This window comes from Juglans microcarpa x Juglans regia, chromosome 2S (assembly GCF_004785595.1).
Source record: "Juglans microcarpa x Juglans regia isolate MS1-56 chromosome 2S, Jm3101_v1.0, whole genome shotgun sequence".
In the NCBI taxonomy this organism is placed as follows: domain Eukaryota; kingdom Viridiplantae; phylum Streptophyta; class Magnoliopsida; order Fagales; family Juglandaceae; genus Juglans; species Juglans microcarpa x Juglans regia.
Genome location: NC_054597.1, coordinates 24,465,452 through 24,537,540, shown reverse-complemented (window position 1 = coordinate 24,537,540; position 72,089 = coordinate 24,465,452). Strand labels below are relative to the sequence as shown.

General features: G+C 35.4%; 1 protein-coding gene and 2 pseudogenes across 1 annotated transcript; all 3 read left to right on the top strand.

Moving 5' to 3' along the window:
- Positions 1-25,697: 25,697 nt before the first annotated feature.
- LOC121253680 lies at positions 25,698-48,960 on the top strand (annotated as a pseudogene).
- Positions 25,854-28,949, top strand: LOC121253678 (IQ domain-containing protein IQM1-like). The gene is made up of 9 exons (XM_041153685.1): positions 25,854-26,018; positions 26,250-26,709; positions 26,813-26,927; positions 27,037-27,102; positions 27,319-27,407; positions 27,537-27,624; positions 27,747-27,977; positions 28,088-28,189; positions 28,283-28,949. The coding sequence occupies exons 2-9, from the start codon at positions 26,300-26,302 to the stop codon at positions 28,661-28,663; spliced, it is 1,482 nt and encodes a 493-aa protein (XP_041009619.1). The 5' UTR covers positions 25,854-26,018; positions 26,250-26,299; the 3' UTR covers positions 28,664-28,949.
- A 12,142-nt stretch (positions 48,961-61,102) lies between the features above and the next one.
- Positions 61,103-69,722, top strand: LOC121252463 (annotated as a pseudogene).
- The last annotated feature ends 2,367 nt before the right edge of the window (positions 69,723-72,089 follow it).

Sequence of the window (72,089 nt, the reverse complement as noted above, 5' to 3'; positions counted from 1 at the left end):
AATATGAGACTTAATATTTAACATTTGATAAGTATATATAATATATTAATACTAAGTTATCCAGAATATGATTATTATTAAAATTATAACTATAGTATAAAACTTAATTTCAAAAAAAAGGAAAAAAAAGTATATAACTTAACTTTAGGAATGATAATAATTAAAATAATATAATAACCTTTGAAATTATGTATAACAATTAAAATGATACTTTAGGAATGATAATAATTAAAATTATATAATAACCTTTCAAACTATTGATTCCATAGCTATTAATTTTTATTTCTTTTATAAATTAACAATGTCACCTTCGTATTGTATTATATTGTTGAACTAGAGAGAGATGAAAGAATATGTGAACAAATTTCGTGTCTTGTACACCCCGTGGAAGAATGATCTTGAAGAAATGTCGGTCAAATTGCTTGACTCTCAAAGTCTCTCTGACCTTGAGGGTTGTCAAGGTCGGACAGTTTGTGACGATTAAGTAATTAGACTAAAATTTTGACATTTATTCAAGATCATTCTCTCTCGTTGTGTACTGATAGGAAACTGTTTCACATAATCTTTCATCTCTCTCTAGTTTAACAATATAACACTACTAGAAAATGATATTGTTAATTCAAACAACATGGACATATTGTTTGTAGTGTGAATTTGATAGATATGGTGTGACATTGCATAAATATTGTGATTATTATTTGTATAGTTTGTGAATAGTTTGTAAGTTTATGAATGGTATTCATTGATGAATTAATATGTGTATAAATATTGTTGTGAGAATATTGTGAATATGATGTGATATGGATTTGAAATATTGTGATTATTGTTTGTAAATTTTGTTTGAATATGTTTACATAGTTAGAAATATATTGTCTTTAGGTTTTGTTAATACATGTTTAATGCTTACTCAAGTTTAGGAATATGTTAATATTCTTACCATTTAGTTAGAATATGATTAGTTAGAATAATCATTATTATTCAAATTATAACTATAGTATAAAACTTAATTTTAAAAAAAAAAAAAAGTTTATAACTTAACTATATATAAAGTATAATATATACATACAATAACTATAATTAATAATTACTTATTAAATATAAATAACTTACTCAATTAAGTATAACAATTAAAATGTTATGACTTTAGGAATAATAATAATAATAATAATTAGTAATTATTAATTATAGTTATTAAGTATAACAATTAAAATTAATGATACTTCAGGAATAAGATGAGTATAAAACTTAATTTAAAAAAAAAAAGAAAAAAATAGTATATAACTTAACTATATATAAAGTATAATATACATATAATAACTATTATTAATAAACCGTCCATTAAATATCCTTACCATTGTGAGGTTCCAAACTATTATATTATTAAATATATATATATATATATATATATATATATATATATATAAAGAGAGAAAGTCGAATACTCTTCAATAAAAAAGTCTTGAACCTATCAAATAAGTAGAGTTGGAATAAATAAATATATTTATTTAAAATAAACTAGAGAGTAAGTAAATAAGGATCAAATAAATGCTTATATAAAAATTATATACTTATTGCTATATAAATAAATAACTCATAACAATTAAGTATAACAATTAAAATGATAATTTAGGAATGATAATAATTAAAATTATATAGTAACCTTTAAAATTATATATAACAATTGTTAGGATTGAAGAGTCTATGACAGTTAAGCAATTAGACTAAAATATAAACATTTCTTCAAGATCATTCTCCCTTGTATCTACTCATGATACGAAACTTGTGAATATATTCTTCCATCTCTCTCTAGTTTAATAATATAACATGCAATACTATTTGTTTGACAATCTAGACACAGAACATGAAGATATTGTTTGTAGTGTTTTTTGAATGATGCGTGTGACATTACATAAATAACCTTAGACCCGTTTGGGAATTAGTGTACATTTATGTGTCCACTAATTCCTGAATTATCCAGTGTGAATAGTTTGGGATTATATTATCTGTATTGCACATTTTTGTTACTCATTTTTTCCACGTTTAATATGAAGTTTCGGTATCTTCCTCTACTATTATCGGGTATACTATTCGTAGGGTCACAATCCCTCTATTTGAACATTTATACTTGGAGAACTATGAGGAGGTGCAGCCGAAATTTCTACTAACATGGAAAGTAGTAGACCAACTACCTTATAAAAAAAGTAACTTCGTATTGGAGCATGACATGCATGTGAATTTTCTATGTACGTGTTATTAATAGATAGATGTTTTTAGAAATGGACAAAACTTGGATGCGTTTGGGCAAATAGACTTGGAAAGGATTACGTACCCTATGCGCGTGGAGTAAGAACCTTCATTGATTTTGCACGGGCCTCTGCTGATAGTCGTGGTTACATTAAGTGTCCATGTCGAGGGTGTAAAAATTTTTGTGTGATAGGGTTGGATGAAGTAGAAAGTCATATATTTGTAAATGATATGGATCTGGGGTATACCCGATAGGTACTGCATGGTGAGCCATATGAACAGTCAGCAGATGTATTGGTCGATCATCACAATTATTTGCGGCACATGGATGATGATTATGAGCAGGATGAGATGAAGGAGATGTTGGGTGACATTGGAGCGGGGATGTTTATGGATGAGGTTAACGACAATGCCTCAAGTGGCAGAGGGACTAATTGTGATAATTTCGCTTCAATGTGCGAAGATGCAAAGCGCGAGCTTTATCCAAACTGTACAAAACATTCCAAAATGTCATTTATTATGCGGTTGCTTCACATTAAGTCATTGTCCGGGATGTCGACGAAAGCAATAAACATGGTATTGGACTTATTTAACGAGGTGCTTCCCAAAGGGTCTACATTGCCCAATAACTTTTATGAAGCGAAACAGTTGAGAAATGAATTAGGATTTGAGTACAAGTCCATACATGCATGCAAGAACGATTGTGTTTTGTTCTGGAAGGAGAACGATGAGAAACAAGCATGTCTTGTATGCGGAGAGTCGACGTGGAAGGGTAAGAAAAACGTGCCGGTTAAGGTATTGCAGTATTTTCCCTTGATACCTAGGTTGCAAAGACTATATATGTGTAAGAAAACAGTTAATGATATGAGGTGGCACGAGGAGAAAAGAGTTAAGGACGATGCATATATGAGACACCCAGCTAATTCACTTGCGTGACAGTCTTTCGATAATCAATATCCAGAGTTTGGGATAGAAGCTCAGAACGTGCGCCTGGGACTCATAACTGATGGATTCAACCCTTTTGGGAATATGAGTACAAGTTATAGTACTTGACCCGTAGTGTTGATTCCGTACAATCTTTCACCATAGAGGTGCACGAAGGCACCCAACTTTTTGTTAACTTTACTTATCCCCGGCCCTAGATCACCTGGGAATGACATTGACGTATTCATGCAGCCGTTGATTGAAGAGCTAAAAGAGTTGTGGGAAACAGGCATTAGAACTTATGATGCATCCACGTTGACATCTTTTCAGATGCATGCTGCGGTAATGTGGACCATAAATGACTTCCCGGCATATGAGAATCTTTTCGGCTTGAGTACGAAAGGGAAGTTAGCATGTCTGACGTGTAATAAACAAACTGCTAGTGAGTGGTTAAAATATTCTAAGAAGTTGTGTTTCATGGGTCATCAACGTTATCTACCAGTAGATTATGCATGGAAAAGAGAATGTGCTAAGTTTGATGGGAGAATAGAGGATAGAATTGCACCAAAAGAGTTGTTTGGGGAAGAGATAGTGGAACAATTGATAGATGTTAGAGTGAACAATTTTGGCAAAGGCCGGGGAAAGAACAAGAGAAAACGAGGCACAACAGAATTGAATTGGACAAAGCGTAGTATTTTTTTTTACTTGCCATATTGGTCGTCCTGCATGTTGCGACATAATTTGGATGTAATGCACATAGAGAATAATACTTGTGATAATATACTGGGTACATTGATGAGCATTAACAAAAAGACGAAGGACATGACAAAACGAGGAAAGATCTTGAGAGAATGGAAATTAAACATAATCTACATTTGCGGGTGGAAGGTAATAGGGTGGTCATGCCGCATGCATGTTTTACGATGACGAGGGAGGAGAGGATGGACTTCTGCAAATGGTTGCAAGGTGTGAAGTTGCCAGATGGTTATGCTTCAAATATTAGTAGATGCGTGAGTCCTGATAACTGGAAAATCAGTGGATTGAAAAGTCATGACTGTCACGTATTTTTGCAGAAGTTATTGCCTGTGGGAATTCGTGGGAAGCTAACATCAATTGTACGTGTTGCCATATTCAAACTCTGTATGTTTTTTAAGGGTTTGTGCGCTCGGGTAGTAAATCGAGATGTGTTGCAGAAAATAGAAGAAGATATTGCTACTATACTATGTAAATTCGAGCAGATCTTTCCACCATCATTTTTTGAGGTCATGGTCCATTTAGTAATACATTTACCGCGAGAGGTACTGTTGGGTGGACCGGTGCAGTTTCGTTAGATGTATCGAGTTGAAAGATATTTGGGTCGACTGAAGCAAACTGTTGGGAATAAAGCTAGAGCTAAGGGTTCAATAGCAGAGGCTTATATATACGATGAATGGTTAACATTTTACTCTCTATATCTTCGGGGTGTTGAGACACGATTTAATCGTCAAGAGTGAAATGTTGATCTTGCTGTTCCGCCTCCTCGTGAGCTATCAGTGTTTTCCCAGAATGTACGACCCTTGGGTGCACAAACGGGTTACAATTTAATCGATGGAGAGTTGGGTAAAGTTCGATGGTATGTGCTAAATAATTGCCAGGAGATTGATGATTATCTCAGGTATGTCGTTCCATAGTTCAAATAATTCTAGGTTTTTTCAAGTTTAACTATAATTATTGTGCTCAAAATATACTTCTTTTGCATTTATCTATAACAGTGAGCACATGGACAAACTTAAGACGGAAGGCATAGAAAATATAGAGGCAAGACACGAGGAAGAATTTCCCGGATGGTTTGAAGAATGTGTATGAACTAAAATTATATATATGCTATATTTTGAAACTTTTAACTCTGGGTAACTTTTAATAAATATATACTATTTCCATTGTTAGATTTTGGATCAACGTACTCGTGATCGCGGATAAATTTCTTCTGAATTATATGCACTGGCTTGTGATCCCTCAAATAGAGCACTTCGATACACTACATGCACAGTTCGAGGCTATAGATTCCATACTCTGGACTGTGAACGTAATAGAAAGACTCAAAACTCTGGTGTGTTAGTCGAGGGGAGTCATGGAATAGATGATATTGACTATTATGGTGTCATACGTGATATTATCGGATTGAAATATCTAAGTGGGTCTGTAACATGTCTTTAAATGTGATTGGTGGGATCTAGGCCGTGGTCGGATTTCGATACATAGGGATAATCACTTTACGAGTGTCAATACTGCATCTAAATGGTACGAAGATGATCCATTCATATTGGCTTGTCAAGCTATGCAAGTCTATTACTTGATTGATCCAATGAAAAGTGCTGATGAAGATAGTGGAGAGATAACTTGGCCAGTTGTACAAAAAGTTGTCCCTCGAAATATATATGAAGCAGGAACGAGTGCAGAGTATGAGAATAATGGAGATGAAGATGACACTTCGATTATGGAGGCATACCAGGAAGATGGAGAGAGTATTAACTTGTTTGTTGACCTTGGTGCACTCGAGTTGCTCCCCTTGTGTAGAGATGATGTCCCACCCGTCCATCTCGACCCGTCTGTATTAAATGATCATTCAATTCAAGTGAGGAGGAAGAAGAAGTGTCAGAAGATGAAGACGAATCAGAATCCGACCAGGAGGTGGATAAGGAGGATGAAGAAGAGGTGCATGATGATGATGAAGATGTTATTGAGAGAGATTATGAAACAAGCATGGAAAATACATCTGAAGATGACGAATAAAAGTACTAAATATTTTATTCATATAGGTGACTATAAAATATCTTGAATTTTCATAATTTCTTCTAATTAATTTTTTTTTATTATTAATTATTTTCAAGAATGCCACCAAAACAACAAGGAAGAAATATGCATCTGCCAAGTCTAAGTCCCGAACCCATTGAGGACTCTCCACTCAAGGAATCCGCTCCTGAAGATTAAGTTAACACGCAAGAGAATAACAGTCAGTCAACACCTACCAGTAAGGAAATATTATCGTTGATAATTAATTATATAGTTAATATTTTTGTCTCAATAACTATATAACTATAATTATACTATCTATTATCATATAGTTGATGCATTTGCACGTCGCGATCGTGGCTATACACGTGGCATCTCTCTTGAGAAAAGTAGAAAGCACGGAAAACTCAATATCACCATTCCTGATAATTCCACTGGAGGAGTGGATGATAGGGCAGCAGTGCTTTCCTCCTATATTGGCACAATAGTTTGAACTTATGCTCTATTTTATGTGCGCTCATGGCGAGATGTTCCGAATGAGATTAAGGAGCACATTCGAAGTCGTGTGCTGGTAAGTTTACTTTGAGAGTACATTTTTTTCACCTAGATTAGTATATCATATTTTTGACCTGATTCACTTGTTAGGATGAACTCGACCTCGACTTTGGCCATAACCAGGATTTGAGAACTGTGAATGAGTTGATGGCTACACTATTCCGATGTCACAAGGGACGATGTAATGACCACTTCAAGAAGTTTGAGACGTTGGAAGAGGCTGCGTAGTCTCCTTTCCAACAGATGAAGTTAGATGATTGGTGAAAGTGTTGTGATCTTTTCGCATCTCCAGATTATCAGGTATTTTATATTTATATCTTTTAATTATTTAAATTCATATTCGTTCTATATATTATATGTATATATATTATAATTAACATTCTTAATATATTTTGTAGCACTTGGGTTCGACAAATGCATAAAATAGATCCGCTCTGACTGTCCACTATCGTGCCAGTTCAAGGTCATTCCACCGTCTTGCTAAAAATATGGTAATTAAAAAATTATAGAATTCATTTATTTTTCTGATATTCTTTTATTTAAGTACTAACATTATCTTTTTAAAATTGCGTATGTCGCTTTGTTAGAAACATGATGATCCTGAAAACTTTTCTCTCATTCATGTCTATGCTGCTGCTCACACTAATGAGCATAGTGAGTGGATGGATCCTATCGCTGCAGATAATTATGTAAGAAGTGTTAATTTTGTTAATTAAATGATGTAACATGTGAATAATTTATTTTTTATTTCTATTTCTTTTAATACGTTACTTATTAACGATCATTACCTTTAAAATTGCAAGGAAAAATGATGGAGATGCAGTCGGCTTCTGGGGAATCCTCCCCTAGTGACATAGACATATTCACGCAAGTGCTCGGGCCGCAATCTAGTATGGTAAGAGGTTTGGAACGATCTATTAAGCATAGATGTTCATCCTCCTCAACCTCATCGACTTTACAAATTAATAATCTTACCAAAGATTTAGAAGCTGCATGGCGTGAGAATGAGTATATGAGGTCAAGACAGCAAGAGTTAAAGTCTCTCTTAGAACGACAATCTCATTTAGAGATGCGTTTGCAAGACCAACAGAGAGACCAGGAGGAAAGAATACGCAGTGAAGTCCAAAAGCAAGTACAATGAGAGAGGGTGGTGCAAATAGAGCATGTTATGTCATTGCAACAGAATCTCGTTGGGCGAGGGAAAAAGAAGAAATAGATTTTATCAGTATTGGCGGCTAGTATTAATATCTAATTTTAAAATTTTATAAGACATTGTTACTTGTTAATTGATGGTATGTAATATGATACAATTGGTATGTTTTTAAATTTTATGAAATTAGTATTTCTGATCTGTACGTTCGAATGTAAATTAAAAATGTTTGAAAGTTAGTTCACATTTAAACCAACGTGAAAATGTGAAAACATAAAATTGGATAGTAACATTCGAACGTAGGCCTCTACGTTCAAACGTACTCACACTCAAAAGAACAAAACGTTTGAACGATTAAAGATTAACGTTCGAACAAAACCCCGAACGTACTACTTGCATTTGAACGCTCCTTAGTTTACATTCGAAATAACGTCTGAACGTTAAACCCGTTACGTTTGAACATTTGTCCGTTAACGTTCGAACGTAATTTCGAACGTTTATTATAATGAATGTTTGGACACATAAACGTTCGAATTATAATCAACGAACGTCAAATTCTCTCATTCGAATGCCAATCGGTCGGGTTGCCGTTTGAACGTTCAATTTGACGTCCGAACGTTACTTTCTGTGATAGTTCTCAACCGTCACAAAAAAAGTAACGTTCGAACGTTCAATCAAACAAAACACCTTCAACCGTCACTAAAAATATTTTTAGTGATGGTTCAACAGTATACCGTCACCAATTGTTTTCTGTGACGCACATTAGGTGACAGTCGTGGTGACGGTTTCAAACCGTCACCAAATATTTTTAGTGACGTTTTGGCAATTTTTGGTGATTGTTTCCTCTGTCACAAAAGACAAATTGTGTTGTAGTGCATGTACAAAGATTTCTCCTTGTCTACAGGATATTATTTCCTGCTTTCCAAAGTAAAGCTTTCACCCCACCATGAACTTTTAAGTCCCATAAATATTTCTAATTTCCATCACTTGAGTTGATGAGAACTCTAAAGCAAGTATTAATTCTGAGAATTCTACAAGGTGATGAGAATTCCATCACTTCTTAGAAAATTCTGAACCAAGTATTAACTGAAGATAGTTGGTTTAGGTTTTAGTACTGTCGTGTCGTTTAGGTATTAAGGTTGTGTGTTTCTAAGCTATTAGAGATTTAATATCCTTATTAGTAGTCAATAAGGATGTAATTTATTTTCACAGTAGGGCTCCATATAATATTATTTGAGTATATATCTGACACTACTAGATTCTCAATTTGCCTTTGAACTTTCCTCATAATTTCTATTTCTTTTTTCTTTTAATAATACACATATATCTTAACAAATCATCGTTCATAATACGGCCTCGAATCATGCACAGTAATAGTTTGCCCCAAAGTGTATCTTGTCATTCCTCGGCATAATAAAATCCTTTGCAGTTCTATGGACGTAGGCACGTTGCCAAACCACATAAATTTGCGTCATGTGATTGATTGTTTGTTTATTTCTTGTTTACTTTTGCTTTATTGTCATCGTTTTCGCAACAACTAGTATCAAGAGCTAAGGTCTGTGTCTAAGGGAAAACAATAGTTGGGTAAGAAGTGAATGTATCTGGGATTGACAAGTTTGACAGCACAGATTTCGGATACTAGAGGATGCAGATAAAGGACTACCTCTATGGAAAAAAACTCCATCTTCCACTATTGGGGAAGAAGCCGGACAGCATGAAGGATGTTGATTGAAACCTGTTAGATCGACAGGTCCTTGAGGTTAGTCGGCTGACCATGTTGAGGTCAGTTGCACACAACGTTATCAAGGAGAAGACCACAACGAATCTCATGACAGCTTTGTCAAGTATGTATGAAAAGCTGTCTGCGAATAACAAGGTGCACTTAATAAGAAGTTATTCAATCTAAAGATGGTAGAAGGTACGTCTGTTACCCAACATCTAAATGAGTTCAACACTATTACAAATCAATTATCTTCTATTGAAATTGAGTTTGTTTATGAGTTTCAGGCACTGATAATGTTGGCACCATTGCAAATAGTTGAGAAGCCATGAGAATAGTTGTTAGTAATTCTCCTAGAAAGATGAAATTAAAATATGATGATATTTGTGATTTGATTCTGGCTAAGGACATGTGCAGGAGGGATTCCGGTGAGACCTCAGGGTTGAGTTTTGCATTGAATGTTAATGCTCGGGGGAGAACACATGACAGGAACTCAATTAGAGATAGATCAAAATCAAGGAACAAGGGAAAGAGCAAGCCAAGGCCTGGACAACAAGCAACTTGCTGGAGCTGTGGTAAGGCTGGTAACATAAAAAGGAATTGTAAAAATTCAAAGAAAACGGAGAATGACAGTGCAAACATGGCAACTAAAGAAGTATAGGATGCACTACTACTTGAAGTTCACAGCTCGGTCGATGATTGGATACTGGATTTAGGGGCTTCCTTTCACTCCTCTTCGCACCGAGAGATCATGCAAAAATATGTTGCTGGTGATTTCAAGAAGGTGTACTTGGCTGATAGAGAGGCACTAAACATGGTGAGAATGGGAGATGTTGACATTGTACTCCCTAACAAGAATGTGTAGACAGTGCCGAAAGTCAGAAACATTCTCAAGTTGAAGAAAAACCAAATCTTTGTAGGACAGCTTGACGATTGCTACCACCGCAGTAGAGAGCACCGCAGAGTTGTGGCACTGCAAGCTTGACCATATGAGTCAGAAGGGCATGAGTAACTAATGTCGAAAGGCAAGCTACCGAAACTAAAGTTAGTTGATCTGGATATGTGTGAGAGTTGTATACTGGGGAAGTAGGAAAATGTCAGTTTCTTGAAGAGTGGTAGAGCATTGAGATCAAGAAAGGTGGAACTTGTACACACAGACTAGTGGGGTCCTTCCCCAGTGTCGTCTCTTGGATGCTCCCAGTACTACGTCACGTTCATTGACGACCACAACAGGAAAGTATGGGTTTACTTTTTGAAATTAAAATCTGACGTGTTTCATGTGTTCAAAAAGTAGAAAGCTCTAGCTAAAAATACATTAATGGAGGGTTAAAAGTGTACTGGGTAGCTCACGGTATCAAAATGGAGAAGATCATACCCAAGACCTCACAACAAAACGGTGTTGCTAAGCGTGTGAACAAAACCATCAATGAGTGTGCTAGAAGCATGAGGTTGCATGATGGGCTACCACCTACATTCTGGGCAAATACAGTTAGCACTATCGTTTACCAGATCAATGAGTGTGCTAGAAGCATGAGGTTGCATGATGGGCTACCACTTACATTCTGGGCAAATACAGCTAACACTGTCAGTTCCATTAGAGTGCAGACTGCCTAAGGAGGCTTGGAGCAAAAAATAAGTTAAACTTTCTCATCTCAAAACTTTCAGTTGTGTTTCTTACGTTCGTGTTAATTCTGATGCTCATAGTAAGTTTGAGGCCAAATCAAAAAGATGTTATTTCATTGGCTTTGGAGATAAGGCATTTGGCTATCAATTCTGGGATGAGCAGAGTCACAAAATCATCAGGAGCAGGAACGTGATTTTAAATGAGAAAGTTATGTACAATGACAGGTTTGGTACAACAGTTAATGTGACTCCTCAAGAGTCTAAGTTCATGAGCCTAGATGACCTACCAAAGGTTACAGTGCAGAGAAAGGACGTGAGTGATGGGGAGAGTGGGCCCAGTGCACCCATTCCTATTATTCCATAGTTAGATCCATAGTCGTCCACAATTGCAGTTGTAGTTTGTAGGTCTACCAGGACTATCTGACCCTCGCAGCGATTCTCACCCACCTTGAACTATATTCTGCTGACAGACGGTAGGGAGTCACAGAGCTATGATAAAACCTTGCAGGATGAAAATTATAGCAATGGGGAGTCAGCCATGAAGGATGAGATGGATTCCTTATTAGGGAATCAAACATGGGAGTTGACAGAACTTCCACAGGGAAGAAGGCGTTGCACAACAAGTGGGTGTACCTAGTGAAGACTAAGCATGATGGCAGTAAAAGGTACAAAGCAAGGCTTGTTGTGAAAGGTTTTCAGCAGAAAAATGGCATTGACTACTCTGAGATCTTCTCTCATGTGGTGAAGATCACGACTATCAGGTTCCTACTAGCAATGGTGGCTATTGAAGATTTGCATCTTGAGCAGTTAGATGTGAAAATAGCTTCTCTTCATGGGGATTTGGATGAAGACATCTATATGCACCAGCCTGAGGGTTCACGGTACAAGGAAATGAGAGTTCAGTCTACAAACTGAAGAAAACCTTGTATGGCCTGAAACAAGCTCCTAGATAGCAGTACAAGAATTTTGACAAATTCATGTACAGTTCAAGGTAAATCAAATGTCAAGCAGACTACTGCTGCTATGTTAGGTACTTTGACAACTCCTATATCGTTCTGTTGATGTATGTGGATGATATACTCATTGCAGGGTCCAGTGTTGAGAAGATTAATAATCTAAAGAAGCAGTTGTTAAAGTAGTTTGCAATGAAGGATTTAGAAGCTGCAAAACAAATCCTTGGCATGAGGATCGTCAGAGATAGAGTCAAGGGCACATTGAGACTTTCACAGGCAGAATATGTGAAAAAGGTACTCAACAAATTAAACATGGACAAGGCCAAACCAGTGCGCACACCCTTGGGCAATCACTTCAGACTTAGCAAGGATCAGTCACACAAGTCAAAGGAGGAACACGACTACATGAGTAAGGTTCCCTATGCTTCAGCTATTGGTTCACTTATGTATGTTATGGTTTGCACAAGACCAGATATTGCCCATACAGTGTGAGTTGTGACTAGGTACATGAACAACCCACGAAGAAAATATTGGGAGGCAGTGAAGTGGATTATAAGGTACCTAAGAGGCTCCTCATAAATGTGTTTGTGTTTCACTAGAGCGAGTCTGGAGCTACAGGGTTATGTTGATGCTAACTTGGCTGAAGACACCAACAACAAAAAGAGTACAACGGGCTTTGTATATACTATGGGTGGTACTGCCGTGTCTTGGGGTTCTAACTTACAGAAGACAGTTGCACTGTCTACTACAAAAACTGAGTATGTTGCGGTGTCAGAAGCTTCAAATGAGATGATTTGGATACAGAGTTTCTTGGAGGAGTTAGGTAAAAAAGAGTGAGAAGTGCACTCTCTACAGCAAAAGTCGGAGTGTCATATTCCTTGCCAAGAATCCTGCATTTCATTCCAAAACTAAGCATATTCAAATCAGGTATCATTTCATTCAATATTTACTTGATGATGGCCAGTTGATACTTGAGAAGATTTGTGAAAGCAATAACCCTATTGATATGTTGACAAAGGGTGTTACACTCAAGAAACTGAAGTTGTACGGTCTTCTAGCTTGAAGATATGGGCTATGAGTTGCAAAAACCCTTCATGAAGGCTCAAAGGAGAAGCTTTTGATCTCAGAGATGATGCAACGAATGCTAATACTATTGCATAATTCATTAGAATTCGAGAAACCCGCCTCATTGTCTATTAATGGAGATTGAGCTAGGCCAATTACGAATATAAGCCTAGATGAGCCAAAGACAAGAAAAAGGGGGACATTGCGCCAAGTTGCTGCTAGTGTGAGGCAATCAATAGATGGGCGATCAATGCGAAAGGCACAAGCAAGCTGGGCTAGGGATCCAATTAACGCGCATGCAAAGCCAGAAAAGACACTAGGGATCGGATCAAGTGGTAGAGCGGAGATATTAATGCTGCCCTAGTGTTTAATAAAGCGGCAATGCGACCGTCATTGAATCCAGATAATTGAGGATGGCCCGACAAAGATTACTCCCACACAAGAACCATAAGTTCACCGTTCACGTATTAAATATCCCAAAGGACAAGGTAAAGTTCTCTGATCTCTAAACAGATTTTATCTTTTAAGTGCATTTTTGCTTCACAATCTAAAGGTTTTATTTCTCTGCAGGGAGTTAGGTGGCTTCAACAAGTGGCGGCCTTGCCAATAGGAAATTGAATGTGTGCCATGCATGAGGCAAAACGTAGCTTATGTCATGGTAAAATTTAATTGGATACATCCTCTAGATTGTTTTAATTGATAGAAACTCAACTTTATTTTTCACTTGAAACAATTTTGTTCATTATTTTATTTATTTATTTATTTATTTATAAGGGGAGTGGGGGGATTGAATCCAAGTTTTTTATTTGGAGAACAGGGCTATATGTCATTAGGCTCTTTACTTATTCATTTTTCAAACATGATGTATTCAGTGAGTTTTTAAGAGGATGTAAGTCAATTTTTAATTTGGTTAATTAATATCTCAATTATACATGTTATGGTATATTTAAAGTGATTGTCATTTAAGTGGTTAATATATAAGACCATTAATTAAAACTTATCATCCAAATATTTATATATAGCTGAATATAGCAAGATTAATTATGAAAATTAACATTGCTCTATTTCTACAAATAGAAATGAAGAATTAATGAATTAACAATGCTACGTGATCAGTTTAGTAACACGTGATTGAGAATTTGAGACAAGGACATGTTTGCATGAGATTTTCATAGAAAATTTCTCAGATTTTTTATTTTCTTACTATAATGATACTCATTAAAAGGATGTTTGGTATTAAAAATAATAATTGAATATATTTTTAAAAACGTTGAAAAAGTTATGGGATTTAATGATAAATGTGAACCTTTCTTGAGATTTAATTTTTATTTTATTTTAATTATGGAAAATGGAAATGAAAAGTGTATGTATATATATATATATATATATATATATTGATAAAATTACTATGAAGTTCTAAAATTACACTCCAAGAGACAAGTCCCAGCTTGATGTAGCGGGTCTATGCCGTCAGTCCACGTTGTCCGTTAGTATAAACTTGTATGTCACGCACCGTGCGATGAACGCACGACTATGATCTCCTGTGCATGCGTGGACTCTTCGGTCCAAGCCATTTTCGATCGAGTTTCATCGTCACCACCGATAGTCTGATATTTGTTTAAAAGTTTGAAAAAATTGAAAGAATTTTTCAAATCAGGTCTAAGTATAGTTTCTCTCCACAAAATAATAATTATAATTCGAATAAATGAATTGCCTAGTCTTAGAGCATTCTCGTTTGGGCAAAGACAAAATTAAAATTTGATTAACATCACATATTTTGTATTTTTTTATTTCATTTAATAGAGATTTTGATATTGGATTATCCATCTATTAACTAAAATAATAATAAAATATTATTAATTTAATATTTTTTATAATTTTTTATCTAATTTATTTTTCTCATATTTTGCCATTCAAATCTATTATAAATTGTATGAACCTAAGCATGCGCACCTATATATATATATATATATATATATATATATATATATATAATAATTAATTAATGGTGCAACTGTTATGTAGCAACAAAATGGGAGAGAAATTAATATAAATTATTCGATATAGAGTGAACAGTAACCATACAAACATTGTGAATTACTGTAGCTAGCAAGCAAAATATTTACCTTTTACCTATTCCAATGTAGATAAGAGATTGTTAGCCAAATTCTTATTTGCGCCAAATTCTTATTTGCATTTACATTTGGTTAAGTCATTGAGAATACTCTTAACAAGTTCGATATATTTTCTTTAAAAAAAAATTAACAAATTTAAGATTTATATTAAAAGAATTATTTTTTAATAGTGAGTTTATTTATTTTTTCCAAATTAAACGCGTGAGAACTCATCATAAGACCATATGTAACATTAGCTTAATCCAAAACTAACTCTAGTAAAATTATATTAAAATTTCAAATATATTACTCCAAGAAAAATGAGAAAAACACAATTGTTTTTTTTTTTTTTTTTTAGAGCAGCATTCCAACTATTTATGGAAAAATATGTTATTAGCATAAGATTCAGTACAGCTATATTAAAACTATGATTAACTAATTCAAGACCGATTATGGATGCACGATTATTTTGAATGTGATTCAGAAATTAATATCAATTTCGCGTTATTTTTTGAAGAAAGAAATGATGGTAAAAAAGAAATTTTGTAAATTAGAACAGATGGAGAAATCTCACCACACTCAAAACAGTGTGTGATCATATATATTTATACAACTTTCTATCTCTTTACGAAAGGATAATTACAAGATGAAATGCTAAATACAAGGTTGCTATCAAGCTAGAATTATTGACAATGATTAGATTGCAGGCTAAACACAAGGCTGCTATCACGCTAGAGTTTATTGACAAGGATTTGATTGAGTTGTAGCCCTGATCTTCGGATGTGCATCTATTGAAACTCCCAAGTCTTCATCCATGATTCCAACAGAAATAATAGGCAATGAATCCTCTTTTTTTATCATCCCCCATCATATTGAGCATAGTGGAGATACACAATATGTCACGCAAGGATTCTAAGGCAGGTCGCAATTGTGGCTTGGTGAAGATATCTGCAATATGAAATTGAGTGGATACATGTTTTGTAACAAGCAAGCCAAGAGAGACATTCTCAGATGTAGTAATAATCAACTTTAATGTGCTTACTTCGTGCATGAAAAACTAGATTTACTATCATGAATAGAAAGCTCATGTTATTACAGAATAATGTAGGAGCTTGAGGTAAAGGGACATGAAGGTCAAGTAGAAGGAATGTAAGCCAGGTTATTTCAGCAGCAGCTTGAGCAAGTGCTCGATATTCTGCTTCAAAATTGGATCAAGAAACTGTTAGTTTTTTTTTTATTTTGCACACCAAGAAATAATATTATTCCCTACGTAAGTGCAATAACCAGTTCTTGATCTTTGTGTAAGGTGGCATCCAGCCCAATCAGAATTCGAGAACCCATAGAGATCTAGAGAACTGGAAGCTTGAATGTGAAGACCAAGCTAGACAGTACCTTTGACATAACGTAGGATCCTTCGCACTAAACCAAAGTGGTATTCAGTAAGTGCATGCATGAATTGTGACACAAAGTTGACACTATATGAGAGATCAAGGTGTGTCAAGGTTAGGTATTGAAGAGCACCCACTAGAGATCTGTATGAATGAGGATCATGATGCAGTGGAGAATTAGAATCAGGTGTTGTCTTAGTACACATGGGAGTCTTGATAGGTTTGGACTCATGCATGCCACTACGCTCCAAGATGTCTACAGCATATCTTGTTTGTTGAAAAAATAGACCAGTTGGTATTGAGGATACTTGTATCCCTAAAAAATAATGAAGCGATCTGAGATCTTTCATGGCAAATTCATTATGGAGACTGTTGATGAACTCCTGAATAAGAGTTGAAGAAGAATTTGTAAGTGTTATGTCATCAACATAAAGAAGTAGTGCCAAGGTTCCTTGGTCCGAATGGTGAACAAACAAGTTGGGATCCGCTAAGCTGCACTAAAAACCAGATTATAAAAGATGAGAACTAAATCTGTCAAAACAAGCCCGGCTTTGTTTAAGTAACAAATAGAATTTGAAAAATTAATTTTTCTTATTAATCGTATTCCCATAGCCACACTTAAATGGGACTCACCTTTGCATCGATTATATGGAAAAAATTGGGACTACTCCTTTTTAAGAATCTTTGGTTCACGGTGCTACCCTTACTTATGGGAATCTAAGACGAATAAATTTGATAACAAGTATTTACCTTGTGTGTTTATGGGTTACAATGACAGGCATAAAGGATATCGATGTTTCTTTCCCTCAACAAACAAATTTTATATATCATGATATGTGGTATTTAAAGAAGCGCTTCTGCCTTACAAAAATCCCAGTAATACACTTGCATCATCCACTAGATCTCAAACCACTACTTTTCATGAATTTGATTCCTAGTCCACTCTTCCCTCCAATGAGCCCTCCACCAATTTTATACACTCAAACAAAGATGAGAATCCTCCCACTCCAAATGTGCCATTGACAAAGTCAATTACTATGACTGAGCTTACCTGCCATGAGGATAATGTGCCACTGTACGAATCAACTTTGAATGAAAATCCCAACATCAATGACATCTCGGTTTCACAGGCTCCCTCTATTGCTTATTCCTCCTCTAGTGAGTCACCTATTGAGCCTCGTGTTGAGCAAACCTTGAGTCCTGCTGCAGTTAATAATGCTACATCTACTGGAACAAGTTTGGCAAGATCATCTAAGTTTGAAATGGCTATCCATCCCATGGTCACACACAGTCAAGTAGGAGTTCGAAAACCAAATCCAAAATATACTCTTTTACATGATTATGATTCAATACCAAAGGAACCACGATCTGTTAAAACTGTTTTATCTCATTTTGGTTGGAGAAAAGCCAAGCAAGATGAACTTGATGCCTTAAACCAACAAAACACGTGGACTTTAGTTCCTTGTACATCATCAATGAATATTGTTGGATCTCGATGGGTGTACAAGGTAAAGCTCAAAATTGGTTTACAATTCTCCTCCCCCATCAGTTTGAATTATCTTAAAGTAACCATTAAATTGTCATTTGACAAATTTCTCAAATAGAATAATTTGGTCAAAGAATTAGACTTGTGTTTTAATAGAATTAACCACACAAACTTAGTAAAATCATTCACTAGTGCTACATAAAACCAAAACTGATGCATAGAGATAACTGGGGCTGGTCCCCATAAATCAATATGAATTTTTTCAAAAGGTGCATAAGTCTTGGATTCAGATAAATGGCAACTTAGAAAGTTTTCCTAATTGACAACTTTCACATATGCTGGTGTTCTTGTTGCTACTAGCCTTGATTAACTCTGTCTTGCTAAGATGTTCTACTACAACAGCCTGTGGGTGTCCAAGGCGTTGGTGCCAAATATCTTCTAATATTGTCCGAAACCTTGTGGAGAAGAGAACCACTGGATGAGAACGGATTGAATATAAGTTACCCCTTTTTATTCCCCTCATCAATACCTGTTGTGCTAATTGGTCCTTAATCACAAAATCATGATTAGAAATTTCACAAGTCACTAGATAATCAGAGGTAAGTTGTCCTACAGACAATAAGCTTCTTTCTAATTCAAGGACTAGAAGAATATCTCATAAGATAATAGCAGAAGGACCAGAACCAAGAACGGCATCACCAATATGAGTAACTTTCAAAAATTCGCCATTACCTAGCATAACATGACCATGACCATTATAAGATCGAAGATTATGAAGGTTACCTTTGTGAGAGGTCATATGTGCAGAAGCACCAGTATTCGAAGTCCATTGCTCCTGATGTGCCTCAGGATCGAGTTAAGAGCAGTGAAGGCTTGAGGTAAATTATCTGGTTGCACCGAGTGATTAAAACAGTGCCAACATCAAATTGCAGGATGTCCTTTCTTGCCACATATTTGACATGTCAGATCACGGTTGCTCTCACAAGAAAAAGGTGCTGAAGAGGATCCTTGTTTGAAGTTTTTGTTTTGATGATTAGAAGGAGCAAAACCTCGACCTTTGGAGGAAAAATGATTTGATGGCCTGGAAATCTTGTTGGTAGGTTTTCCATCATTTTTCTCCGCATAAAAGGCAGTATACTGAGAAGAATCTAGTGTATGAAGGTTGAGGCGAGTCTCATAACTTTGAAGTAGGGGAACTATTTCATTGTAATAGGGCATTGGCGGTTTGAGCATTGAGGTAGTGAAAGGTTCATACCGTGCGCCAAGTCTTTTAAGCAATGAAAAAATATTATTTTTGTCACTAACTGTGTGTCCAATAGCGGCAAGACTATAACATATCTCCTTGAACTTTTGAAGATTGTCATTGAGAGAAACTTCATGAGGTTTCTTCATGTATGTGAGTTGTTGATTGAGTTGAAATTGTCGTTCTTGAGAGGACTGGGCATAGGCTTCCTTGAGAGCTGCCCAAACCTATGCTGAGGTATCAAGGCCAATTACATGACCAAGAGTCTCTTATGCTAAGGTGCCAATGATCCAACCTCTAAGTAAACAATCTGCCGTTTTCCATTTTTTGTATTCTAGATTGGGGGCAACATGAGAGCCATCGATTTATGGAAGTACAACAACTGGGGGTCGGCTTTCTCCCATGAGAAAGTCTGTAATCTCTTGGCTTTCAACAAGTGCAAGGACTTGCTCATGCCAGAGTGGGTAATTTTCAGGCTTGAGCCTGAGAGTAATGAAATTGCTAACATTTAGCGAAGCGGAAGACATTGTAATGCTCTAATGCCAAAAAGAAATTTTATAAATTAGAATAGATGGAGAAATCTCACCACACTCAAAATAGTGTGTGATCATATATATTTATACAACTTTCTATCTCTTTACAAAATGATTATTACAAGATGAAATGCTAAATACAAGGCTGCCATCACGCTAGAATTATTGACAAGAATTTGATGGGAGGCTAAACACAAGGCTGCTATCACACTAGAGTTTATTGACAAGGATTTAATTGAGTTGTAGCCTTGATCTTCGGATGTGCATCTATTGAAGCTCCCAAGTCTTCATCCATGATTCCAGCAGAAATAATAGGCAGTGAATCCTCTGTTTTATCAAGTAACACCAAACAATTAGAATGGTAGAAAAATTACTGAGGTGGTTTGCTGGCAATGCATGGGATGATCTTAAGGATGAGCCAGGAGCTGATCTTAAAGAATTGGTTGATTTTCAAGAGGTGTGATTAAATAACGTGGAAATGTTTATATTTTTCAATCACCATCTACTCCAAGAATGCAACAAAAATCATAAATGTACGTGCGTAATCTCGAACACTTGTATGTGCTAAAAAGCCAGCACAAGGTCCAACTTTGAGACTTGGGTTATGGCTCATGAGCCACGAGTACCTCTCTTGCCATGCAATTACTAATATATTAGATTTAACGCCAGTTTGAATGCTGAGCTGAGTTGAGATAAGTTAAATTCTTTATAAATAGTAATAAGTTTTGTGAGGTCCACTTAAAATGAGTTTACATATGTTTAGATGTTAAGATGAATTTAAATGTGTTTATGAGAACTTGAAAAATGTTGTAGGTTCTGCATGTAAAGAAGTGTTTAGTTAAAAAATGTTGTACATGTGTAAAAAGGTTTTGAGTTGATATGAGTTTAGTGATATAAGAGTTAGGTGTTTGGATATTAGATTTACCTTAAAATTAGACTGAACTCCAAGTTCCAAATGGGGCCTTTTTTTTTTTTTTTTTTTTTTTTGGACAGAGCCAATAGCCACCCACATAGCGGCCCCGTCCTAAGTTTATTAATAAGCCCTTACTTGTAGCGGAAGAATACTGTGGTTACATTCAAGGAAAATACCAACCAACAAAAAACATAAAGCAAAATAAACAAACAAAACAAGCCTATGAAGAAGACACATCTAAACAAGCCTATAAAACTTAGCAATAGTAAACATCAACGACATCTTAATGAAAGAATGCCAGACAAGTCCAAACGCAACATTCCTTGAAGGGCCTGAGGTAAAATAGAATTATTTGAATGTTCCAAACGGGACCTATTAAGGAGAGGTTTGGATAGTGAGTTGAGTTAAAATTATGAAATGAGATAAGAGTCGAAAGTTGAATAAAATATTATTAGAATATAGTTTTTTAATATTATTTTTGTTTTGAGATTTAAAAAAGCTGAATTGTTTATTATATTTTATTTAAAAGTTTAAAAGTTTTAATGATTAGATGAGATTAGAAGAATTGAAATGGGATAAGAAGAATTGAGATCAATTCATTATCCAAACAAAGCCTAGGTATATATATGATGATGGTGAGTAAAATCCAATGTTATTTGAAAGGCAAATTAAAAGTTCTTGCAGTATAAAATCTCATATACTTAACTGTTTATAGTAAACTTATCTACGGCGAGCGATGTGAAGCAGATTGTTTCTAAGTATGGAAGATTCACTTCTTCCATTGGGTTCTCCGAACTCTCTTTCTGCATGGTTGCAAGTCGTTAGGACATGTCGCAGGTATACCGAAAATTGCATCAACAACAAGTTTAAATGAAAAATTGAGTAAGATATACCAATTTTTGCTTAACAAATTATATTCACATGTATATATATAAATATTAGAATCATCTAAAATAAGAGTTCAATCATGGAAACAATCAAAGTGAACATGACCAGTATAAAGAGAAGATTTTTTTTTTTTTTTTTTATAATAACGGGCCGCATTTCATTCATAATAGAGGACATACAACTATGACTTAAAAAAGTCAGTTACAGACGATAAAAGCTCCCCAACACACTTTTGTGGCTGACCAGGTCTAGTCTAGACGGCAGATCTCTGAAGACCTAAATCTAAGAGATCTATCGTGCACAACTCTGTCCCGAACAGAGTTAATAGTAACCGAGTGACAAAACCCATACCCCGACTAAGCAGAGTATGGTGCATCAACCCCATACACCGCCTAAGCAGAGAGAGGGAATCACACCATTTGGACCGAGATCCGAAGAGACAAATTTTTATATTTTTATTTTTCTAAAAAGTAAATACAGGACACGAAATAAATACAATAAAACACAGAGAAAGCAGGAAAGAACAGTGCTCCAATGAGGCTGCTAAGGCGCGTGCAGTACACGCGCCGCTCTGGGAGGAGACCGACGGTCGATCTTGGAGACTCGGGACTCACAGACCCCGTAGGCGCCGTGCGTGACGTCGGCAGAGGGCCTCCCGGTGGTGCATGAGAGCTACTCGCTGAACGTCTCCGAGAGCTTTAGGCCACGCGTGCGAGTGACTCACCACTCCGATTGACGCCGCATTAGGTGGTCATGAAGATCGGCAACTGGGCATCACCATGGAGGGGTGCATGCTAGTCTATGGTCATCGAAAAATCTAGATCTGCGACTCTTCCTTATTTAGCCTGCAAACACACAAAACACAAAAATGGAGCACTACACAGAGTAGAAGGGAGTGGGGAGGGAGGGAGGGGGAAGGGAGCCGAAGCTCCCACCCCCTCGAGTCAGATCTGTAGTGGAAAGGTTTGTGAGAGTTTTGGTTCGTGGGCAACAGCTATTTCTTTTAGTGCTCTCACTAGTATTTGGTTTCTTCAAAAGAGAAGATTGAATCATATCAAGAATGTTGGTTTCAAATTTCTTGAACCTAGCATCATGCAAACAAAGAAGTACATGAGCATTGATGCATTTCCTTGCGAGAGGTTTAACAACAACTTGAACAAAATCAACATGCAAACATTTGTAACCTTTTATCAAGAAATCTTGAATCGATCTTCTATTAAACAGGCGACATTTCTTATGGATTTTAGAAATAATATAGGATTGTTCAACAGTTTTAATATTGAACTCAATTTTAAAAGTAGCCTAAACCCAATTGATTTTATAAATAGATTTAACATCAATTTTTTGAATACTAATAAACCCTTCAAAATCTCGGTGTCATAACCCTTATAACTTGTAAGATGATTTTTTTTATTTAAAATATACTAATTGTTTTAAAAAAAAATAATTAATATCAAAACATATTTTTAAAATATGCATTTATAAACACCCAGATCAGTACGGCATGTTGTTCAAATAATTGAACAGCTAAGCTGCCAAAAGCATATGGTCCCCCTGCAATTGCAAAAGAACCCTTTAAAAAAATATATCTATTGATAAAGCTAGCTGGCACTTTGTATATTGAATGATCAATGACCGATGGTGATCACGTTGAGTCGTCCACGATCAGTGAAGTTACAGGGAAATAATCAAATTTCCATCAATTCCTCAATCACGTGGACGACTCGTCTCCACTCCCACATTTCTCATAAATAAATAAAACATGTCCTATATATCAGCACTTTAACAGTCTTGTGAGTAAAATTGCTCTTTTTTAAATTAAATTTTATTTTATTTTATTTAAAAAAATTGCCACGATTCTTAAATACATTATAACTACATCTTTTTTTTTTAATAAAATAAAACATGTCAATTTTCTAAGCATAGAGTTAAAAAATATATATATATGTGTTTGTTAATAGACACTTATCATATTTATAAATGAAAAATTCTTCTCATCAGTCATTATTCACTATCTCACATCACACACTCTATAAAAAACACTTTTACATCCTATAAAAAAAATTATAGTTATAGGGTATAAAAATAAATAGTGACTGATGTGTAAAATTCCTCTAAATTAGATTAGAAGAAATGTGACTTACCCAACATTTCTACATTGAATGGTATCATTTCTTTTGGAGCCTCTATACTTTCAATAACATTAGCACCAGTTATGGATCAGATTTAAAAATTTTAAATTGGGTTTTAAACTCAATAAATTTGATGCTCTTTTGGAGTATAATTTTTTTTTTTTTTTTTTTTTTTGAGACAGATTGGAGTGTAATATTTATGGTCGTAATTTTTTATATTTTTTTGCTTAATTTGTGAATTTCGTATATAATTTAAGTAATTATTTTGGTATTTTTTGTTGTATAATGTTTTTTTTTTTTTAGTCTATACTTCACAATAGAAAAATAAACAAAATCTGTCCCACATGAATCTTTTCTAAAGTCACCAATGTATTTCAGTCTAATCTGCTATAGACAAAAAGTCAAGTTTGAAAAGCACACAGAGCTAGGGTAAAAAATCATAATCGAAAAGGCCAATCAAATCAAACACGCATAGATGGTCTCGATTTTTGACAAATCCACGTTCATTTATTTGACCCCGATAATATGCACAGCATGGAACATCTTCTCCCACTGATATTATCATGTCCTAATGGAGGTCTTATAGACAATAATGGATTATCCTACTGACCAAAACCTCTTCAATTCTCGATTAGACTAAGTAGGATAGTTTGGAAATTTATAACATTTTAAAATTTTATGAATAATATTGAAATAGTTTGAGTTAAAATATTTTTGTAAATTTTGAGAAATGAGATAAAAAAATTTAAATAAAAATATTATAAAGTTAAAAAATGTTCAAATATCATTTTTATTTTGAAATTTGAAAAAATTGTATTATTTTTTTGTGTTTTGTTTGAAAATTTAAAAGATTGTATTAGATTTTGTACTTAGATAATGATGAAGTATTGATTATATTAAAAAGTTAAAAATTTGAAATTGAAAATATTTTATTTTTTGAGTGATGTTCGAGAATAAAATTATGAAAAGTTTTGAGAATATCTTAGAAAATCTAAGGCATATATATTTGGATAATGAGATCAGATGAGATGAAAATATTGTTAATAATAGTAAAATAATTTATGAATAGTAGTGAAATAATTTAAGTTTAAATGTTTTATTAAATTTTGAACAAATTAAATAAAAATATTATAAAGTTAAAAAAGTTGTTTCAATATAATTTTCATTTTAAAACTTGAAAATTTTGTTTTTTTTTTTTTTTATGTTTTGTTTGCAAGCTAACTGTAATGAAAAAAGTTTTATCCAAAAAAAAAAACTGTAATGAAAATTTGAAATTTATAAAATCTTTTATATTTCAATAATATTTATAAAAAAAAAATTATAAGAGATTTTGAGAATACCTAACTCTTCAAACAACATTTCTAAATTGTTTGGATATAAATATTATCTCGATTTATCTTAATTTAATTCATCTAATTATTATAATTTTTTAAAATTTTTACATAAAATATAATAAAATATTTAATTTTTTTAAATTTTTAAATAATTATAATATTAAAAAATAATATTTTATTTAATTTTTAATTTTTACCTCAATTCATTCATCTCAAGTATTTTTCCAAAATTCGCCTAAATATATGAACGGTAGGTATAAATGACACCAAGATAATGCACATCTCACTGTGCAGAAATGGAAGAGCCAAGAGACACTGTACGTAGTAACTCTGTCTCTGTCTCTGCTGACAGAAAGGTCCATAAAGGTATGTGAGAAGACAGAACACGCGGAAACGCGCCACAACAGTTTGCTACAAAAAGCTGCAGAAGTTCCAAGAGGCGCGTGCCTGCGTGCGTGCATGACCAAAGCCATTACCCAAGACTTGTTGACTGCTGATGAGATGCACACAAAACGAAATCCCAAGTCCTGGAGATTCGTGTTTTTTCATGGAAACCCGCGAGGGTTACTTTCTTTGACCGTCCATTTCAATCTCCATCTTCATAGAACTCATATGTTGGCGCTATAGTCCGTACTCTGGGGAAATGAGAACACGTTACACGACCCTTATAAAAAATAGTTCCCCACCTTCAAAAGCGTACCCAGAATTACAAACTTTGAATTCATCAAATCAACCATTCGTGGTTTTGAACCAAATTAGCTTCTTTTTCTAGTTGGAAACGCGTTGTTTGAACGTCAACTACTGGAAATCTTGTTTCCTTTTAAGGTATATATAAGCCAAGCCAGGCAACCTTAACTGATCAAAGACTCAAGAGTCATACTCATCTAGCTTGTACGTAGGGTGGGTTGTTGGTTGATTCATCCATTTAGAATTCAGTCGGGACTGAAAGAACGAGGACATCTTTGATACCCTATTTTGCTGGTAAATTTATCATTACTCTTCATAGTGGATTTTCATATCTGTTTTAGTTTTTGGTGCTGTTGTGCTTTTGATGGTACAAGAGCAGCAGTTTTGCCTCTTTCTTCTCTGTCTGTTTCTTCTTTCTCCCTTTGCCTTCCTGAGGCATGAACATGATTCCTTGTACTATTTTTCTTTTTTTGTATAATCTCATTCTCTGGGGGCTAATATGAATGTCTTAATCATTTTGGGCAGGTGTTCATTTTCCTTCCAACATATTGAGTTTCTTTGGTGCTTGTAAATCTATGGGTTTGGCCTACAACATCAGTTTGAGCCCCAAAGGTGGACGTGCGACTTTGAGAACAGACAGCTTTAAGAAAACTGTTTCAGAAACCTTGAGCCTGTCGGGTTGTTGTAATAATACGAGAACTAATCATTTAAGCCGCTTAAGCGATTGCAAACCCGAAAATGTTGTTCTCGAAACTGGTCTTTCATTCAAGAGTCTTGTTCAAGACGAGGAGAATATAGGTATTAACTGCAATGGATTGAAACACAAACCAATTCCAACACTTTCTCTGCCAGAACAGGCAGTATTTTCTTCTCCGAGACCCAAAAGTGAGCTCGATGCTGCTGCGGTTAAGCTCCAAAAAGTCTACAAAAGTTACAGGACTCGAAGAAACCTTGCAGATTGTGCCGTGGTTGTGGAGGAGCTATGGTTAGTCTATCTCAGCGTTATCTAAACATGTGAATTTGGATGTTTCTTTGATCCGGAGTTTTGAGAGCTTGGTTTGATGAATCGATTGCTTCATATAATGTAGGTGGAAAGCATTGGACTTTGCTGCTCTAAGGCGTAGTTCTGTGTCATTCTTCAATGTTGAGAAACCAGAAACTGCTGTTTCACGGTGGGCGAGGGCAAGGACTAGAGCTGCCAAGGTGCTTATACACCACTAAAATCCCAAGCTTCTGCATAACATGATTTTATATCTTCTTAATCTATTGGATCATTGTTAGGATACTGATTAAGAAGAATTACTGATTATAGGTTGGAAAGGGCTTGTCCAAGGATGAGAAAGCTCAAAAACTAGCTCTGCAACACTGGCTTGAAGCTGTAAGTTCTCAAACTCTTTTAGTTGCTTTTACCCAAAATCATATTGAGATTCATTGATCATGATACCATTTTGATTTTGATGCTGTATAAAGCAAATATCAAAATGGGAAAGTTTCATTGAGACTTGGATACATTATTGTTATCAAAATTGACTTGTACTTGCCCCATGGGTCCATGACATTAATCAGACTCCTTTTGTTTTTATCTTTTCTGCAGATTGACCCACGCCATAGGTATGGGCACAACCTCCACTTGTACTATGATGGCTGGTTCAAAAGTGAGAGCACTCAACCATTCTTCTATTGGTAAGTAGTTCTTTTAGAAACCCCTTCCTTTGTTTACTCTGTTTGGTTGATGCCTGACTGTTGGAAAGAATAGAGAGATTTGGAATCTTATGCCTTGATTCTATTAACATGCTGATTTATGAAATGAAGGCTGGATGTTGGAGATGGAAAAGAAATAAACCTAGAGAAATGCCCGAGGACTGTTCTGCAACGCCAATGCATCAAGTATCTTGGACCAGTAAGTTGATCTATTTCTAAACCAACATCTAGTTTCATTCTCTAACGCATATATATGTAAAATCAAACAACATATGTCACTGATGTAGTCGTGCAATATCCTTTTTGATGTTGGCATTTCAGAAAGAAAGGGAAGCATATGAAGTAATTGTTGAAAATGGGAAGCTTGTTTACAGACAAAGTGGACTGCTCCTGGAAACCGTGGAAGGATCTAAGTGGATATTCGTTCTCAGTACAACAAGAGCTTTGTATGTGGGTCAGAAGAAGAAGGGTGTGTTTCAACATTCGAGCTTTCTGTCCGGCGGTGCCACAACGGCAGCTGGAAGATTAGTGGCCCACGATGGGGGTCTTGAGGTACAATTTTCATGCATGCGCGCGCGCATATGTCTGTATTTGTTAACAGCTTGTTGAACTAATTCTATGTACATTATATGTAACTTTAACCATTTAACGTAATATTTCAGGCTATTTGGCCATACAGTGGTCATTATCACCCTACAGAAGAGAACTTCCGGGAATTCATTATCTTTCTTGAAGAGAACCAAGTAGATCTCACGAATGTAAAGGTACTTATTCTTAATTTCTTTGCCTTTAACCTTAACAAATACATAAATTATGATATGGTTGATTCTGATCTCTACAACAATTTTCTTCTCCAGAGATGTGCAATCGATGATGACAGTATATCATATAAGGTCACTGGTGAAGAGCCAAACCCAGAATCATTTATGGGTCGTGCTAAATCTATGCAATCAGAGGATACAAAGACAAACCCAGTTTTTGCCTCAGCCAAGCCCTTGTCTTGCAACTGGACAACAGGGGTTGGACCCCGCATTGGGTGTGTCCGTGACTATCCTACAGAGTTACAATCGAGAGCACTAGAACAAGTTAACCTATCACCAAAGCTGCCTTCTGGACCTTTCCACAAATACGGTCCAATTCCTTCCCCACGGCCTAGCCCAAAGGTTAGGATGTCCCCTAGGCTTGCATCCATGGGTCTCCCAATGAGTCCCCGCACCCCTATTCCTGCAGCTAACTAAGCCAATTCACCGAAGGGGGAAGTGGCTGCTCAAGAGCACTTGATCTGGTAACAACACTTCAAATGAGGGGTACAAAGGGGCTAACTCCTTTTTTTTTTTTTCCCCTCATGATTTTAATGTCAAATTTATTTTCTTTCTCACTATTTATTGATTCATTTTTTAGATGCCTTAAGTGGCCCAAATATGTTTTTTTTTTTTTTTTTTTCCCTCCCAATTCTGGTTCATTGGGTTTCATTATTCTTTCTTGTAAACAGAAAGTTGAGGTTATAAAATATATTTTATTCTATTATTGTTCTCCTTTCTATACTCTTTTTTTTCTTTTCATATTCCAATGTTTGTTTCCATGAGCAAAGGCAATATTCTTTTTCATAATAAAAAATAGTACAATATGGGTGGAAATTCATGTAGATGGTCGTATTGTCAGATCATCATCAATAAATTATATGGATCAACTCGTTTAGTTAAACGGATTATTCCTTTAAACTTTAACACGGCTTATATAAATAACAGGTGGTACGATCCAACTCACATAAAAACTGTTTGAGTATTGGCATTAGTTTCTTTAAATTTATTTTTAAAATTTGATGAAAAGTGTATATTTTTTATAAATTTAAAACCTTTCTAATTATTACCCCACATTAGATTAATCATTGAATTAGTTAAAATAATAATATAATATTATTTTTTTTATAAAATATTTTTAATTTATTTTTTTTATATTTTACAATTTCATTAACTATATGTTAGTTAATAATTTAATTTAATACTTAAATTATTATTTTTTAACTTAAATATATTGTGGCTCAAAATTGAGAAACAATAATTTAAGTAAATAAAATAATGGTTATAGAATGTGAATAGTTAATCTTCAAATTTGAAGATGAACTTAAATGTATTGTAGTTCAAAGTTGAAGATTTTAGTGTATGCTAAGTCCAATGCATTGATTTTAAACACAAATTCATCAAATTTTAAAGATGACACTCATTTGATGAGTCCAATACCAATGTTCTAATAATTCATTTTTATTACGTTAACTTAAACACGGCCTATTTAACCCGTTTCAATATATTTCAACCTATTTCATGTAAATATGTTGAATTGACCTATAATTTGACCAAATTAATATAATTTCAAATATAATACAATACATGGATAACTATATAAATGATTCACAATCACAATTAGATTTATGATAAAATATTTTATGATCAATATTCAAGCCAATAATTTATAAGAAAATTCATACTTCCATAAAATAAATAAGTAGTCTTAATAATATTAAAATTACATCCTAGCAACAATAAAGGAATACAAAACTAAACATTTATAGAATTTGATAATATAATTTTTGTATTATATTGGTTGATTGCGGGTTTTGCTGGTTGTTCGACAGCTGATTCGTTTATTAACCACGACTTATATATGAAGTCAACATGTTTTGACCCAAAGTCATTTATATCAAATTCAAATCAACTTATTTCATATAGTGTTTATATTAAATTTACGGATTGTATTATATATTGTTACCACTAGAGTACAAGGTAGGGGAGAAATTACATAAAGTTGCACAAAAAACAAAAAAAACACACATATAAATTAAAGGCTCGTATCGTAAAAATTAGAGGTGACATTTCATGTTGATCATTTGAGTTGGTCGATTCTGAGATCATGAATAAATCAACTTTAACCCGAGTCAAATAACTAAATGTATCAGTTAATTTTGAGGAAACATCTACACAAAATGGGATAAATAAAATGCAAAATCTCTCTCTCTCTCTCTCTATCATATGTCCTAACCCCACCCCAGAGAAGAAATTCGTAACCCTTAGAGCTTAAGCCGCACCATTTCACCCCATCTTCTCGTTGATTGATGTCTCTCTCTTTCTCAGAGAACCGAAATCTCCTTCTCCTTCCACCTCTCTCACTCTCTCTCTCTCACACACACACACTCCCTCGTTCAACCCAAAAAGCACCCTCCACGTCGAGAAGTTCTAGGCTCACATGCCAGGATAGTAGCAGCAAACTGGGTTTGGAGTTCTGAGCATCAACGACTGGACAATAAATACCAGTGCTCGAGGTAAGTATTATCTTTGATAGCTCCTACAATGGGTGAAAAATGATTGTGTCATATGCATGCAATCTGTTCGTTAAGCTTATCGTCTCAATCTAGTAAAAGAGAAAATATAAGTTGGGCCTCTGTCTTTGGATTACATGGATGACAATCTATGTGTCCGCGACATTGTTTTCGGGACTACTGTTGTTCTTTTCGTTTGGTTATTACATCCTGAGGAAAAGGCCATTACATGGACTCTCTGATTTTGCCTCACTCAGTTGCTGGCCAATTCTTTACCATGGTTTGTACATTATTTTGGGGAATTATCTCTATGTAAAGGCTCGTCTTTTTAGACTGTATTGCTTGTTTTTTTTTAAACGAGATATTATATTTTTGTAAAGTGTATGCTTGTTTTTTATAAACAAAAGAGGAGCATATGGGTATATGTGTGAATCACAATCCCAAGTCGAGATGTGACATTATCCTGATGGAGGTCCTCTAATTACTCGAAAGTGTATAAGAATTGAGTAACATTTCATGGGTTGTCATTGGGTGAACAACACGTTTGAGCGAAATGGTAACACTCTCGGGTCAACATCGTTGCCTCTTTATTGGCGGAGGCTAGAGAACACTATGGTCAAGTAAGGGGCACGACGCCATGCATTGCTCAATGAAGTCACATCCGTGTTCATTACTTGTGTTGCGATAAAGGGAGTCAGGGTGTGTGAACAGTCATTTTTAAGAGATAACGTGGTACATGTTAATGAATGAAAACTGGGGGACTTGGAGAACTTGGGTTAGCAATCATATGCTCAAGTTTTGAGCATGGGATGCTCGGTAAGATATTGTGTAAGATTATTTCTATCTTTTCATTGCACGGACAACTACCTTAAAATATGACCTTTTATTAAAATTGCTTGGAAACTCTAACCTCAATATGTATGCCTTATTTCTTAAGTGCGGTTTGGATAATGAATTGAGATTAGATGAGTTGAGATGAAAGTTGAAAGTTGAATGAAATATTGTTAGAATATTATTTTTTAATATTATTATTATTTTGATATTTGAAAAAGTTGAATTGTTTATTATATTTTGTGTAAAAATTTAAGAAGGTCATAATGATTAGATGAGTTGAAGTGATTATTGAATCTAAACCAGCCGGCACTAGTTTCCTTGTATCTGCTTATCCATATAATAATTAACCATATGCTACTCTTATTCACATATCTCATTTTGTGTAGATGCTTTCTCGAACTTAACTGCTCCATTTGGATAGTGAGATAAGATGATATGAGTTAAGATGGTTTATGAATAGTAGTGAGATTGATAAGATGAGATGGTTTTTGAAAATTTTGTGTGTTTGGATTAAGAAGTGAGATGAGATGGTTTTAACTTTTTAAAGATTTAATAGATGTGGGTCCCACCAATTATTGCATAGTGTTTGTAATAAGTAACTTGATAGATGTGGGTCTCACAAATAATTAATAGTAATTTATAAATTAACTGTTCCACTATGCACGTAGCACATGCACCACTGTGAATGGCATGCATAGTGGAATACGGATTACGTGCACCCATGTGGCTCACGTCATCCAACCGTGAGCCCGATCTAGCTACCGGTAGCTTGTGAGCTCGGTGCCTTCTGAACAGTAGGAATGGTCACTGACCCATGGAGGTCGTGCTCGCCGTGGCCTCAAGCCATGGTAGCCATGAACATAGAGTGCATCCGTGAGACTCACGGCAAGCAACAGGTACACATTGGGCGTCCGTGGGTGGGCAAGGTCACCACCGGCCAACACCAGGATGGCTATTTCTGTCATTGGCAAGGTGTCCGTCAACCGCCGGACACCGCCCAGGCTTCTCAGGCCACGCAGTCACCGCCAACTTCCCACGACCTACTGAGGTTGCTAGGGGCTACAACTAGACATGCCAACATTTTCTATCACCGATGTGATGGTCTCTGGCAACAAAAAGTGTCGGTGGGACCTTCCCCACTAGTCACACAGTAATGGACTCTAGATCCCAACCACGGAACGAGTTGACTGGCCGTGGACCTCGCCACAAGCTCCTTGGTGTGACAAGAAGCCTCCTTGGCCCAGTAGGTCCTCGCCCAGTTCTATGATGGGCAACGATAGTCGCTTGGCCACGAGCTTCTTGCCCAAGGATGGAGGATCTCGCCAACCTCCCTCGGCCATTAGCTTTTTGCCCACGAAGTGGCCAAGGCACTCCTCAGCCATGGAAGGCCCTCGCCACACCATCTCATCGCCACACTCCCTCATTCACAACATGCTTACTTGCTACCATGGCCATTTTCTCACCTCACCACAGTAGGCAAGCTTCTTGCCCGCTCAATGGACTCCATCATTGCGAGCATCCATGCGCGGTGGTCCAATCCATGGCACTGCACCATGCCAAAGGGATGTGAGGTGTGTTAATGGTTCTAGTGAGGGGGAGGGGCTTGAAAAACCCAGAGATTGGAGCAGTGTGGTCTCACTTCTGTTGTCCTTTCGTCTGCAAAAGCTTCAGGATGACAGACCATTTGTCGTTAGTGAAGGGAGATGGTTTTCAATCTCATAAAGTGAAACAAAGCGCTTGGATGTGAGAGTGTCTTTTCATATAAAGTAAGTTGAGATGATTTCGTCTCAACTCTGAAACCAAACCGTACCTTAGGCTTCCGTTGGGTAAAATTATCCAACATGAAAAGCAAAAGAAATAGGTTGCCAAATTTATCACCCAAGACTATAAGTATTAAGGGGTAAATTAGCAATGTAGTTAATTGGTATGTATTCGTTTTTTAATTTATTGTAAGGGCTTAATTAATAACTCGTTAAAAACATTTTCGAGGCCTAGAAATTATGAGGTGTAACAAGGGATCCACTTCATTATCCAGCGTACGTACCTTGCCTTTTCATTTTCTTGGTGCCTTCGTTGATTTGTCCTTTTGTCTTCTTGATATATAGTTGTATCCAGCTCTCCCACTAAACTATGGAGTCAAAGATGTTGTCTTGATTACTTGGCTAACACAACATGTATTTTTCAACTCATTTTGGTCCAGTCTTCAATTAAATGATATTGATTTGTTGAAGGTAGGCCGTGTACGTAATGATAGTAAAACTTGGACGCAGCCCATGTTGCCCATGTTGCCTCCCATTTTAGCATCACGATAGTTTTATAAGAGATGCATCGATGTGCCAACTTTGTTGCACACAATAGAGTCAAAACAGCCTTCTTTTTAGACTAATGATAGGTACAAGTGTCAAATAGATAAGTTTCATACAGATCTTTTTAAAAAAGTGAGTGTCACCAAAAAGAATCATTTATTTGCACTTTTTCAATATGAGATTTACTTCTTTACATAATCATGTACTGTAATTATCTATTTGAAGTTTGTACAATTAATTTCTCTTCTAACAATTAATCCGACGTGCTTTATCTATATGGGTTCTGTAGACCGACTATTGTTTGTTTAGTCGTGCTTAGCTAATCGAGGGTGTAGTTCGAGGATGATTGTCGATAAGGCCAAATGTCTTTCTTTGTTTCATTTATTTTTTTTTTATTTTTAAACTAATTTACAATATGATTAAAAAATATCTTCATAATTATTAAAAAAAAAATTGTCCGGAGAATTTCATCGGGACCCACTCTCGACGACATTAGCTTTTTCGTTGTTTGTTATTCTTCTGCTACGCTGACAATGTTGTCTACCGTTTTTGGTCATCATTCTAATCATAATTTCTCTAATCAGTAGCCCTTATCCTTTTAACATGAGAGAAGTAGATCTTCCCACGAAATATATAGCACATTCTTCTAATTCTAAAGTTTTTACAGATGACAAATATGGGGATATCTTACAAAATTTTGACCGTCGATTTTCTTGACAAGTTAAGAATGCAAAAATATGGTACATTGTCTGATGTTTTAGTATTCCGGAAATCTAAGGCCCAAAGTAGAAAAATGATATACATGTAAAATGGGTCTCTCGACATTTACTAAGTATTTAATGTTGTCTAAAAAATTATTCAATTAACGATAAGTTTTGTGGGATTGATATATATATATATATATATATATATATATCTTCCTCCTACTCTATACCCTATAATTGGAATAAGAATTCTAAGATGTCTAAGCTCGAGTTTTGTACACATACTAGATGTTGTCTAAAGTTGTATTCGAGTCGAGTCTACGAGTTGAGACTATCCAAACTCGGCTCGAATATTAAATAGTCTCGACTAATGCTTAGCCCATATGAGGGTCAAGCTATAAAATTTAGTTTAAATTAGGCTTGATTTTGTAGAAAATCTATCTCGAACTCGCTCGAAATCTAAATTGTAATCGAGTCGAATTTTATAATAGTGTTATTGTTTAATAATAGACCATAATTTCAAGTTTGTGAATTGATATTTTAATAAACGAATTGAGTCCAACGAGTATAGGCAAGCCATTAAACACCATATGGTTCTCCGTTGTTCAAATAATTGGATTGATAATGGAAGCCAAGAGGCATAGGTTATTGTAATTGTAATTTGTATATTAAATAAAGGGGAATATTAGAAACACAATTTATTTCAATTCATCTCAACTCATAATTATTACTTTTTCAAATTTCAACACAAAATATAATAAACAATTCAACTTTTTCAAATCTCAAAATAATAATAATAATAATAAATAATATTCTAATAATATTTTATCAACTCAACTCAACTCACTTCAATATCCAAACGCATCTTAAATATTTTAAATCCTGATAATGGGTTTTGATGGTAGATTCTGATATTTTTTTTTATTTAATAATTAAGTAAATATTTTTTTAATGAAATTATGATTTTTTTTTTTCAAAATATTTAAGGGAGAATTTGAAAAGGATTCTCGGTGGCTGTAATGTCACCATTAAATAAATCCACCCAAACATCGAATTAATGACTCATGATGATTCATGAACACGATGACTTCTACTTCCACATTGAGAATAGTCAAAGATAAATGTTTAACATTGCCGCCTCCATTTTCAACACGTCAAATGTGTTCCTTTTTTGCACGATCTTCGTCAATCACGTGGACGACTCCCTCAATATTAAATATATACCATAGATTGCAACAAATAGAGATGTTTGAAAATTACTTACATTTCATCTCATCTTATTCTATTTTATTTATTTCTTAAATATCATTCAAATACAAATAGTATCAAACTAATCATTATAATTTTTTTAAATTTTTAAACAAAAAATAAATAAATAATCAAAATTTTCAAATTCTAAAACAAAAATAATATTAAAAAATAATATTATAACAATATTTTAATTTTATAATTTTTTTATTCAATTTTTTTCCTCTCATTTTCTAAAACTCAATAAATATTTAACTCAAACTATCAAACTATTATCCACAAACCACCTGATTAAAAATAAACGTGCTTTGACAACTTGTCATAGCATTTAGATTTTATTATTTATAGACACATTACATTTATGTCAGGATTAACACAAGGAAATTTTGCATACAAGGCTTAGAACAAATAAGGTATGCACAAATGAATTCCTAGAATAGAGTCAATCTACATCTGTGATTGTGGAGACGTCAATCGTGGAGAACTTTGTTAGACAGCTCGACATTAGTTGGTTGCTTTACACACACCCCCCCCCCCCCCCCCCCCCCCCCCCCCCCCCCCCCCCCCCCCCCCCCCCCCCCCCCCCCCGCGGCAAGCGAATGGGAAGATCACACACCATGAACTTGTCGTGCAATATTTGGAATCGAGCAGATGACAATCCTTTGGTGAAAAGATCACCAATCTGATCTAACGTGGAAATATAGCAGAGTTCCACATCGCCATTAACACCTTTTTCACGGATAAATTGTAAATCAACCTTCATATGCTTCGTACAAACATGATAGACGGGATTAGCTACAAGAGCAAGAGCACTCTGGTTATCACACCACACAGTGGGAGGAGAAAGCAATGGAACATGAAGCTCTTTTAATAACATCCGTATCAAGTATAATTCAGCCACCACCATTGCAAGTGCCCGGTATTCAGACTCAGTACTAGATCGAGCGACTACACATGGTTTCTTAGCACACCAAGACACAAGGCACAGACCAAAAAGTATATTGTACCCTGTAGTTAATCGCCAGTCTGTGGCATCTCCAGCCCAATCTGCATCGCAGTAAGCAGTGAGTCCTAGTGTCCCTTGCTGAAATAGAGACCATGATCAACTATGCCTTTGAGGTACCTTAAAACTCTTTTGGCTGATTTCCAGTGAATCTCAATGGGAGCATGACGTGTTGGCAAAGTTGATTGACTGAATATGCAATTTCTAGTCGGGTCAACGTGCAGTATTGTAGGGCACCCACAACTTGCCTGTAGGAAGTCACGTCTTCAGCAGGTTCCCCATGGCTGGCTAAAAGCTTTTGACTAGAGACACACGGGGCAAGATATGGTTGCTGGTTTAATAATAAGGCTGAAAGTCTCCGTAAAATCAACTCTATCAATTTGTTCGAACCCTTTTGCTACGAGATAGCTTTATACCAATCAAGACTCCCATCTGATTTTTGTTTGACTTTGTACACCCACTTGGTTTGAATAATATTGTAATTAGATGGTCGTGGAACCAAGTCCCATGTTGCATTTGCAAAAAGTGATTCATATTCCTATTGCATAGCTTGCTGCCATTCCGGAAATAGAGCAGCTTGTGAAAAGGTAACAAGCGTAACAATATTAAGCATATTGGTAAATGCACACAGGGGATGTTTGGAGGTATAAAACATTTTGAAATCGGGAAATTGTTTGGGCCAAGTGGAGTCAGTTTGGGATCAAGTGACCATATGGTGTTAAGGAGGATTTTCTTGTGGGATATGTTCGGTGTTGGCAACATTGGATGGAGGGGTATCAGAAGGAGAAGTCTCTGTTGCTTCAGGTGACATGGGTGGCAGGTCAATATCAGGTGACACAGATGGCAGGTTGATATCGGCATTTATATGGGGCTCATTATCAAGAGTTGGTCCAAGGAGTGACTCATCAGGCACTTGGGAATAAAAGGGTGTGAGATCAGGGACCATACCTGTCATGGAGCCATTCGATGTTGTAGGAGGGGTGTTGGAGTGCCAAGCTTTTGCTGGAAACAGGTGCTCATTGAAAGCCACATTTCGAGAGATGTAGGTCTTTTTTAAATAAGATCAAAGCAATGATAACCATGATGGTTAGAGGAATAGCCTAGGAATACACATTGCTTTCTACAAAAGGCTAGTTTGTGTGATGTATAAAGCCTTAGCAAGCGGTAACATGCACAACCGAAAGTTCTTAGGAAATAGTAATTTGGTTTTTGATCAAACAGATTTGAAAGGGATATTTTTGTGACAAGGTTGGTGTGGGAGTTCTGTTTATGAGATATATAGCTGTCATGAAGGCATCAACCCAAAATTTTGTAGGTAAATGCGACTGTACTAAAAAAGAAAGTCCTACTTTCATGACATGTCTATATTTCCTCTCGGCTATACCATTTTGTTGTGAGGTATAAGGGCACGAGAGACGTTGATGAATGCCACAAGTTCGTAGGAATTCTTGAAATTGATGTGAAAGATACTCACCACCATTGTCACTTTGTAATTGTTTGATCTTAGTGGAGAACCGGTTTTCAGCAAGAGACTTAAAGTGCATAAAATACGAGAAAAATTCTGATTTATTTTTTATAGGATACAACTAAGTAAATCTCAAAAAGTCATCTATGAAAAACACATTATAGCGATGACCTTCATTTGATGTTATTGGTGACACCCATACATCCGAATGCACAAGATCTAAAGGAGAAGAAGAAACTCGAGAGGATTCACCAAACAGTAATTACTTGGCCTTTCCCATAAGGCAAGGTTCACACATATGATCTAAGTTAGATGGTCCTGAAGTAGGTAAGGCATAAGTTTTTAAGATACTTTAGGTGGCTTGCAAGGAAGGATGTCCGAGCCTTGCATGCCAAACATCTAAAATTGTGCGAACACCTAGGAGAGCAACATGGGTACAAAATTTATAGATGGAATGACGATCAACTTGGATGGGATATAGCCCTCTTTCACTCCATCCTGTTAGCAGCGTTCGACCCATGAGGATGTCCTTCACATAAAAATGAGAACCAGTGAGTACAAAGTAGCAAGCAATGTCAAGACAAAATTTATTAATGGACAAGAGGTTGACAACAACTTGTGGGCAGTGTAGACCACTTTTAAGGTGATGGGTTGAGCCAGATGCATGTAGTGTGAATTTACCAGTATGTGAAGTATGTAAACCATTACCGTTTCCCACGGCTACTTTATCACCTCCATTGTATGGTTTAGCCAGGTGAAGATTGGAGAGATCCCTAATCACATGCTGATTAGCGCCATTGTCAATGAGCCAGGTATTGTCCTCATGGAGGGAGTTGGAATGTGCAACCATGACAGCCAATTGTTGTGGTGGATGTCTCCCTTGATGGTTGTAATCGTATCGGTGGAAACAATCAAGAGCCATATGATTCATTTTCTTGCAGATTTGGCAAGCATGAGGATTAAAATTAAGGTCATTTGCCCAAGCTAGGACACGCCCATTGTGTTGAGGAGGGTTTGCTAGACGATTCTGAGGTGGAGATGTACTGAAGCGTGGTTGCCATGTTTTGTTTTTATTCTTTTTGGCATTTTTTCCTCCCTCAAACTTGTTAGTCTAGCAAAATTTTGATGATCACCTTGGAAGTTTCTATATTGATTCTCAAGCAAAGCTTCAAAGGCAAAAAGTTTAGATTGAAAATCAAGTAGAGATACTAACCTTTCTCGTTGTGCAAAGTAACAATTGGAGATGAATGGTGTATGGGCATTGTTGAGTCCTCCAAGGATGTGGGAGATGAGATCCTTCTCGGTTAGAGGCTTCCCAATGACTACTAGTTGATCAGCAAGAGTATTAGCTCCTTCAACAAACTTAGGGCAACTTTTGCCACCTTGATGTAGGCCTTGTAGTTGTCGCTTTAGTTGATTTACATTTGAGATTGAGGATGATGCAAATCAATTTGATATTGTCACCCATGCTTCTTTGGCAGTTTTAATTTCATAGACCATTGACAGCAAGTGAGAGAGGGTGTTGAGGAATAATTTCATATTGCCTGTGGATAAGGTCTTGGGCATGTGTATACGGAATGATCAATCCTCTCTTGTAGAACCGGTTTTATGAGAGTTAGACCCATGAATTCTTTATGGTATCAAAGCTTGATTGGCAAACGCTCGATCCTACTCCACGATGTCATCTTCCGCTGCATCCTTTGTCCCACCAAACAATATGATTCAATATGTTTCAGTGAAACTTGATGGTCTCTCAACCTATCAAACTGGTCTTCCCAAGTTGAAGGAACCCTCAATATTCATGGCCTTCTGGGTTTCAAGGATGGAAAGGAATCGTGCCCAAAAGAATTTTTGCCTGTTGAGCCAGGAAAAGAATGTCGGAATACCAACTCTGGTTTTACACTATGGAATCAGAAAAGCTAATTTGTTCTGCTTTGGATGAAATCTACGCTTTGATACCATGAAGAAATTCATGGGTCTAACTCATCTCATAAAATTGGTTCTACAAGAGATGATAGTTCATTCCTTATAAACATACCCAAGACCTTGTCCACAGGGAATATATGATTATTCCTCAACACCCTCCCTCACATGCATATCATTATTTTTTCTGGTCCTTGTCACAGGGCAAGTAGTGTGGGCTCTTATTCATCCTGTAGCAGGCTCTGATACCATAAAAATAAATGTGCTTTGACAACTTGTCATAACATTTGGATTTTATTATTTATAAACACATTACATTTATGTCAAGATATACACAAGGAAACTTTACATACAAGGCTTAGAACAAATAAGGTATGTACAAATGAATTCTTAGAATGGAGTTAATCCGCATCTATGATTGTGGAGACGTCAATCGTAGAGTCTGTAATTGTGGATTAGTTGTTGATGTTAGACAACTCAACATTAGTTGGTTGCTTTACATTTACTACTATTTACAAAATTATTATCTTATCTTATTCATCAAACATCCCCTATAAACGTATATGGATTAATTTATATTTTTATATATTTTCTAACATTTGTATTAATCAAGAATAATGATACAGGAAACCCCACCAACTGGTTTACAACAAGGTTACAATTTAAGTAATATAGATGAGAGAGAGAAAAAACAGCTGGTTTGTAGGACAATCACGTAATGGTACTGCCAAGCAATAGCATCGACAAATTGTGATTGATAAAGAGGTGAAGATCAAGAGCTAAGTTGAGCCAAGACTTGGCAGATTGGTGCATGTTCCTACGCGCACTCGCCCGCTCAAATAATTTTTTTGAAACCCCACCCGCTTGCCCGGCCATGATAACTAGCCCTACCTACGAGCCCAGCAAACTGTGCAGGCAGGTAACATGTTACCCAATCCAACTAATAAATGTAGATGTCCCCTTAATTCAATTGTACACATGGTATGTTGTGTTTGGTAGCCTTGTAATCATGCATCACTTTATGCAAGTGATGGGCAAAAAGTTTCAAACATACGGTCTCGATCATTTGAATATTAATCCTCATTTGAGGTTGCATTCTTCTATGTATACTGATCTATTAATAGGTCATGTGTTATTAATGTTTTTTCTATGCCTCCCATCTACACCTTCTTGCACATCATTTTATTTTAGAGCAATACTATATAAAGTTTTAGCGTGTACAAGTCTCGTATATTTTATTTAAAAAGAATAGAGTTCATCATTAAAAAGTATATTTTTTTTATACGAATATCTTATTTACCTTTTTTTTTTCAAAATGAGTATTGCACTAAACTTGTACACCTTATGACAGCATAAATCATTTCCCTTTATTTTGAAGAATGCTACGGACATGCCACACTACTATTCACTTTCATTTCACTTTATAAATTACACATTTTTAATCACTTTTAGATCATCTCTTGTTTTTTACAAAAACAAAAGAAATCAAAGCTAAATTTAGTATGCGGATATTTTCTTTGTTTTATTTAACTCTGGACTCGATCGAGATCTAACTTCTTTTTTTTCTCAACAAAGTAGAACATTCATAGATAAACTAGCGGTTACAAGATACAAGATTTAATGGAGTGAGAGTCCCCTACAATCTTCCCAAATTAACAAACTAAAATACAAAAAAGAAAAAGAGGGATCTTAAGTCAAAAGTATGGCTTCCACCTATTTTTCACAAAGGGAGACCACTTGGTCAAACTTATCTTATTCCTATCCAACTTATCAAGACAGTCGATGGTCAAACTTACCTTATTCCTATCCAAAAGGTCATGGAAATCATTTCTCCTTCAACCTCAAAGCTACTGCACGTAGTCCTTACATCATTTTATTTGAGGTTGCTTCTTATTACTCATGCAAAATTTTAATATTTCTAATTTGGGTTTGAAACACAATGTATAATATTTGGTGCATGCTCTTCTGGAATGTAATATTTATGGTCAAAATTCTTGTATTTTTTTTTTTTTTTGTGGCATCTTCTTATATACATGGTTTAATTCTTTCTAGTTTAATGTTTCATTCGGTTTATACTTCACAAAGGAAAAATAAATAAGAGTAGTGCTAGGCTGCCACCAGCAATGACAGCTGGGCGTGCCGCCCAGCACAAAATTGTCTTTTTATTTTTTCCATCTTTTTATTTTCATATTTTTTTAACATATCTAAATATTTTTAAAAAATTAAAAAAAATACACCAATATACTAAAAGTTACCTTCTTAATCATTAAGTAAAAATAAATAAATAAATACATGAGCGGTCAAAGAAAATGGATAAACTCAAGCGACATACTTGCATTCATGTTCAATAAATAAATTATCTTTTCTCGAAAAGAGTACTCACGGCCATATATTTCAGTCTAAGGGCAAGGCTACTCTGCAGCCCAGCGTTTACCGCTGGGCGTGTTGCCCAGGCTTATTTTTTATTTTTTAACTTTTTTCTTTTCAAATTTTTTTAATATTTTTAAATATTTTTAAAGAATAAAAAAATATACCAATACACTTAAAATCACTTTCTTAATCACTAAGTAAAAAATATATATATTTTTTACTAACAGTCAACTAAAGCGGTCAATATAGGTAGGCAAAGAAGCTTTTCCCTTCGGTCTAATCTGCTTTAGAATCTTAGATTAAAAAAAATGGGTATATATACAAGCCAAGCCAGGCAACGTTTCCTGCTCAAGAATCGTACACATCTAGCAGCTTCTACATTGGTGGATTGTTGTTTGATTCAACCATTTAGAATTTGTTTGAAACTAAGACTAAGGACATCTTAACTTGATACCTATTTTGCTGGTAAATTTATCATTAATCTTTACAGTTGCTGGAAATCTTGCCTCCTTGCCTGTCTGTTTCTTCTCTCTTTGCCTTCCCAATGCATGATTCCTTCTCTATTTTCTTTTTTTTTTCACCTATAATTTCATTTTGAGTTGGCTAATTTAAACTTCTTGATCATTTTGGGCAGGTGTTCACTTGCCTCACATATTGACTACTTTCTTGGTGCTTGTAAATCTATCGGTTTGGCTTATATACAACATCAGTTTTAACTTCCAAAGGTGTTCGTGTAACGGCCCGATCTTTTATTTAGAAATAAATTACTGATAAAATTTTTTTTATGAGTTAAAGCAAATTATCAGATGATTTTTTTATAAACCTAGAGTTAAATCTCCATTATTATTATTATTATTTTCCCTCCAAACCCATGAATCCTCTTCATAATACAACTCCTCTCTACCGGATTTTTTCTTCTTGAATTTGAAACACGCACCAAACCTTATCCACCCACATGCACATGCACATGCACGTCTCTTCTTTTATCTTTATCTAGGGTTTTCATTGGTCTATATATAGAGGCTTATTGTGTCCAGTCCGAGCGTCGATTTCCAGCGTGAACAACCAGCCTCAAGCCGAAACCAAACCCATGCCTTCTTCCCCACGCCGCACTATGATTCCCTCCACGCCAACCCAAGCTGCAAGCCGCACTCCCTAATCCCCTTGTCGCTGCCCCCACTTCATGCACGGCCTCCAGGCCACGTCCAGGAAACAAGAAATCGAGAGCCACCTGCACGGCCTGCCCTCGGAAAAGCCATCAACCCGCTGCCATTCTCCCCTGTTTAAGCCCCCAAAAACAGAGCACTGAGCTCTCCGACCGTGAGCCACAGCCCAGCCACCCTCAGCCACAGAACACGCCGACGCCACCACTGGCCACCATAGAATACATCGGACCACCCTCAGCCGCCAAGGCACGCCGTAGCTGCTACGGACGCACACTGTTTTTGCACGTCCGAAACAGAGCATGCAGTCACCTTCTCCACGGTAGCCACCTCAAGAGGCGCCGAACCCCTTCTCAGACGACACAGAAACCGCCGGCCAGCACAACCCAGTGGCACCCACTCCGTCCCGGTAAGCCACGACCGTCGTCGTCCCCCTCTTTCTCTCGGTTTCTTTACGGCTTGACTGAACTCCCGCTCTCCTCCTCTCGGCGTCATACCACCACTGCCCAGAGAACCCAGTCGCGTCTCCGGTCCTTCCCCAGCCACCCAGAGCCGCCGCGCATCAGCTTCCTCTCTCGGTGAGCATCGCACCCCCCAACCCGATTGCATGCATTTCCTTTGACGCGTAAAACCAACTCGAATCCATGCAAACCGTAAATCAATTTTTTTTTTGGTTAGTTAAATTACAAAAATGCCCCTCTATTTTTTTTATTTTCCCAAAATGCCCATGTACAGTATGTTGTTTTCCAAAAATATCCTTGTTTATTTAAGACTAACGGGTAAGGATATTTTAGTGTCAGGAAGTGTTTAGGTTTAGAAAATATAGATTATTTTAGTAGTTAGGTTTTTAAATAGAATCACTTGTTTAATTAGAAATTTATGTAAAATACGTGTTTATTTTATAGGCGACCGATTTCTTGCCGAAAATAGTGGATTAGCATTGCAAGGTAAGTAGCATGATCATATCCTTACGCGTATGTACAGTGAGCTGTTTGTCTTTTTATAAAAGATATTATGCATGTATGCCCTTTATTGGAAGCTCCTTTTTACGTACCCAAAATATGATAAAATTATGAAGAAGTCATGATTTTATGTGAAAGATTATTCATAAAATTATTTAGGAAATGCATGATTTTATGAGAGAGTTATTTTGTAAAATATTTATGAAAAATCATGACTTTTATGCGATGAAACATGTATCACGACGTTTATGAAAGAATGCGATTTCGTTTGAAATCTATGATACGATATGACAAGTATGTATGTGATTTCTTTTGAAATCTATGATATGATATGTATGTGATTTCTTTTGAAATCTATGAAATGTCAAGTATGCAAGTATGATTTGATAAAATATGTAACGGCCTATGTTATGATATGAAAACGGTACCTATGTTATGGGCATATTGCATTGCCAGGTCGTGCATGCTGGTAGTGCACCCAGTATTATCTTCCTTATGTATGGATTCCACAACCTGCGGCCACGGGCGGAATCGGAATCTATTTAGATTCGCTAACCCTAACTCACGGGGGTCAACAGTGGGTAACGGCCTATGACAAGTGAAAGATAAGTTAATGTTTATGTCATGTTATTTATGAATGTATTTATGAATATGCACGTTTTTTTTTAGAAACCTTATGTTTATTATGTTTACTGTATGATGTGTTGCTTATTGAGTATTCGACTTATTTTAGTTTGTTTTTATGTTTTTAAACCACCCCAGGTGATGACATTTATGAAGACGAGACTGCAGGACAGAACTTGACCCAGGGAGGCGAGACAGAGGCCTAGACAGATTATGTTATGATTATTTTTATGGTTCTAAGTTTTAAATAAATTATTTTGATAAGCACATGAGACTTCCTTATTTTTCATAAGTGCTTCCGCAGACCTTATTTTGAATTTTCAATATTTATTGAAGTTTGTTATTTTATGGAAATGTTTCGCATCTGGTGCTTTGTTAAAAAGAAAACGTTTTAAGTTCAAGTTTAGTAGTAGCACACTGGCTCCTCGAAAATTTTAAAATGTCTTTTCGGGAACGGGGTGTTACAGTTCGTGCGGCTTCGAAAACAGACAACTTTAAGAAAACCGATTCAGAATTCAGCAACCATGAACCTCTCAGATAGTTGTAGTAAGATGAGAACTAATAATTTAAGTGATTGCAAACCCGAAAATGTTGTGATTGATTACAATGTATTGAAATATAAACCAATTCCTAACCATTTCTCTTCCTGAACCAGCTCTACTTTCCTCGCCGAGACCCGTGAATGAGCTCGATGCTGTTGCGATTAAGCTCCAAAAGGTCTACAAGAGTTACAGGACTTGAAGAAACCTTGCAGATTGTGCAGTGGTTGTGGAGGAGCTATGGTTAGTTTCTCGCAGCGCTATCTACATAGTGAATTCTCTTATGTTTCTTGAATTCTGAATTTTGAGAACTTGGTTCCATGAGTAGGAGGAAAGCATTGGAATTTGCTGATCTAAAGCAGTGTTTTGTGTCATTCTTCAATGTTGAGAAACCAGAAACCGCTGTTTCAAGGTGGGTGAGGGCAAAGATTAGAGCAGCCAAGGTATTTGAATTTTGTACACCATAAGAATTCCAAGCTTCTGCATAACGTGAATTTATATCTTCTTGATCTACTGGAGAATTATTTGGATATTGATTAAGAAGAGTTACTAATAGAAAAATTAAGAAGGCCCAGAAATCAAGAGATTAATTATTGAGTGCAGGTGGGAAAGGGCTTGTCCAAGGATGAGAAGGCTCAAAAACTGGCGCTGCAATACTGGGTTGAAGCTGTGAGTTCTCAAACATTTTTAGATGCTTTTACCCAAAAATCATATTGAGATTCAATGATCAGGATACTACTTTGGTTTGATGTTGTATCAAGCGTATCAAAATGGGAAAGGTTCATTGACACTTGGGTACATCATTGTTGTCAAAATTGACTTTGAACTTGCTCCATGACATTTTTAATTTTTCTGTATGGTTCAATTCAAAGAAGGGTTGAAGCTAACATCATGCGACTATACCCTTTATCTTATTCAACAAACCGATCCAGTGATCTAATCAAACTCCTTTCATTTTTATCTCTTCCTCCAGATTGACCCAAAACATAGGTATGGGCACAATCTCCACTTGTACTATGATGTATGGTTTCAAAGTGAGAGTACTCAACCATTCTTCTATTGGTAAGTAGTTCCTTTAGGAACCCTTCCTTCTGTTTACTCTGTTTGGTTGATCCTTGACCGTTGAAAATAATTTAGAGATTGAGATCTTATATCTTGATTCTATTTACTCACTGTTCTCTGAAATGAAGGCTGGATGTTGGAGATGGGAAAGAAATAAGCCTCGATGAATGCCCGAGGGCTGTTCTGCAACGCCAATGCATCAAATATCTTGGACCTGTACGTTGTATTCCTGAACTAACCTGCAATTTAACTCTCTGATATACAAATGCATGTTGCATTAATTGATGTATATGTGGAATATGATCTTTGTTATGTTGGAACTTCAAAAAGAAAGGGAAGCATATGAAGTAATTGTTGAAGATGGGAAACTTGTTTACAGACAAAGTGGACTTCTCCTTGAAACCATGGAAGGATCTGAGTGGATATTTGTTCTTAGCACAACAAGAGCTTTGTATGTGGGTCAGAAGAAGAAAGGTGTGTTTGAACATTCGAGCTTTCTGGCCGGGGGTGCCACAACAGCAGCTGGAAGATTAGTGGCCCACGATGGGGTTCTTGAGGTACAATTCTCATGGATGCCTATGTTTGTATTTGTTAACAGCTTGTTGAACTTCTACTTAAATATGCAACTTTAACTATTTACCATAATATTTCAGGGAATTTGGCCATACAGTGGTCATTATCACCCTACAGAAGAGAACTTCAGGGAATTCATTAGCTTCCTTGATGATGTAGATCTTACAAATGTTGAGGTACATAACTACATATTATTAATTTCTGTGTGTTTAACCTCATCAAATCCATACGATTTGCAATTGAAATTCTCTCTAATGTTTTGACCGAATTTGATGGTCAAATTCTGGAAAGAGATGACACATCTAGGGCTGAAAGAAAAAACTAGCAAACCAACCGGACCAAGTCGAACCGACCGGTTCAATACCAATTCAGTCGAACTGTTCTGATTTTTATAATTTGAAAACCAAATTGGACCAAATCGAATCAAAATATAATATGAAATCTTTATCTTATTATTTATGGTTTCTTAACATAAACTTACTCTTAAACATGAATATTAATATTGAGTTATTAACATGTTATTATTTATCCTTAAATATTAAGTTATATACTTACATATAGAATATGATATAAGTATAATGCATATATATATATATGTATATATGTATTATAAGTACCTATTAAGTTCATACGCATGTATTTTGAGCTGAAAATAATGTTTTTAGCTCTAAAACTCATATTTGGGCTAAAATAATTATTCATTTCAGTCAAAGAAATAAATCAACACAACAAAAAAGTCCAAAAAGTCGAAGAAACCAAAAAATCTAATTCCTTGGATGAGAGGATCGTTCTTAGAATTCCAATATTGACTTAGACTAGTTCGGTTCAACAGTATATCCAAAACCGAACCGAATTAATTACACTCCTAAGTTACACATCATTAAATAGTTGATTCTGATACTAACAAATTTTATCTTCAGAGGTATGAAAATGATGATGAAGGTCTACCAGTGAAGAGGCAAATCCAAAACTGATTATAGGGCACGCTAAATCTACATCAGACGATACAAATACAATGGTCCCAGAGGAGATTAAAATCACATCCACCCATCCACAAGCAAACAAGAATGCTGAAATTGCTAATGTGGATAGTGATACTGTAACAAGTCTGAGGGTGCCCTAGTGAAGTGAATGAGATAGAATTGAAGTTAGAGAGAAACCTGAGTTGTGGATTAGATCAAGGGTGCGGATCGTACCAACGTTGCATAAAGGACCATGTTCTAGAAGACTATTATTTTACCTTTTATTATCTTAGTTGTTTAATATAGTAATATTCTCATTGGTTGTAGCTAGGAATATTCTCAAGGGTGGGGACCAGTTGGTCTACAATAGTTGAAGTAGTATGTTTACGCATTCTGTTATAGACACCCCTCATAAGGGAACAAGAACCATGTATTGTTTTCTTTATGCTGAATATTAATTCAAAATTATTCTCCTTTTTCAACCTTTCTTCTGGAGGCCTCTCACCCTCAAAGTGAGAATTTCTCATTTTCCTTACTTGTGTTACAGATACACCCTAGTTTCTAGGTTAGCCAAGACCTTATCTTACAAATGGACAATATGAGATGGACCTCGTGTTGGGTGTGTCCGGGAAAGCGCTACAATCAAGAGTATTGGAACAAGTTAACCCAGTTGGGCCAATTCCTTCTACAAGGCTCTGGCCCAACAAAGGGTCGGGTTGTCCCCTAGGCTTGCCCAAGTCTGATAGTGAGGACCCCATTCCTACAACTAAGTTAGCCAATTCACCCAAGGAAAATGGCTCCAAGGGCAAGGTGATGGAGTAGAGTCTCAACCCCTCAATGGGATTGCAACAAAAATCGTGTTTTATGAATGTCAATTTCTCGATTTTGGTCGAGGAGTATGGGTTCAGCCAAACTTTTGATACCATTTCCCTTCTTTTATTATTATTATTATTTGTGTGAAATCTATGAATCATCTTCTAGGTGGACTCCTTCAGCCCTTGGCTATACCCTCTTGACCTTAATCTAGCATATCAATGGACTTCATTGAGGGCTTACCAGCATCTCATGATTTTAATTGCCTATGGGTTGTGGTGGATCACCTAACAAAATGCAATCACTTTATACCTCTCTCACATCCATATACTGCCCTAAGCCTAGCCCAACAGTCCATCAAACACATACTCAAACCTCATGGTATACCAAGCTCCGTTGTTTCAGACCGGGACAAATCCTTCACCAATAAATTCTGGCAAGAACTGTTCAGACAGCTGGGAGTTCAGTTGGCCTTTAGCTCGGCCTACCACCCCAAGACGGACGACCAATTAGAAGTAGTTAACAAATCCTAGAGAATTGGGTAATCTAGGTTCCTTTGGTCGAGTGGTGGTACAACACATCTACCCATGCTTCGATTAAAATATCCCCTTTTGAAGTCCTCTATGGCTACCCCTACCCCCTATAACAAGTTATCATCTAGGTACCTCTCGGGTGGAAGTGGTAGAATCCACACTCCAAGCACGAGAGCACATCCCTCCACTGCTACATCATAACCTGCAAAAGGCCCAAGAGAGGATGAAGAGATACTCTGATTTGAGAAGAAAAATAACTTTTGACACAAGAGATTGAGTGTATGTGCGTTTGCAACCTTACAGGTAGCAATCAGTGGCTCAAAGGAGAAATTTTAAACTTTCTCTCCATTACTATGGACCCTTCAAGATCACTGATAGGATCAGAATTGTTGTGCACCAAGTCAAGCTTCTAGGTGTGGCCCAAATACACCTTGTCTTCCATGTCTCCATGTTGAAGAAGAAGCTTGGCCAGTCTGTGAGTTCAATGGCCCAACTCCCACCTGTGGACTCCCTCAATATTCTGAAATCTGAGCCTAAGGCAGTACTCAATCGCAGGATCAGAAAGAAGGGGGCTTTTCCGTTGGCAAAGGTGTTAGTTAGATGGCAAAGGCAACGTGATGAAGATGCCACATGGGAAGCCTTACATCCATTGAAAACAACCTACCCACACCTTGTGGGCAAGGTGTTTTGAACACGGGAGCTTTGTAACAAGTATGAGGGTGCCCTAGTGAAGTGAACAAGATAGAGTTAGAGAGAAGCCTGAGCCGTGGATCAGATCAAGGGTGCAGATCATACCAGCGTTGCATAAAGGGCCATGTTCTAGAAGACTATTGTTTTACCTTTTATTATCTTAGTTTTTTAATATAGTAATATTCTCATTGGTTGTAGCTAGGAATATTCTCAAGGGTGGGGACCAGCTGGTCTGTAGTAGTTTACGCATTCTGTTACACACACCCCTTATAAGGGAACATGAACCGTGTAGTGTTTTCTTTATGCTAAATATTAATCTAAAATTATTCTCCTTCTTCAACCTTTCTTCTGGAGGCCTCTCACTCTTGAAGTGAGAATCTCCTATTTTCCTTACTTGTGTGTTATAGATACACTCCTAGTTTCTCGGTTGGCCAAGCCCTTATATTGTAAATGGACAATATGGGCTGGACCTCACGTTGGGTGTGTTCGAGACTACCCTAAAGAGCTATAATCAAGAGTGTTGGAAGAAATTAACCCAATTGGGCCAATTCCTTCTCCAAGGCTCTGGCCAACAAAGGGTCAGGCTATCCCCTAGGCTTGCCCAAGTTTGAGAGCGAGGACCTCATTCTTACAGCAAAGTTAGTCAATTCACTCAACGAAAATGACTCCAAGGGCAAGATCATAGAGTAGAGTCTCAACCCTCAATGGGATTGCAACAAAAGTCATGTTTTATGAATGTCAATTCCTCGATTTTGGTCGAGGAGTATGGGTTCAGCCAAACTTTTGATACCATTATCTCTTCTTTTATTATTATTATTATTTGTGTTCACTGTATTTATTGTAACGGAATATTTATAGGGCTTTCCACCCATTCTATTTGTATTTCTTGTAATAATTTAATGAATATTTCTTCTAAAAGAAAAAGGGTCATGGAGTAGAGTCACTTGTTGTTGATAATGAATAAAGATAGGAGTAATGGCTCCAAGGGGCCTGATTCTAACCCCTCTCTCTCTCTCTTTTCCAACTTGATTTTTAGTGTGCCAAAAATGTTCTGTCATTGTCCAAATTTTTCTGCTTATTGGGTTTCATTATTCTTTCTTATAAATAGAAAGTCGAGTTAAAAAATATTCTTTGGATTTTTTAATCATTTTAGCCTCTTTTTTTTTTTTTGTTTTATTTTCATATTCAAATATTTGGTTCCCTAAGCAATATGCATTATGCAATATTCATTTCATACTAAAAGAGTACGAAGTAGGGTTAAAGTTATACAACAAAAAAGTTATACAAAAAATATAAGGATTCATATCACAAATTACTGTGGTATTTTGATAATAGGTAACAGGAAAAACTCTCTCAAATAGTATTTTGATAATCAAATCTAAGTAATAATAATGATCAACACACACTTCAAATAACCCCAGGCTTGCGGCCTTTTTATAGCTTTATAATTGAAGTCTTTAAAATAAAATTCTAAAATTAATCCTAATCAAACTCTACATAAAACCTAATTTGTTAAAAACCAAATCCCTATGATAATAATATTGTTGATAGATGTTCTAATTATCTCAAATACTAATTACAACTCAAATTAAATTAAAACTCTATCTAAAATGTGGATTTAAACTAGTTTAGCAATTTTCACTGGTTTGAGTCTAGGGCAAGGTCTCGAGTTAAGTCTCTGGTTGATTAATGCTCGACTAAATGCTGAATGAGCGTCGTGCGAACTATCGGGTTGACCATTTTCTGTGCAATTTTCTTCCATTTTCAAGTCATCTCATCCTCTAAGCCCTTATATGCCTTTGATAACCATGCACTTTGCATTATCTCCTCTTGCCCCTCTACTCGTCTCTGATTTTCGATCTAAGGTTCCTTGTGATATAGAAGTGAGATGATTATTCGTCATTCAAAGATCTCACTCTTCTCAGAGGATGGGGGTGGTTTGTCATTCTCCTCCTTCGAAAGATGGGGGTGTTTGTGTCCATCTTCTCATTTGGAGGGCGGATGGTTTTCTATTTTTTTTTACGGAGAATGGTACTCTCAGACAAACCAATTTTGTCAATAGAGAGTTCCTAGAAGTTAAGACAATGTCTGTCGCAAAGAAATTTGTGTGCGGTGAAGCTCTCCACAGATGAGTAATTTGGCTTGTAATCTGAGTTTTTTCTCTGTATTGACCAGTCACAACTGTAACTTCGATTTTATGAATAAAATGATATCTATTTCCTAAAAAAACAAAGATTATACTCGTCTCAATAATCGTGAATATTTGAAACTTAATTATAAAAATATATGCATGAGGTATCTTTTGCCGTTTCATTAATATTTAGGAGTAAATCAATACCTAAGAATTTATTCATGGATCATTAACACATTTTGAAGGTCTCGATTGTGAGATTATACTATTAGCATATGTTTACCTTAATTAGATTAGAATCTCGTCTAAGATCTTAGTTATGGTAATATTCTATAAATATTCTAGGTCAAATATTTTGTATATAGGTATTAATTTTATTTCCTTCCTTACATAGGCCTTATTACACTATAAATAAGTCACTCCTGTACATTGTCAAATCACATTGAATATTTAGGGTTTTCTCATATACAGTTTTCTACATGGTATAAGAGTATTAGCATTGGTCTATGCATATACATAAGCAAAATCACCTCTTTTGCATATCCACTTTGTCATTCAGGCAAAATTTCTACATTGGCTTATGCATATTTGAGACAAAATAATAGTAAAATATTATTATTTTTTTGCTAAAATCAATTTTTTATATATATTTTGCAATTAGCATCCACTACATACATTTGACATTAATAATAAAAATACAATAATAAAAAATATAATTTTTTTATATATTATATTATAAATATAATAAAATGAAAAAAAAATATATAATATATTATAATAATAAAATAAATGTGCAAGTGAAGGTTTGTTGTGTTGTTGAAGGAGGGAGAAAAGAAAAAAATTGAGAGAGAGAGAGTGGGGGAAAAAGCAATAATGATTAAAATATGATTTGTAGGGTGAATAGTGGTTATCCAAATTTGGATAAGCACTGTTCATAGGTAGCTAAATATTTGGATATGCATAAGCCAAAGTAGAGAATTTTAGGGTCATATTATGCAAATATGACTTTGCATATGCATATGCATAAATGAATGCTAATGCCCTAAGAGAGGACTCATTCTTGGTGCCTGTAGTCACTACTATCCATGTCATACCTTTTTGTAGTAGCCATTGATATCTCCTTGCTATTTTCTTTATAGTTTCCCACTAAATGTGCACACTAGTATAAATAAATTTATTTTCTTTTCTTTTCTTTTTTTTTAAGAATTTTTTAAATATCTTTAACCATTAAGAAAAAAATAAAAAATAGAAATTCACTACTAGTCACTTTCTTAACCATTAAACAAAAAATTAAAAAATTAAAAAATTAAAAATATATGAAAGGGCACATTTGATAGACATATTTAATAGTCATACTATCACTTTCCTTATATATTTTTTCCAACAAATATATGTTTTTTTCTTACTTATAAAAAATATATTATATATTAGACTTGTAAATAGCATAATTTCGTTATAATAGATGAAAAATAAAATCAGTTGTTTCTTAATTTTTCGTGTATGTGGGGCGTATAATCTTAATTTGATACCGATTATTATTATATTTTTATTTTGAAGCTCCTCCAAAAAGGATTATTGAATAAATAAAGAAAAATTGTAATTGCAATCGTGAGTGCGCCAACATCGTGTAATCATTTTTAAAAAGTGAATAAATACAATATCTACATAAAAAAATTAATTTTTTAATAACAAATTTTATTCTTTTTTAAAATAACTGCACAAGTCGACACGATACTTATGCACTCCACGATTGTATGTATAATTACTCAATACGTATCATTACTCAAAATAAAAATATTCCAAACTTAGATTACACAAATGACTTACCACGATTCAACCTATCAAATAATTTTCGACTTATCTGTCCAATCAGGTGCCGACATGCTCCTGTGGATAAAGTCACGTGATACGGGCCCCACCGAACAGCGGCGCAAAAACCTCGTTGTCCTCACCTTCATTGGAGAGACCTTTGGCCACATGTACCACACACGTGGTTAACTGTGCCATTTCATAAATCAGTTTTCGCCTATTTGCTTGCACCACGAGTTAGACTCGACACTAGTGGCTAACTATTGGCGGGTCATTGTGTCTTTTGACCTCCACGCCTGTTTGCTTGCACTGCGAGTTAAACTCGATACTGATGGCTAACTGTTGGTGGGTCTTGGGGTCTTTTGACCTCCACGCCCGTTCGCTTGCACTACTAGTTAGACTCGACACTGGTGGCTAATTGTTAGTGGGACGTGGGGTCTTTCGACCTTCACGCCCGTTTGCTTGCACCGTGAGTTAAACTCGACACTGGTGGCTAACTGTTGGTAGGTCGTGGGGTCTTTTGACCTCCACACCCATTTGCTTGCACCGCGAGTTAGACTCAACACTGGTGGTTAACTATTGGCAGGTGGTGTGGTCTTTTGACCTCCACGCCGGTTTGCTTACATCGCGAGTTAGAATCGATACTGGTAGCTAACTGTTGGGTTAAGGGGTCTTTTGATCTTCATGCCCATTTGCTTGCACCACAAATTAGACTCAACGTCTCGCCGGGACCTTAGATTCGCAAGTGATAGACATAGCCGAAGGTCCCGTCGTTGGCCGTTGATGACCCCCACTGGCCCATAGTGAGTGGGCGAGGTGGGACTCGACTGTGTGTATGCCCTGTGCACACAATTCGTGAGGCAGACATCACCTTCGTGGTCGGGACCACTTTGGTTGTGACATAGGCTGTCGTAGGTCCCGGCGGTGACTGTTGGGATCTCCACTTAGCTCATGGTGGCTACGCCATAAGCCTTATGGATGCAAGTTATGTGCATGGCCTCCACGACCAGGACACTGCCCCGCATAGCCGTAGTAGTTAGGGACGGTCGCCATGGAGATAGGAAGTCCCGATGGTCCACGTGGTGGCCCCAGGGATGTTTGCTGGTCTCATAGTGAGTGGTCGAGGACCACCCTAGCGGAGGCAAAGGTTGTCGACAATCCACTTGTGGCCATCAACATCTCTGTCGAGCCCACGATGGGCTGGACTGAGTGGTCACCTTGCACCTAGCCTATACCGTGCATGGCACGGGCCCCACCTCCATGGGGAGGGTGGTTAGGAGTCCCTGGTTGGGGGGGGGGGGGGGTCGACGGTCCACATGGTGGCCATCAACGTCTCTGTCGAGCCCGTGGCAGGCTAGGCAGAGTAGCCCTCTTGGGTGCACGGTGTGCACTCAGTCTGCATCGTGCATGGCATGTGTACATCAGAAATGACTAAGGCATCTTTTGCAACTCATAGTAATTCATAACAATTTTGAATCGGTTATTTCAATGTTGATAAAAAAATATTAAAAATCATATATAATGCAACTCAAGCATTTAATATCATGTATACAAGAATACAAAATATAAATTTATTGACTAGTTTGAATAAAAATATGATATGAATTAAAAGTTTTGACATTTTTTACCTTGTATACGAAGAAGATAAAGATCATTAAGTTATAAGCATGTGCCAAATATAATATTTGATGCATAATCACAAATTTAATACAAAATACTTATTTATCTCCTTTTTTTTTTTTTGAACTAAAGAAAAAAAGAGCTGCATGTTTTATCTTTTAATTTTTTTGCGATTATTTTTTAATACAATGATAAAAATGTTTTTAGTTCTTTCATATTTTTAGACAAGAAATTAAAAAATAAAAAAAAAACAAAGTTGTTAGATGACTTAAAAATAAATATAGTTTTAAATAAGTTAGAATCGATTTAAAATCAGTCTAAATCGGTCTAAATCGGTCGATTGAAGAGATTGAGTGAATGATTAAAAAAAAAAAAAATACTAAAATCGGTTTGTTTCTTACCAATTCAATCTGAATCGATTGAATCAGCCAGAATTCAAATCTTGCAACAAACATGTTGTACCTTGCAAAAATAATTATTTTTAATAAGTCACCGTTATCAACTACATATGCTGTAGAAGCATTAGATATAATGTTTCCAGACATAAACGATGCTAACTAGCTATTTGGCGGTAAGGTATCACCCCGATGTTGTATCACATCATATCTCATCTCATTTTTAAATATCATTTAAATATAAATATTTTTTGATTTTAAATCTTCAATTTTTTTATTTAATTATTACTTAATCATTACGACTTTTTCAAACTTCTAAACAAAACATATAATGCAATTCAATTTTTTGAAATTTCAAAATAAAAAATTATATTATAATAATATTTTAATTTTATAATATTTTACTCAATTGTTTCTCTCTCATTTTTTAAAGAGTCGGACTGCTCTACCGCCTAGAGTAGTTAGCTCAAGTTGACTGCATGTTGTTTTTGTTTTTTTTTAATTTTTTTAATATATTTAAATATTTTAAAAAAATCTCCCAATACGCTTAAAATCACTTCCTTAATCATTAAGTGAAAAAAAAATGTCAAACTGTCAACTTGAGCGGTAAATTTGAGAGGCAAAATAGTCTTTTTATTTTTCAAAATCCAATAAAACATCTTTCACTTAAATCATAATATAGAATTCTCAATCTCATCTCAATGCTTATGTTCTATACATTAACAGGCGTTGTCTTTTTGGAATTTATAAATACTCAAAAAGTTTGGCCTTGACGATAAGTCATGCTATATTGATTTAATAAAATAAGTCTGTTAATGATCAAATGAGTTGCTGATACGTGAATTTCTTGGAAAATTGACTCTGTTACAGTTATGCATCCGAATAAGTCGTTACGAAAGATTTCTTTTAATACACTCTCGTAGCGTTTGTTTTTACAAAATTTTTTAACTTATTTCATCTCATTTAATTATTATAATTTTTTCAAATTTTCACATAAAATAAAATAAATAATTCAACAATTTTAAATCTTAAAATAAAAATAATATTAAAAAAATATATTTTAATAATATTTTATTTAATTTTTAATTTTTATTATAATTCATCTCATTTCATTTTAATATTATCTACGAAAACAAATGAGGACTTAATTGATGCAAAAATTGCTACTAGCCATTACAATTATAAAAGAGTTTTCATTCCACGAATTCCTTTCGTACCAATCACATATAGAAATAGTAGATTTTTGTTAAAAATATATAATTTCAAGTCAACAATATTTTGCAATGATAATAAATAAATCTCAAAAACAAATATTAGATTATTTGTATATTTTAATTAAACTCGTCTTTTCTCATGAACAGTTTTATCTTCCATTATTTAGAGTTAAGACTGCATATTCAATTATTAAAGAAAAATGATAGTGGTAATTGTGAGTATGTAAATGTTGTGTAATTATTTTAAAAAAAATAAATAAATACGGAAACTTATATATTAAAAAATTAATTTTTTAATAAAAAATTCTACTCTTTTTTAAAATAACTACACGATACTTACGCACTTTACGACTGTATTAACATTACTCTCAATTAAATTACTCGTAAGTTCGATGTCAAGTGATGAGTGTGACGAAGCGACAAAAAAATATTGTCCCTACTTGCATTACCAACCTTATCCTAGCCCTAATAAAGTATTTTTTTTCCTTTTCTCCTATTGTTTTTTTCAATTATTATGAAATGTGACTAGTATTTGCTTTATTTAGATCTCAAATCTTTGCTTCTATTCTCCTATTTATTTTCCTCTCCGCTGCTACACTTTTAAATTTATGTTATCATTATATTGTGGTGGCACTAGCCAAGCAGACTGGCAAATGCATCTCTACTTTCCCATATTTTGAACGTTAGGATGAAGACTTTGTATACTTTGTTAAAGTCCAGAGAAGTTTTTCACCTAAACGCTTGGGGTACTACCACACTTCCCCGCATGGGGGAGAGGGAGTTGGGCACCCGTGCCGTGGGCGGGTGCCCTCATCCAGATGCCGGAAGACGGATTGGCCCCTAGGCTGTCTGCCCATCACCCATGATGAGAGAGAGATAGAGATATTTGTGACTGGGGGCGACGGTGAGAGGGAGAAAGACTGATGGTTCGTTTAGACACTAAAATATTTTAGAATTCTATGAATAATAGTGAAATAGTTTGTAAATATTAGTTACATGATTTGAATTAAGATGTTTTATTGAGTTTTAGAAAATGAGAGAAACAGTTGAATAAAAATATTATAAAGTTAAAAATTTATTTGAATATAATTGGTTGAATATAATTTGTTTTAAAATTTTTAAAAATTGTATTAGTTATTGTGTTTTGTTTTGGAAACCTGAAAAATTGTATTGGATTTTGTGTTAGAAAAATGATTAAGTTGAAAATTTAGAATTGAAAAATATTCTATTTTTAAATAGTATTTTGAAAGAAAATTAAGAAAATACCTTGTTATCCAAACAGGCCTAAGAGAGTTAAGAGAGAGCTCAAAGAGGCACCATGGGGGGTTTTATTAAAAAAAAACCTCTTAATGTATATCCTTATATCTTAAAAGCGGCTATACGCAAATGAACAGAAATGAATAGTCTTTTAACATTCTGAGCCGCTTATGCCCCTGTGTGACCTGATGTAATTACGGTTGTGCCCTGACTCTTGTGTTCAGCTTTTCGGTTGAGCCCGACTATTCTACTTTTTGTTCTGCTGAGTTTGATATTTTACAGCAGGGTTGGATTCTCGCATATTTCTAGCCTCTCTTCCTGGTATCTTTTAGATTTTAGTGTAAAATAGTTGATTTCTGTTGTGGTTCTCTCTTTCACAGATTCTTCTGAAGCTTTCTCTCGCAGCAGCAGCAGCAATAATTTCTTGTTTCCCCGCACTTTACCAAATCCAAAAGGTCTCTCTTTTTCTCTACAGGTCGGTTTAATTTATATGCTTTCAATTTTCTTTGTAATTTATATTGTGCATGATGGTGTGAATCTTTTTTATGCAAGCATGTGGAGGTTAAGATGACGTTGAAATGACGGATTTCTTGACAATCTTGGGATTGGGCTCTGTTTGTCTGAGGCGGTGGCTGTAGTGAGTGAGAGACAGACGAGAGAGAGGGATTTGTTATTGCAATGAAAGCAATCTTGGTGCAGACGTACATTTTCCTTTCTGGTATGAAATTTGTAATATCTAGACATTGAATACATGAAAAGGTTCGCAATTTTCGTAGGAGTTTTTGTGGCTTTACATGTAGACTGTTACTTTGGAGGAATTGACTCAGAATTTTATGATTGAGTTGTTTTTCATTTCCTAACTATAATGTGTTTTTCTCTATTGATACATATTCTTTTGCACTCCAATAAAGTTGATTCAGAATTTTCTATTCTGCGACTAAGACCATGTTTTGGTTTCGCTAATTTTAAATTTCATTTTATCACTTCTCGTTTTGTATTTTCTTCGATTGGATTGTTTCGATTTATGCAGTGAAGTACTATCATTATCATATAGATTCTCCACATCTATTTTTACCTATTAGATGCAGAAACTGAGTTCATAAAAGATTCTCTATATACCACTTATTTTGCTTATGATTACGGTTTTTTTTTTTTTTTTTACACAAAGCTTGTTTATATTTTACAAAACAACTTGTTTTTCATTCAACCGGGCAAATGCCCCACTGCTAGTATGTGTGTATGTTTTTTTTAAATATATATACATATATATATATGTTGGATGATTATGAAGGCAAGATACTCTTAATAATTTAATATAGAAGATAAATAATAAATATAATATGTAAAGTATATGGTGAGTCTCTCACCGGCGTCACTGCATCATATCGCGTTCTATGGTTCATTGCCTAGCTCAATCGTTTTTTTCCTAACAAATATAATAAGGAAGTGATGTATTATTATATTGGATAATGCTAGAGTGCCTATTAAATATGTCTACTAAATGTGCACACTAGTATAAATGAGTTTTTATTTTATTTTATTTTTTAATTATTTTTTAAACATCTTTAATTATTAAGAAAAAAAATAAAAAATATAAATTCATTACTAGTCACTTTCTTAACCAAAAAAATTAAAAAATTAAAAATATATAAATAGGCACATTTGATAGACATATTTAATATTCATACTATCACTTTGTTTATATTTTTTTCTTACTTATAAAAAAAATATATTATATATTAGACTTGTAAATAGCATAATTTCCTTATAAAAGATGAAAACTAAAATTAGTTGTTTCTTTCATTTTTCGTGTACGTGGGACGTATAATCTTAATTTCTTTAATACTTGCACGTTTCACGACTGATGTATCTATCATTATTTAAAATAAAATATTCCAAACTCAGATTACACAAATGTCTTACCACGACTGATGTATCTATCATTATTTAAAATAAAATATTCCAAACTCAGATTACACAAATGACTTACCACGACTCAACCAATCAATTAATTTTCGACTTATCTGTCAGGTGCCGACATGCTCCCGGTGGATAAAGTCACGTGACACGGGCCCCACCGAACAGCGGCGCAAAAACCTCCCTGTCCCCACCTTCATCGGAGAGACCTCTTGGCCCAAGCATTTTCCCAAGAAATGGAAACAAAAAAGAAAATTTGGCAAGAAGAATCACACACACGCGGACGCACCAGAGAGAGATTTTTGTTTGTTCAAAGTGACTGGATCGTATAGCTCCACAATGCCTGAGAAACTAACTAGATATTAATGTCGCTCACTGGATTAGAAAAAAAAAACTAGATATTAATGTCGCTCAGTCGCTCACCTTTTTTTTTTTTTTTTCTTCTTCTTTCCTTCCCGTTTCTGTTCTGAAATCTACTCTAATCTAACCCTAGAATCAACCCCCGCAAGGGAATTAACACGAAAGTAGCTTCTAACCCTAGATCTTCAATTTTTTTTTCTCCCTTTTTTGGTTCTCTTCGACACGATTTCCCCTCGACTGGTTTTGGAGCTTTTTCTCGGGGTTTTCTATTGTATTTCAGGATTTTGTATCCTTCGGCTCAGATTCTCGTGCTTTCTCTGCGTAACAATTCTTTTTACATATTTTTTCCGTAAATTAGGTTTTGGAGTTCTAGCTAGGGTTCAAAATTTCCGTTGTGTAAATGGAGCATCGCGTTGGGAATAGGTTTCGGCTTGGCCGAAAGATCGGTAGCGGCTCGTTCGGGAGATCTATCTCGGTCCGTTTATTGTTGTTTTTCTTTTTGGTTTGTTGTGGTAATTTGATGTTTCAGTCTGTAATCGGTGATTGAATTGTGGTGCAGGTACTAATATTCAGAGTAACGAAGACGTTGCAATTAAGCTTGTGAGTATTGCTCACCTATTACGCCAATGGAAAATTCATGAACCCGTGCAATTTGTTACTTTCGTTTATATTTCCTTTGGGACAGTTATTGTTTTCTATTATGTGAATGTTGAAGTTAATTTCTTCCCTAGATGATTTATTTTAATGTTATTTCTGCTGCGTGACAGTGTAAATGTTTGATCGGAGAGTAATCGGGGTAGACTGGAGAGGTGTCCGTTCCTGTTGGAAATCATACCACAGCCGTCTCTGTCTCTCTCTCTCCCTGTTTTTTTTCCTCTTGATGAGAAAAAGATAGAGTTTCTCTTATTAGGTTGAGATGCAGACGGTTTCAATTTTTAGCATTACTTAGCCAATTTTGGGGCTTTCAAAGTTATTCAGTGTCAATACAAAAGCAGATATTTCCATCTTCTTTGTTACTATTATTAAGTTTACACGGTCGGTTCTTCTGAAGAAGAAATCTAGTGAGAGAGGCTGGGCGAGCTTATTGTACTTTATTTTGGTTTTTGTCTGGTTTGACAAACTGAGAGTTGGTAACGAATATTATTAAATCTTGTGTCCATTTACCATATTCACGTGAGTCCAATGTATTTCATCTTTTTGCTTTAATATGCACCTATTCTGTGTTTGCTTGTTTGCAATGGCGTTTGGTTATTTGTGGTTTCTTAAGATGATAATGCTCTTTCTTACATTCAGGAAAATGTCAAGACAAAGCATCCTCAATTGCTATATGAATCAAAGTTATACAGAATCTTACAGGGAGGAAGTAATATAACTTCTAATCCTTTTCAGTTGATTGGTCATTTTTATCTCGTTGGTGCTTGGATTTTCTTTCAAGTCTTTGTTTTCATATTTTGGTTTATCCGATATTGATTTCTTATTTCAACTCAATTTTGATTTTTGCAGCTGGAATTCCAAATGTGAGATGGTTTGGAGTGGAGGGAGACTATAATGTGCTGGTAATGGATTTGCTTGGACATAGTCTTGAAGATCTTTTTAACTTCTGCAGCAGGAAGCTTTCTTTGAAGACAGTTCTTATGCTTGCAGATCAAATGGTAGATTACATTGAGACATTACGCATAATGTTGGATTAAATTGTATGTTTCTCTTATCTATATGTACCTTTTCTTATGCTTACTGCAGATTAATCGTGTCGAATTTGTTCATTCTAAATCATTTCTTCATCGAGATATCAAGCCTGACAACTTTCTTATGGGCTTGGGAAGACGCGCAAATCAGGTTTATGTTCTAAATTTTGTGTTGTTTCTATTTATTTCTTTCAGAATGTCAATATTGATATGGAAATTGTTGTTCGCATCATGTAGGTGTATGCCATTGATTTTGGTCTGGCAAAAAAATATAGAGATAGTTCAACCCATCAACATATTCCTTACAGGTGAGAGGAATAATTGTGTGTATTCAATTTTGGCTGAGTTTGTGTCTTAAAGGCAAGGCTTGCAAAAATGGTTTAATTCAGGCTGATTCAACAGATTCAATTTGAATCGGTCAAAACTGAACTGATTTTAGCGAATTTTTTTAATTGCTAACAAAACCGGTTCAATCGGCCAATTCAGACCAATTCTAGCCGATTTCAAATTGATTTGAGCCGATTCTAACCAATTCAAAGTTGTTTCTTTTTTAGATTGTGTTTGATAAATAAAATTATTAGTTTATTATATGAAAATATGATTGAACTAAACATATTTAAGTTTTAATCCTTGTATTCAATAAAATGGGCAGAAAAATATAAGGATAGAACCTGAAGTTCTTTACTTATTTAGTTGAATATAAAAGATTTGGATATGAACGACTACTTTGTATAAAATTTGTAATTGTGTACACAATACTACCATTTTTATGATCTTGTAATTTAAAGAGTATGCAACTTCTTTGTAACTTAGAATATTTGGGGCAATAAAATGAGAACAATTGAGGTAAATACATGGATTTCATGCTTATTGAAACTATCTAGATTCAATGTTTTTAATGAAGTTGGTTAATGAATTATATTTTTAAGCTTTTTAATTAGGGGTGTAAATGAGCCGAGTTCAAGCAAGTAGTTGGTGGTCAAGGCTTGTTCGCTTAACTTTTCTTCGAACACAAGTTGAGTTAGAGTTTTTCATCAACTTGGATTTTATGTTCACAAATAGCTCATTTAATATTCAAGCAAGTTCAAGCTTGTTCACGAGCTGCTTCATTAAGATAACATAGACTATTTATATTTTATTTTATAACTTCACCTAAAAACTTTGACAAGCAAATTTTGACTTTTTACTAATATCTTTATTAAGTGTATATAAACATATATTAGTAATTATATTTATAAGGATTTAGGTAATATGTTTAGTGTTAGGAACATGGTTTTCTTTAATTTCTTCAGATATTAAAAATATTCTCATTATAAATAGAGATAATACTATAAAAAATAATAAATACAAAATTATTTGAGCTTATACGAGTCAAGCCGAGCTTTATACAAGTTGTATTGTTTAATTATCGATCATAATTTTTTTTTATAGGTAAATTATTGATCATAATTTTATGTTCACGAGTGACTCATTTAATTAACGAATCGAGTCGAACTTGAGTTTGACCGAGCCAATCTCGAGCAGCATGTCTAGTAGTAGCCTTACTTATTTACAGCCCTATTTTTAATACATGATTTTAAATGCTTGAATTGCATTATATATTTTTTGTAATATATTTTATGAAAGATAACGCCCGATTCAAAATTTTCATGAATCGCCCAAGTCAACGAATTGAATGACCCGATTCATTGAATTGATCATTTCACGATTCTAAATCCGATTCTAATTTTTTGAGCCTTGCGTTAAAGTGGGTTTTGATATTCTACCAAAGAAAACTTTACATGCATTTTGGTGTTGATTTTAGTGTGTTGAAAAATACAGGGAAGAAATATTATTGTAAATTCTGGTCTACTTTTCTTATAACGTGTTTAAATTATCTGTGTATAAAGCATCTATTTGCTCCTCTGGTATACTTGGTTTAGTTCAAACCTTGCAGTCTATATAAATCAGTTTATAAACACATCACTTGTTATGGGACCATTACAGTTATAAATAAAAAAAAGCTAAAACACCAGTACTTCTTAATGCTAGTTGATGTGGAAGGCTTCCATATCAGCCTATTTATTGAGTGTGGCATGAGTAGGCTTACAGAGAGATTCTTTGCTTTTTCCAGCCTTGGGAATAGATGGTCTCTGCCTCTTTTCTCACTTTATTTGTTTTCCTGTCCATTGTTCTTGATATTAACTATTTGATGTTTTAATAATTTCTATTTTTCATCTCTATCTGATTGTTCCTTTTCTTATTATGAATCAGTTACTTTCTTAGACAACAAGCACCATCCATAATTTATCAAAAGATTTGTTGAACCTTTAACATCTTCTGGGAGGTGTATTTTCTGAGTAATATCAATCTCTTCTTAGCGCACAATATCATGTTTTAGGTTCCTTTTTATGTTTGACATATTAGTTTTTGTGTGCTAGTTCTCTTGCAAAAACACACTTAAGCTCATGTAAAAGGATCTTCTCTCTATTTCAAGTGAAATGGACAGTATCCATTTGGTGTAAAGCATGGAGTATATTTATCATTTCACATTATGTTGACAATTGAAATGATCAAAATATCTAATTTTTTTATGCTAAATGGTTACTATCAGTTTCACTTGAAAATCGAGAGGACCCTTGTCCTAAGCTTAGACCTCCATCTGAAATGGATTAATCTTAAGCTGTGCAAGTGTCAAGTGGTTGAGCTAAAGATTCACCGATAAAAAATGGTTGAGCTAAAGATTTTATATTTGTAGATGACATCCTCAGGCATCAAGATCTTTTTGGGGACTTTTGTATTAAGATAAAACCAGCTTAGCTTGTAATTGCTATCATTTGTTTGAAGCAAATAAAAAAAAGAAAAAGCTAGATCTCTAGAATGAAGTCCAAGTTTAATTCCTTGGTTTTGTCTGTTTGCTTTAGGTTATGGGATTATTCGATGTCGTATATAAAATTTTATGTTAAATTTTAAGGTGCCTAGTAAGGTTGCATTTTTCTGCTGGTTGGTGCTCTTGGAAAAATTTTAACCACAGATAGTTTGAGGAAAAGAGGACTATTTGTTGTAGATTGGTGTTTCATGTGTAAGAAAGATGGTGAATCTGTTAACCATCTTTTTCTTCGTTGTGAGGCGGCTAAGACTGTGGAATGAGATCTTTGATAGGACGGGTATTGCTTGGGTGATGCCTAAGCACATGGTTGACTTTTTGCATGTTAGAAACGTGTCGTGGGGAGACAAAGTAGTGTAGCTGTGTGGAAGATGATCCATTTGTGCTTGATATGGTGCTTATGGTTGGAGAGGAATGAGAGGTGCTTTGAAGATAGAGAACGCTTGATGGAAGAACTTAGGGAGTTTTTCTTTAGCACTTTATGTTTTTGGGCTAAGGCTCTTGTAGGGAATGGAAATTTTCATGATTGGATTTAGTCGTTTCTTGCTCTAGTTTGTATCTAGGGGTACTCTCTTGTATACTTCCTGGTACCTAGGCCATGCCTATTTACATGGAATAAAATTCTCTTATTAATTATCAAAAAAGAAATTGACTTAAATCTTCCTTATTTTCTAATTGCCTTGGCAAGGAAAGATAGGTAATATATGAAAAATAGTTGTGGATATAATTGAATCTGAGCCAGCACCTCATCTATACCTTCTTTTGACTTGTTTGTTTTGTCATAGTGTGGATAACACATATTAACCGTGTTGAGCCCTTATCAATACGGTAACTGTGGGTGACAAATTTTAATTGTATTTTGTTCATTGACCCTGCAGAGAAAACAAGAATTTGACTGGAACTGCTAGATATGCAAGCATGAACACTCACCTTGGTATAGGTAGGTTTTGTCTTATCATTTTGCAGAGAGTATTCTTTCTAGTTTGTGGTATTTCTAGTAAGTGTACTCTCTGGATTTCATAATTATGGTTTCTTTGCTGATGTTTTAATTCATTAGAGCAAAGCCGCAGGGATGATTTAGAATCTCTTGGATATGTTCTTATGTACTTCTTGAGAGGAAGGTGATTGTTGCTCCTTATCCTTCCTTTGAATCTTGCATTGGTTTCTTTGTATGCTTTAGTGATTCCTCTTTTCTCTCTAGTCTCCCTTGGCAAGGACTGAAAGCAGGAACTAAGAAACAGAAGTATGACAAAATCAGTGAAAAGAAAGTTTCTACCTCAGTTGAGGTTGGTTGTTTGTAAATAGTGGTTGCCTCAGTTTTCTATTTCCAACTACTGCAGATTGTAAATGGTGTACTTAATGCTTCTTTCAGGCCTTGTGTCGGGGTTATCCAACAGAATTTGCGTCATACTTTCACTATTGCCGTTCACTACGATTTGATGACAAACCAGATTATGCTTATCTGAAAAGAATATTTCGTGATCTTTTTATCCGAGAAGGTTTGAAGTTATTTCCACTAAAATAGATCTCCTTAGTCGGGTGTTTTCTCCTGTATACACTTTGTGTACTCGGGTTCACCACTATGTGCACTCTTAATAAAATTTACCTATCAAAGAAAGATAGATTTAGTTTGAGTTTCACATGGTTTCATATTTGCAAGTCAAAAGCCAGTTCATACGGAGTATCATGGTATTCCAGCTTCTCATTGCTCTTTCTTGTTTAGTACAGGCTTCCAGTTTGATTATGTATTTGACTGGACTATTTTGAAGTATCAGCAATCACAGATGGCTGCTCCTCCAGTTCGTGCCCTTGTAAGTGATCTATTAGTTCTGTCTGTTGTCCACATTAAATCATTTTGTAATGCCTGTTTTTGTTAGGGTGCTGGTGCTGGAACTAGTTCTGGAATGCCCACTGCTATTGCCAATGCTGATAGACAGATAGGTATATCTTAGTGTTTCTCCTTGCATTGATTTTAATAACCTTTTTCACTTATATAGATTTTTCATTACATCTATCCATGTTAATTTCTCAAGTGCCAAGCCTGTCAGTAGATTTTTTCCCTTGATGTCCTTACATCATTTCGAACTCTTCATCCTTTTCCCTGGTTGCCTTCTTTGTATATAGTTTTCTGACATCTGGTCTCACTCCTTCCAAGCCGTAATAGCAATTGCACAAGTCTTCAACATAAGCTGTTTTTGCTGCTTACTTCTCCGACTTTGTTGCAGGTGGGGAGGATGGGCGAGCAGCTGTTTTGCCTTCGATGATTCCATCACGGCGGAGAATAGCAGGACCAGCTTTAACTTCTGGAACTTTTTCAAGGCAGAGAAGTCCAGTTGTTAATGATTCTGCAATCTCTAATGATGTTATGGTGAGTTGTTTGGAATGTGTAATGCCTGTAAGTTGCGAGGACTTTTTTCTCCGATTGTTCCTAGGTTTATAGAACTTTGATTGTCTGATGCATTATATATCTTGGACGGTTTCATTCAGTGAGACCCTTATAAAATTAGTGAAAGGCATAGGCCTTTCTTCCCCTCTTTGTTTCACTGAATGCCATAGTAGGTTGCTGCTGAGTTATCCCTAGGTGGCAGCGTGGTTGTTGCTTGGATAACTTTTCCATAACCGTTTCAATTTTAGCATCATTCCTCTTTAAAGCCTGTTTTAGTCTTGCTGGTTAAGGCTTAAAGCTGAAGTTACTAATTTCTTACCATCTGCATTTTTTTTGTTCAACCCTTCCCACTCTAGGCATATTGGATCATAAGAAATATGATATAGCATGAGCTGCTTTGAAATTGTACAGGCCAATTGGTTTTCACACATCTTAAAACTAATGACCTGTATTTGTGGACCGTGCAGTTATCAAACTCCAATAATTTGGGCCGTCCAAGTGGATCATCAAGGCGGGCTGCTGTTTCTAGCAGCCGTGATGCATTTGTTGAGAGTGAGTCAGATCTCAATCACACTCGTACTACTGAGGCCAGCCCTGGAGCAGCTCGCAGAATTTCAAGTGGGCAAAGGACTTTGCCAGTTGGATCCTCAGATCCCAGACGTACACCATCTGGGAGAAATACCACCCGAAACTATGAAGGTGCCCTCAGGGGCATTGAGACCCTGCAATTAGATAATTGATAAGAGGGATCAATATTAAATGCTTATCTTGGTGCACCTTTGTAAAAAAGTACAAATTCTTGTGTGCTATTATGCATGCTGTAGGAATAGGTTTGCTTGGAGTTGAGTTGTTGGGACTTGAAATTCAGGGGATTCGGGGTCTGGATTTGCTCTCTCCTAGCATAAACCAGACGAGTTGAATCAAATGTGAAAAGCTGAGGTTCATCTGAACTGATTCCAGGCACGGGCTCTCAGGTTGGTTATCTTTGTGTGGTGTAGCAGCAGACTAGAATAAAAGGAAAAATAACTTGCTGATCTTCGAGGGATCAGAAACCTCCAATACTTTTTTTATTAACTTGTTCAATGCTTTACACAATAAGAGACTTCAGTATTTATAGAAGTCTTATGAACGTTAATGACCGTTACAACAGGGGTAGTATAGTAATTCTAAGCAAGTAAGGACCTAAACGTATATTAATGCTTAAATCAACACGTGTGCAGCACATGACTAACTAACAGTTTAACCAACGGATTACATCCTCATGCTCGTTTCCTGTTATACTTCGAGCTTCTCTTCTGATATAAACTGATCATAACATGTGGCTTCTCTATTCTCTGGCTACAATGTTTCAACTTTTTATCCTATTGAACTGTGGTTGCTTTGCTGACTTCATGATGTCTTACGATGTTTCTTCAACTTGTAGGGCCAAAACTTGGCAATGTCAATTGGCCAATGTGTTCATATGCCTCTTTAGGTCCTTTCCACTTTCTTTGTTCCCAAATTTTTATACACATTATGCTGGCCACAGATGCCTTTTTAATCTTTTGAGTTACTGCTGCGTTTTCCTGAATATTCTTTGCATCTTTTTTCTTTCTTGAAATAGTTAATGTTTTAATTTATTTTGTTGGAAATATATGTATATATCCTTTTAGTATCTCAACATTTACAATTTATATAACCCACTTGCTCTTCCAAACTCCCTATGGTTTATTCCGATTGTGTAGTATCACTCTTTAGTAGCTGTTAATTCCCATGAAGTTCAATCAAATCTGTCTTATTAAAGAGTGGTTTGGATTCAGAGATGAGTTAAGATGGTTTGTAAGTAGTAGAATAAAAGTTGAATTATTTATTATATTTTGTGTGGAAATTTAGAAAAGTTTTTTTGAGATTTGAAAAAATTGTAATAATGAGATGAGATGAATGAATATGAGTTGAGGTAGGTTTTGAATGCAAACGAGGCCTAAGTCTTTGTATGACTGCATGCTTGTATTGGGAATATTAGGTTTTTGTGATTTTTATTTGCAATGAATCTTTTATTCCGAATATAAAAGTGTGGGTTGTTTTCACGTGTTCTGTGATCCAAGTTTCTCATGCATTAAGCGCTGGCTTTTAGCATATAAATTTAGGCAATAATAAATGGTCGATGGTGGTTATATTTTGCTTGGTGTTATGCTATATATCGCATAGTGTCATGTCTGTGCTTGCTTATAATACCAGTGTATCCGTTTTTAAATCTTAAAAAAATTTCAAGGGTTAATAATGGATAATGAATGTCTAAGCCAAAATAATGTGATGAGAGTGAGATTAAAGTTGCATGTAACATTTTCATTTCTCCTTCACTAGTCTTGAGTTTGAATGGATTTGTGTAAAAAGGACTGACTAGAGATATATATACACGTAACTAAGTATAGATGCAGGAAACTTTAGCCAAAAATAACAAGAGTAATGTTACTATGCCCAAATTTATTCCACTCATTTTGTTTCCTTGATGTGCCACTACAATGGGATGCCACGTGGCTTATTCCAGTCCACTCACTGTCTCTTTAATGTGGCACCACATGTGCCATGTGGCTTTATAAAAAAAAAATTATGAATATATATTCAAAAGAAAATTGTGCCTGAAAATACAAAAAGAGGAAGATTAAAATTTTAGATTTTTCTATCTTTTTATGTTTGTGTTTTAATTTTTTTACAAGTCAGGTAGAATTATATTGTGGTGTCACATGCGTGAAGTCGGCAATATATAGTCCCCTCGCCTAGCACTACCAAAAAAAAAAAAAAAAAAGAAAAAAAAAAGCCAACTTAAAATTATTTAGGAGACATACTTCACTAGACAGTGTCTCACATTAGCTGAGACACTACAAAATAGCATCTACTTTCACTAGTGAAGTATGTCCAGACTGGTTTGGGGCACAAGACAAAACATAAAATTTTTATTTCATTTCGTCTTATCATTATACTTTTTTCAAATCTTCATATAAAATATAATAAACAATTCAACTTTTTCAAATTCCAAAATAATAATAATATTAAAACATAATATTTTAAACTTTCAAACAAAATACAAAATTCTCATTTCACCTCCCAAACCTGCGAATCGTAAGTCTAGAACCTCTTTTAGGCTTTTAGCATGAACCTTTAGGCTTTGCTTGCTAGTAAGACCAGAGGAATATGGAAAAAAAAAATACCAGCTTTTTACATAATTTTTTTATAGCTCTGTTTTAAATTTAGGGTATTTTATAAAATAGAATTATAAGAGTATCATTATTTAATAAATGTTTTTTCCATTTAAAATAGAGTTGTAAACAATTTGTGTTTCTGTCAAGGAATATAAACCGAGTGAATCTAGCCTAGTACTGCTTAAATGGAAGCACTATCCAAAAGCCACTCGATAAATTGAAATCCTAATTATCTAAGATTCTATACAACTCAAACCAAATTAAGATTCTATCTAAAATACGAAATAAAATTGATTCCGCCATGTTCACTAGGTCATGAGTGAACTCTGCTGGATTCTCACTCAATCGAATTTTGAACGAGACTCGAGTGAATTTTTGGAATTAGAGCTTTGAGCAGGTTTGGGGGGAGGGATAAATGGGGCAGAAGATTAGGAAAATACATTTTGAAACGGTGGGTGATTTATGTTTTGTGATACAACAATTGTTTTAGAACTAATGTGTCAATATGCAAAGACCTTGCGTCTTTTGCAAGTATATGTAAACCCAAACACATTGCAAAGGATTCCACATTATAATCATTGAATTCTGAATAGTACCCATAGGTACAAAAGATACTCCACCCCAAGACCAACCAGTGAGTACCACTAGACCGAACAGATAGGGGTGCTACCCGCCCCTACGGGGCGGGGGCACATGGGGTTTTTTTTTTTCCCCGTACCCCGCCCCCTCAACGGGGGACGGGGTGGCACCCCAATCTA

Bases quoted from the DNA above. Each gene is read 5' to 3' on its own strand.
- LOC121253678 (XM_041153685.1), top strand. From the start codon at position 26,300: ATGGGTTTGGCCTACAACATCAGTTTGAGCCCCAAAGGTGGACGTGCG. The intron at 27,625-27,746 runs GTAAGTTGATCT...TTGGCATTTCAG, and splicing joins GCATCAAGTATCTTGGACCA to AAAGAAAGGGAAGCATATGA. The intron at 27,978-28,087 runs GTACAATTTTCA...GTAATATTTCAG, and splicing joins CCCACGATGGGGGTCTTGAG to GCTATTTGGCCATACAGTGG.